Source organism: Magnolia sinica, chromosome 18, assembly GCF_029962835.1.
Source record: "Magnolia sinica isolate HGM2019 chromosome 18, MsV1, whole genome shotgun sequence".
Taxonomy (NCBI): domain Eukaryota; kingdom Viridiplantae; phylum Streptophyta; class Magnoliopsida; order Magnoliales; family Magnoliaceae; genus Magnolia; species Magnolia sinica.
Genome location: NC_080590.1, coordinates 29,359,539 through 29,431,627, shown reverse-complemented (window position 1 = coordinate 29,431,627; position 72,089 = coordinate 29,359,539). Strand labels below are relative to the sequence as shown.

The 72,089-nt window shown below is 41.1% G+C and overlaps 2 protein-coding genes across 2 annotated transcripts; both read right to left on the bottom strand.

Annotated features, from left to right (window-relative positions):
• Window positions 1-26,856: 26,856 nt before the first annotated feature.
• Window positions 26,857-30,026, bottom strand: LOC131232831 (probable receptor-like protein kinase At5g24010). The gene has a single exon (XM_058229320.1). It carries the CDS (start codon window positions 29,819-29,821, stop codon window positions 27,305-27,307), a length of 2,517 nt encoding a protein of 838 aa, XP_058085303.1. The 5' UTR covers window positions 29,822-30,026; the 3' UTR covers window positions 26,857-27,304.
• A 13,923-nt stretch (window positions 30,027-43,949) lies between these two features.
• Window positions 43,950-66,124, bottom strand: LOC131232630 (deSI-like protein sdu1). Its single transcript, XM_058229001.1, has 4 exons — window positions 65,743-66,124; window positions 58,653-58,914; window positions 50,229-50,296; window positions 43,950-44,716 (listed from the first exon to the last, which is right to left on the bottom strand). Exons 1-4 carry the CDS (start codon window positions 65,875-65,877, stop codon window positions 44,438-44,440), a joined length of 744 nt encoding a protein of 247 aa, XP_058084984.1. The 5' UTR covers window positions 65,878-66,124; the 3' UTR covers window positions 43,950-44,437.
• Between the last annotated feature and the right edge of the window lie 5,965 nt (window positions 66,125-72,089).

Sequence of the window (72,089 nt, the reverse complement as noted above, 5' to 3'; positions counted from 1 at the left end):
TATCAATGATTAACGTACTAATACACACTTGTCTCTCTCTTGGAAAGCTTGGACGGTCCTCTCTTTAGTTGTTTGGAATGGAGTGAGAAATGAGAGAGAGAGAGAGAGAGAGAGAGGAGTGGTGTTGTAAGGAGAGATGATAGGGAGGGCATGGTGCTTGTTGACTTTTGGGTGAGAGAGAAATGGGTGTCATGCCTTGTTGGTGAGAAAGGGATGGGCTAAGTATGGGTTGGTACTTGACTTAATTGATGGGATTAATTTGATAGATTGTAGAGATTCTCTTCTCGGGATTTGCAACATGCGGTGTTTTTTCGAAATAAACGCGGGCTCACAACTCTGGCACGGGTATCGCATTGGAGTGCAAGTCGCGGCGTTGGAACCACAGCGACGACACGGTCGCAAGAGTACAAGTTTAGTCGAGTCGACATAGATATACGAGGATGCGACTTAGGGTCGCGCGCAAACACCGATTATAAGTCGCGGGTTGCCAGAAGACCGGGAGGACCACAAGATCCTATGGAGCGGTACGGACTATGATACGGGCCTTACAACTCTTCCCTCCCTAATAAAAATTTTATCCTCAAAATTTATACTTTTACACAACTAGACATAACTCATAAGGGAAGAGAGGAGAAATCACAGCATTATATATATATAATATATATATATATATATATATATATATATCGAAACAAAATACAATCAAATAGCGCTTACGAATCTCGGGCTCTTGCTCTAAGACACCTCATCTACACTTGTGATGACCTCACCGATCCTCGGATCACGGTCAAAAACAATAGAGACTGGAATACTATACAGCCTTATAATCTCAACGGTAGGAGCTATATTAGAAAGTCTCTAAGTTATTCAAACTCGGGAATCTAATCATTCTAAGGTCGCAACAATCAAAGAGTGTAGGGTAATTATCAGTAGATATGTGATGTTATCCTCAGGTATTCTGAATATTATATTAAATAGTTCAAGTTTACCATAAAATATATGGGGAGAAACAAATTTGTCAGCTTGTTATATCCTAAATAGGATTCTTTTTAAGTCTTTTGAACAAATATCATACGAACTTTGGAAGAACCATTTTCCTAGTTAGAAATATCTTAAAGTATGGAGGTGTCTTACAAAGTAGGATTGTCAGAAACTAAGAAAATGAAACTTTGTTCTAAAATGACTGATTATATATTTATAAGGTACGCACAAAATAATGCAGCTTACAGCTTTCTAGTTTTAAAGAGTAAGTATAATATTCAAGATCCTAATACAATTATAGATGCTAGGAGATGCAGAAATCTTTCAGAACATATTCCCTATGAAATTCAAGTCTACAATAATAGAAGAAGTTAGTGGATTAGATATTGTGTCTACTAGTAAAGGGGCTTACGAGCAGATAGTAAAAGAGATAGAAAAAAAAAACACTAGAGTTAGAAGAGAAACTAACGCAGGAGATGGTTTTTCATCTTCTTAGTTGAAGATGATCCTGCAACCTATACATAAGTGATAAACTCTCCAGATGCAATTTTTTACGGAGAAGTAATAAATGATGAGTTAGAATCTATTATATCCAATAACACCTAGGAACTTGTTCACAACCCTAAGTGTAGGGTCGCAATGTAATAATAATCTTGGTGAGACTATGCCCATACGCATCATATGTATGCTTGATATAAGGAATGTTTGATCATAACATAAGTCGTTGGGCTGCGACATTTATGGGACTTCTTATGAGATAGAGTGCCCCCACATGAGCACGTGGTATCCGCAGGATTGCTGCATGACTGGATAGTGTAACTCATGCATCTCACATATGTGTGACTTAATCATTACACGCCTTAACAACATTAGGGTCGTGGCCTCCACAGGCACATCATAGATGGTTAAATGAGACACCGAAAATACTTGGTTTTAGCATTGTGGGCACTTAGGATGTCCTTGGGTGAAAGTCTCAGAATCTTTCGAGGCTAGGAGATGCTCCAACGTCTAGACCGAGTGGAATATGAGCGCCAGTGCCTATACCATGAGGTCATGTCTCCCACTGTGTCGTGGTTAGTTGGAAGGGGATGTTGCCTTATCTGTACGAGTGAGGGGGCTATAAGCTAGGCTAAGTATGACAAGCTCGTAAATGGGTCCGCTATTAAAGAACCGAGTAGGTATTGACAAACTGCGGGCTAGGCGGATAGTGAGGTCTCTTCCACTCATTGGGCTATGCAGCAAGGGAGGAGGCAGTTGGTGTGAAGTGTAATAGACCCCAGTGATTTCTCCAGAGAGCAACTATACTGATATGTGGACTTATTGAGTAGGAATTATATATCCATTCATTCATTCATTCACTATCCACTCGGGCAGGTGGTGCGTAATTATTTGTTACGTGTACCTTTGCATGGTCAGGATTTCGGTTAGGCGCGTGACTAACCTGAGATCAGGAGTTTACCACATTGAATCGGACTATCCAAATTTAGGTATAGGACTAGTTTAGATAGAAGTCCCTTGTAGTGGACCCCATAGCCTGTGATACTACGTACTATCATCCCGACTTCACATTCCAACATGGTCATTTCATTCGCACCGCATATTACATTGCATCCACAGTACTTAGTATTTTTGGGTTACTATGTTTCTGCACTTATATGGCCTAGATGAGGTTGATGGTATTCATGGCTCGTCAGGATTTGCATATTGTATTGCATCCTCAGCATCTGTTATTGTCTTATTATGTTTTGCATCGTATAGCATTAGTATAGCTGATAGCATTTATGGACTTATCGCATATTTCTGCGTTACTCTGATATTATACACTTGGCACTTGTCGTGCGCACACACTTACACCACCCTCTAAGCTTTCTATAAGCTTATGCACGATAGATACTGCAGGTGATGTTAGGTTGCAGCAGCGTGGAGCTTGGAGCATGTAGCTATCTTCCGGAGCTTTGATCTTATTTTAACTTATATATTTTCCTTTTAGCATTATATTCAAATGATTATATTAGTGGATATGTGATGATGATGTTACCTTTATGATTTGGGTATACTGTGGTTATGCTTCTTATGAGACAAATGTACGTTGAAAAATCCTCCTTGTAGGATCCTAGGATCGGAACCTGACGTATGTACGCTAGGGGCCGATAATGGGGTACTACGGAGGCTATCGACACCGGGTTCAGCGATCGGAATTCCTGTGAATCCGATTTTCAGGTTTGGGGCGTGACAACATTGGCTACCGCCTCCCTAGCCGCATAGCCATGCAAGTGAAAAAGATCCCACTACCCGCCTGCCAGCAGTATACCAATACCTATCCGGCTTGTCGATAGTGGACCCATTTGCAAGCTGGTCAAACTCAGCCTAGCTTACAGCCCCCTCACTGGGGCGGATAAGGCCACACCCCTCTCAACCGACCACAATACAGTGGGAGACGCCGCTTACTGATATTCGGTACTCGGGCGCTCATGTATCTACTCGATTTAGACGTTGGAGTATCCTCCGATACTAAGAAGATTCTAGGACTCTCACCCAAGGATATCCTGTGTGCCCACAGTGCTAGAACTAAATATTTCTGGTATCTCATTTGGCCATCCACGATGAACCTGTGAAGGCCATAGCCCTAATATCGCTAAGGCGCTAAGTGCTCATGTCACACAAATGCGAGATGCATGAGTCATACAGTCCAATCATGCATCAATCCTACGCATACCGTGCGCTCATATCGGACAACTTCGCCTATCAGGGAGTCCTATAAACAACCTACCATATGGCATATGCAATGGTCAATCACATCTCATAACAAATATGCGGATGATGTGTATGGGCATGTCTCATGATGCTATATTGTTACATACTCATAATTGGTATCGATAACCAGTATCAATAATCGGCATCAATAATCGGCCTATATGCAAGGCGAGGTCTATAGATGAACAGTCGATCTAAAACAAAATATAAAGATCAGCCCTCGGTCATGGATATGCCAAATCAGGTAGCACGAAGCCATCCGTTTATGGCGATAATGGACCATACAACATTAATGGGTCCCAATGATTTGGATTGACCTAAAATAATGAGAATGAGCCTAACAAAGACCTAAGGGAAGGTCACAATGTTGACATTTAACCATCATCGCCTATCAATGTAGACATTTAACAACATTGCTCCCAAGGACTGACCCACATAGAGTCAAATGTATAGTGGGCTCATGGCTTCACACAAGGGCCTAATATACATCACCATGGGCCTCACTCAAGGGCCTAATACACATCATGATGGGCCTCACTCATGAGCCACATATGCATCACATTGAGCCTCACTCATGGGCCTCATATACATCACATCGGGCCTCATCAAATGGGCCACAAATACATCATATTAGGCCTCAACATATGGGCCAATATATATATCACATCAGGCCTCATCAAATGGGCCCCAAATGCATCATATTGGGCCTTGCCGAATAGGTCACAAATACATCACCTGGGCCTCATCAAATGGGCCTCTCACATGCATCACATTGGGCCTCATATACGTTGCATTGGGCCTCATTCATATCGGATTGAGCCTCATCACATGGGCCTCATACACATCGGATTGGGCCTCACATATGGGCCTCATACACATCATGATGGGCCTCATGGGGCGGCCCATAATCTAGTGAAATAGATGGGCCACATGTACAACATAAACCTCTAGGTGGGCCTGTAAGATGGACCTTAAATACATCACATGTGGGGTCCACGGGCTGGACGGCACTAATAAAACACGTACATCATGTGGGGGCCATGCGGAAGGACAGTGTGAATATACAACACATCACAAGGTAGGGGCCCACACCGCACATGTGCAGCTTGTCCCACGTGCTGCAAAATGGATGGACGGCGTGGCTGAATAACAAATACATCAGGGTGCACCCCATACTGCACCGTCCAGATGGACTATGTGGATATAAAATACATACATCAAGGTGGGTCCCACCTGCCCACACGTGTCACATGTGTGGGGTGGGCCCACACCTCAACAGATGGGCGGTGTCAATAAGACACATACATTACAGAGGGTCCCACTGTCCTAGACAGATGGACGGTGTGGATATTAGATAAATACATCAAGGTGGGTCCCACCTACCCACATGTGTCACACGTGTGGGGTGGGCCCACGTCCAGGATAGATGGACAATGTGTATAAAACACATACTTCATGTGGGCTCCACAGAACTTACTGATGTTGATACATCAGCTATATAGCTGGCTGCTGGCCAACGTCCAGATGATGGACCGATGAATGAAACATGTATATCATAGGTTGGGTCCACCGTTAATGGATGGTGTTGATAAAACACTGCATCACGATGCAACCCACCTTCCACCAATCTAGACGGTGGAGATAAGACACCTGCCTCAAGATCAAACCCTCATAACTTACTGATGTAGCAGCTGAAAGTGCTTGGGCTGCTGACCCACCATCTATAAGATGGATGGTTTGGATATAACACCAACCTCATGATCAGGGCCATAGATGGACAATTGGGATGAACTACATACACCATGCGGGACCCACAAATCTTGCTGATGTCAGTCCAGCAGCTATAAGCTTTTGGATGGTTCCCACCGTCCACATAAATCACAGTGGTCCATGGGTAGCGTCCATTTGATGGACAGATGGGATCTAACACATGCGTCCAGGTGGGGTCCACGTCAATGTGCCCCACCCGATTTGGATCGTACTGATATTTATTTTCCCTTCGTCCTGGCTGTCCGCTCAAGTACAGGCAGCAAGTGTTGCTGCTGGACCACCAGCAAGGTGGCCCTGCTTTGGTGGACGGCGTGGATGCGATACATATATCAATGTGGTGTCCAACTGAATGGGCCACACGGCCTCATCATCACCATAAAAAAATATGAAAGAGAGGGGGAGAGAGAGAGAGAGAGAAAGAAACGACGAAGATGGGAGGAGATCCGCCACTATAAGCTCCTCCATGTACATGCATACATCAAGATGAGCCCCAAAATCGTGTGGACCCTAAAAATCAAAATCCAGCGCTATGAACACTCACCGATTTCACTCCTAGGTTCCTTGGACTCCTTAGCTCCTACGATTTCCCTTTGATGAAAGATGATGATGATTAAAAGGCTAGGATGGGAGATATGGGGGTAGGAAGTGGGCTACTCTTGGCTCTCTCTTGGGAAGCTTGGACAGTCCTCTACTTGGTTGTTTGGAATGGAGTGAGAAATGAGAGAGAGGAGTGGTGTTGTAAGAAGATATGACATGGAGAACATGGTGCTTGTTGACTTTTGGGTGAGAGAGGAATGGGTGTCATGCCTTGTTGATGAGAAAGGGATGGGCTAGGTATGGGTTGGTACTTGACTTGATTGATGGGATTGATTTGATAGATTGTAGAGATTCTCTTCTCAAGATTTGCAAAGCGTGGCATTTTTCTCGAAATAAATGTGGGTCCACAACTCCTGACCTGTGTAACGCATTGGTGTGCAATGACGGCATTGGAACTGCGGTGATGGCGCAGTCGCAAGGGTATAAGTTTTGAGTCGAGTCGACATAGATATACAGGATGCGGCTTAGGGTCACGCGCAAACACCGATTACAGGTCGTGAGTTGTCGGAATTCGACTGGGAGGACTACAGAATCCTAAAGAACAGTAAGGACTAGGATACAGGCCTTACACCTTCTGCCCTGGTGTGAACAATTTTCGAAGAATATGTTGGTCATGAAACGTCTTCATCCTATCCTTATAAATTCTCAAATTCTCGTACGCATCTTTCCTGATTTCTGCAAGTTCATTCAATTGAAGTTTGCGTAGTGAGCCAGCATTGTCCAAATTAAAATCAAAATTTTGATCGCCTAGTAGGGTCTGTGCTCCAATTTCACAGGCAAGTGGCAAGCTTTCACGTAGACAAGTATAAAGGGAGACATTCCAATAGGGGTTTTAAATGCGGTATGGTAAGCTCATAAAGCATTGGTCAATCAGAGTGACCAATCCTTACTGTCAGGGTTAACCGTCTTTTCCAAGATATATTTAATTTCCCTATTGGAAAGCTTAGCTTGCCCACTTATTTGTGGGTGGTATGGAGTGCTCACTTTATGGGAGATGCCATATTTCTTCATTAAATTCGCGAATGGCCTATTACAAAAATGTGAGCCTCCATCACTAACAATAGCTGGAGGCATTCTGAACCAGGAAAGGATGTTCTTTTCAGAATTTAATGACCATTTGATGGTCATTATTCTGGCACAGAATCGCTTCGACCCATTTAGTGACATAGTCTACTGCTAGCAAAATGTATAGATTTTCAAAGGATTGGGGGAATGGTCCTATGAAATCGATGCCCCAGCAATCAAATGCTTCTATGATAAGAATGGGGTTCAAGGGCATCATATTTTGACGGGACAATGCTCCCAATTTCTGACAACGCTCACAAGCTTTGCAAAATTCATGAGTGTCCCTAAACATAGTGGGCCAGTAAAAGCCACACTGCAAAATTTTGGCTGTGGTCTTTTTAACAGAAAAGTGACAACCACGGGCCTAAGAATGACAGAAGGAGATGACACTTTGGTATTCATTGTCTGGCACACATCTCCTTAAACAAATATGGATCATCCCAAAAGAACTTACGAACCTCGATGAAGAATTTTTTCTTATCTTCCGCAGTCCAATATGTCGGTGTGAAACCTATGACAAGAAATTAGCAATATCAGCAAACCAAGGTAAATGGGATACTTTGAACAGTTGTTCGTCAGGGAACATGTCATTGATATGTATCATCTCAAGGGAGAGGGAATTAGGGAGATCAAGGCTATAAAGATGGTCAGCCATTACGTTCTCTACTCCATTTTTATCTTTTATTTCCAAATCAAATTCTTGGAGTAGGAGGATCCATCTAATTAGGCGGGGCTTAGCATCATTCTTAGAAAGAAGATACTTGAGCGCTGCATGATCTGTGTATATGACGATCTTGGATCTGATCAGGTAGGACCCAAATTTGTCCAAAGTAAACACTACGGGTAAGAGTTCCTTTTCCGTAGTCGAGTAGTTTACTTGGGCAGGATTTAGAGTTCTACTTGCGTAATGAATAACGTAGGGCTTCTTTTCTTTTCTCTGGCCTAAAATCGCCCTAAGAGCATAGTCAGATACGTTACACATAAGTTCAAAAAGAAAGCTCCAATTGGGTGGCTACATGATATGTGCAGTGGTTAAAATGCCCTTAAGCTTAGTGAAAGCTTCCTGTCATTACTCAGTCCACTCATATGGTGCATCCTTTTGAAGTAGATTACATAAAGGATGAGAGAGATGACTAAAATCCTTTATGAATCTCCTATAAAAGCCGGCGTGTCCTAAGAAGGATCGCACGTCTCGTATGTTCTTGGGTGGAGGTAGGTTAGAGATAATATTAATTTTAGCCTTATCTACCTCAATTCCCTTGGACGAGATGATATGTCTGAGGACAATTCCCTTACGAACCATCAAATGAGACTTCTCCCAATTAAGTACCAAATTCTTTACTTCACATCTTTTCAGCACACATTTAAGATTCTCTAAGTAATCGCTAAAAGATGGACCAAAGACAAAGAAGTCGTCCATGAAGACCTCTAGATATTGTTCCACCATGTTAGAAAAAATACTCATCATACATCGCTAAAAACTGGCAGGGACATTACACAATTCGAATAGCATCTTTCAGTAAACAAAGGTGCTAAAAAGACGTGACCGTGGTCTTTTCCTGATCTTCAGGAGCTATCTCTATTAGATTGTAGCCCGAATACCCGTTAAGGAAACAATAGTATGAGTGACCAGCTGGCCTTTCCAAGATTTGATTAATGAAGGGCAAATGGAAGTGATCCTTCCTTCTAGCGGTATTCAACTTCCTGTAATCAATGCACATTCTCCAACCAATAGTAACACTAGTTGGCACGAGTTCATTGTTGGCATTGGCCACGATGGTGAGTTCGGACTTCTTAGGAACCACTTGAGTTGGACTCACCCATTGGCTATCGGATATCGGGTATATGATACCCACATCCAATAGCTTAAAAACCTCGGCCTTAACCACTTCCTTTATGTTTGGATTTAGTCTACGTTGTGGTTATTGAGAGGTCTTTCCATTATCATCAAGATAAATATGGTGAGTACAAACCAAAGGGTTAATTCCCTTGAAGTCCATAATCGCCCATCCAAGGGCTCCCTTATGCTCAATGAGAGTAGATATGAACATACTCTCTTGTTCTTGCTCAAGGTGAGATGAAATCACCACCAAGTATGTCTCATCTTGACCTAAATAGGCATATTTCAAATCAGAGGGCAAAGGTTTTAGGTCAAGCTTTGGTGCCCTGAGGTTAGATGATAGAAGCACTTCATCAGTTTGGGGTAATTCTTCAAATTGTGGCCTCTACCAGTTAACTTCAAGTACCAACGCAGTATCAAGCATGACACTTGTCTCCCTAATCATATCATCATCTAAATCATGGGAGTGGGCCAAACATGTCTCTAGAGGGTTAGAGGATAAGGTCCAAAGTATTCTATCTTCTACAAAAGATTCAATCATGTTAATGTCATGAAAATCGTCATCATCCTCTAACTGTTTGCCTGTGTTGAAAAAGATATTCAACTCTAATGTCATATTTCCGAAAGACATACTCATGACTTCGTTCCTGCAATTAATGATTGTGTTTGAAGTGGTTAAGTAATGGTCGACCAAGAATGACGGGAATTTGACTGCTCATGTTACTGATGAGTTCCATATCCAGGACGATAAAATCTACTAGGTAGTAGAATCTGTCAACTTGAACCAACACATCCTCAATTATCCCTCTTGGTACACGAACTAAGCGATCAGTAAGTTGTAATGTGGTTAGGGTGAGTTTCAATTCACCCAAGCCTAACTATTTGTAGACTGAGCAGGGAATCAGATTTATGCTTGCTCCTAAACTAAGAAATGCGTGCTCAATTCAGTAGTTCCCAATTACATAAGGTATGTTTGGGCTACCGGGATGTTTGAATTTCTATGGCACATCTTGCTTTAAAAAGGCACTCACTTTTTCAGTTAAGAAGATTTTCTTTTGAATATTTTACCGACTTTTGATCGTACACAAGTCTTTCAAAAATTTGGCATATGAAGGTATTTATTTAACCGCATCCAGTAGAGGAATATTGACCTTCACTTATTTCAACACCTCTACAATGTCCTGAGAGTTAGAGAAAGGTTTTGGTGTAACCAACTGTTGGGGGAATGGGGCAACCAGCTTGCCTTGAAGTTTCGGTTCTAATTCTTGTGGACTAATGCTAGGTCTATCATTGTTTTCCTCTTTCGGGTCCTTAGGCTTTTCAACCCTTACCGGAATAAATTTGTCAATGGTCTTCCCGCTCCTAAGAGTGGTGATAAATTTAGCTTGCTCCATCTGATTTGAAGAGCTTGGGTCGCTAACTTCATATTGTGGTTTTGGATTGGGAAGAGGTTGAGTTGAAAGGCTCCCCTTATTCCCACTCATATTCCTTATGTCAAGCCCTTGTATAGCTTTTGTAAGATCTTGAAAGGCTTGTAACATCCCCTAATTGAAAAGCTCTTGCTTTTGAAGATGTTTAAGAACCGAATCCTCTTAAGGTTTCTCTTGATTTGGAATTTGGTTGAAAAAACCTTGAGGAGTAGCAATTTATCCATTCCTCCAACTGAAGTTTAGATGATTTTTCCAACTAGGATTGTATGTATTAGAGGTAGGTCCATTGAAAGGTCTTTGGTAATTATTCACGACATTGGCTTGCTCATTCAGCACCTTTTGAAAGGCAGGTATTGTTGGATAATTTTCAGTTGTGTAAATGTTGCAAGCACAAATACCGCAAACAATTTCCTTAACCTTATCTTTTTTTAATTCCATCGCCTCAAGTTTTCTAGTGAGATTAGCCACTTTAGCATTGATATCATCATCCTCTTTCAGGAGATACATTCCACCTCTCTCTTTGGATTAAGTGGCCTAGAAATGGTGTTTGATTTTAGGGAGACGTCCAATGATTGTGTGTTTTCAGCAAGCTTATCAAAGTAGTCCCACACATCATCGACACTTTTATTCATAAATTCCCCATTACATATTGTCTCGACTAATTGGCGCATGGGAGATGTCAGTCCATCATAGAAAAAGTTCGTGATGTGCCACATTTTCAAATCGTGTTATGGACATGAACTAACAAGATCTTTGAACCGCTCCCTGTTCACACCCCAAGTGCAGGGTTGTGATGTAGTAATAAACTCGGTAAGACCGAGGTCGAATCCACAGGGACTGAAACCTGTACGTTATCTGAAAATAACCAGATCTAGAACTAGGCTAAGATGAAATCTAAACCAATTGTGATTTGAGGAATAATGGTGAAATATTAATCGAAACTTAAAGAATTCAGAGAAAGGGAACAAGGGATTCAGAGGATCCACTTGTAGAGATCAGGGAGATCTTATGCCTGCTTCATGGATATTATACTGAACTTACTTGATATAGTTTTCAAGAGATGAAAGGTATAAGAATTAGGTATGATTCCATCACAAATCCATGCCTAAGAGACAAGGTAAACAACAGAACTTAGACCAATCCATAACCAACTAAAAGATGTATGAGTGTTAGGAAGGATTCCATCATCCAACCATGTCTATGAGACGATGGCGAACAACAGGGTTTCCGAACATCAAAATAAAAGGAAAGGAATTATTCAAGCCATCACAGATCTACTGTAATTTAAACCACAACAAACCATTAATGACTAAAAGAATTTCTTAAATCAAAACAAAGTCAATCAGTTCAGTTCAAATCAAACCTGTAGAAGCTCCCATCACGCCACAAGCTTCACCTCTTAGCCCTAGCTAAGGGATTTAGCCTAACATAATCATAGGAAAAAGAAGAAAAATAAAGAAAATATATATAAAAATTCCAAACACTTCTCTCTCCGCCTCTCTCTCTCTATCTGATGTCCCCTATTCAAGCATGACCTCTTCTCCACATTTGGAACTCTTTTTATAGCTTTTGGAGTTGTGAAAATTGGATTTGGGAAGCTATCGCACGCGCAGCGAAAGCCTTTTCGCAGCCAAGTTCGGGGCTTCATAACTCTCGCATTCCTTACATTATTTCTGTAAAATCAGCATCTCTTGGAAGTGTTTTGGCTGGCCTACACGATGGACGGTTCAGATCTGCCATATGATCAAAGATGGTGGGCCACAACTGCCTGCAAAGTCCGATTTCGCGGACGTACGTAGCCTTTCGCACGTCCAGCGCTGACGTGATCGGTGGGCCCCACAGAGGTATTTTTTTGGGAAATTCACCCCGTCCATTAGATTCAGGATGAAATTTCGGTCAAGAATGGGTGGTTTTGAACGTCCATTGACGCGGCCCAGAGAAGAAATCACCCCAAAAATCATTTTGAACGTCGCAGGACTGCCTATTTGTGGCCATTGTATCGCGCACATGTGCATGCATGGGTGTAAAATCTCAGCAAGGTTTTGTAGTAGTCGAGGCCCTCTACACGATGGACAGTTTGGATTTCCTACTGGGACAATGTGTGGGGCCCACTAGCGTCCGCAAAAACAGACAGCATCCGTTCGTCTCGCCGCGTGAAATGGCAACTGCCGTATTTGGGAAGGAGACGCTGACCCGCGTTTGTTGGCTCGGTGCGGCTCGGGTCTGCGTTTGCTGTGCACACACACACGCTTAAAGTGGGACCCACCTTGCTTCTTTCAATAAATCCACATCGTTCATCTGGTTTCACATCTAATTTAATGGGTTGAGACCAAAATTGGAGTATATCTAGATATCAAGCGGGCCAGACTTAATGGTTTATGGGCTGATCTGTCAGTTGGGGCGCTTCTATAATGATCCGAGGGCTGAAATTTGATATGTACGGTTAATTTATGGCCCTCAGGTCATGTGTGAAGTTTTGAGCCAATCAGATGGCGAGAACTATGTGATCTTGCATTTTTCACCATTATCGGGCCTCTTTAACGTGAATGGCTTGATTTCCTCGGATCCCTGGTGTGTAATTCCATCGATCTTGGTCCCCTGGAATCCGTCCCTTGCCTTGAGTGTCATCAGAGCGTTAAATCCATGGTTTAAGCACCTTTTTTCAGTTCATGCTTGTAAATACACTCTGTAGCACAAACACAATTAAATCAGGCTATTAAACGGTATCAATGATTGTAAATACATGCAATAACTGGGTCTAATATGCAATATTTGACCCTCAACACAACCCCCAACCAGCATTTTGCTAGTCCCGAGCAAAACATGCGAAAAGTAAGTTGAGAATTACAGAACAATTTCTATAAACTCGGGTGATTTTTGTAGAATAATCCAGATATGAGAATTCTCAGATTCATGAATGTTGGATATTACTTTCTCCTAGACTCAAGCGCACGGTAAACTTCCTAATCAAGTTCAAAGTATTATTCCATTAATTAGAAAAAATTCTAATCATTAAGATCTATGAGCATACAGTATAATATCAGCTTATCATCATTAAAATTCACTTCTCTATTTCAGGATATCACTGGTAACCAATAAAAAGATTCATGATAACTAAAACTTACCTCACAGATCATCTTTTCATTCCTTCAGCTTTTGATTTTTCTATTAAAAGTGACACCAAGAAGGGGAATCAAATCCTCACCTACAGGGAGCAAACCTATGATGAAGACTGTACACCCAAAATTTTCACATATCATTTATAGGGAATTAAATCTACACCTATAGGGAGCAAACCTATGATGAAGACTGTACACCCAAATTTTTTCAATTTCTCAGGTTGGTTCCTTTCAAGCTTAGTGAGTACCAAGTAAATCCTTCAATATCAAACTGAAACCTTAATGTGAAAGCGAGATGTGACATGTGAGATCATAACTCAATCAATGTTTACAAATTCTAATCTTGGATTAACAATTCAAACTTAACTATGAAATCCAACAGATACTGAATCCAAGCGTCTTAAATTACCAACATCACGTATCTTGAAATTCCAAGTGCCCTAGATGGCCGTCAAAATCCCTTCGAATTCACAAGAAAGTCCAGAAAAATTAAAAAAATTTCACAATTTTTGCTCAAGACCAAGAAAATGCTGATTAGGAAACCTAATCTCTCACCCTCAACCTAAAATCTACATTGTCCTCAATGTAAAAAAAATAATAATAAATAAAAAAAATAAGCATGCAATGCACATGGGACAACACAAATATAAGAGGAATGATGGAAAGATAGTACCTGGATGGAGAATCAAGAGGCTTTCTCAAAAATATCAACGTAAAAGCGAGTCAGCACAAGAGAGAAATCAACAAAAGTGAAAATAAAATCACAAAACAGATCCTACCTATACCACTTTCGCAGGTGTTCTCGATTGCATTTAGCATATGCAACAAGCCTTTAAACCCCTAGGTTGCCCTTAGTGGACGAGTTGTAGTCTTGTGAGGGTTTGCAGCAATATTACCTACAAACATTGAATTCACTAACTAGGAAAATGAAACAGAAAGAAAAACTGAGTTGGCTCCCAGGAGCGCGAAATTCACCGTCTATCCTAAAACAAAATAAAGGAAACTATCCTATTCCTATGAAAACAGAAAACCTACCTATACCTCCATCAGACTAGGAGATCAATCCTGGTAAACAGGATCAGTCAGAGGTATGGACATGTCCTCTGAATCAAATTTCTCGACAAATGGCTTTAAGCGATGTCCATTTACTTTAAACTTCTTGCCATTGTCGGGGTCTCTTATCTCGACGGCCCCATGAGAGTAAGCAGTGATAACAGTAAAAGGGCCGGTCCAACGAGATCGAAGCTTACCCAGAAAGAGATGTAATCGAGAGTTATACAAGAGGACTTTTTAGCCTGGCGTGAATGATTTTCGTAAAATATGTTGGTCATGAAACGCCTTCATCTTGTCCTTGTAAATTCTCGAGTTCTCATAAGCGTCGTTCCGGATTTCTTCGAGTTCATTTAACTGAAGTTTGCGTAGCGAGCCAGCGTTGTCCAAATTGAAATTCAAACTTTTGATCGCCCAGTAGGCTCTATGTTCTAACTCCACAGGCAAGTGGCAAGCTTTCCCATAGACAAGTCTAAAGGGAGACATTCCAATAGGGGTTTTAAAAGCAGTACGGTACGCCCATAAGGCGTCGGTCAATCGAATTGACCAATCCTTACGGTCAGGGTTAACCGTTTTTTTCAAAATGTGTTTGATTTCCCTATTGAAAATCTCAACTTGCCCGCTTGTCTGTGGGTGGTATGGGGTACTCACCTTACGAGAGATACCGTATTTCTTTATTAAACTCTCAAATGGTCTATTACAAAAGTGTGAGCCCCCATCACTAATGATAGCTCGAGGCGTTCCAAATCGGGAAAGGATGTTTTCTTTAAGAATTAATGGCCGTGCGATGGTCATTAGTTAGACACCTTGACCCATTTAGTGACATAGTCTACGGCAAGCAAAATATATAAATTCCCAAAAGATTGGGGGAATGGCCCCATGAAATCGATGTCCCAACGATCAAATGCCTCGATGATAAGAATGGGGTTCAAAGGCATCATATTTCGACGGGACAACGCTCCCAATTTTTGACAACGCTCACAAGCTTTGCAAAACTCGTGAGTGTTCCTGAACATAGTGGGCCAGTAAAAGCCACACTGCAAAATCTTGGCTATGGTCTTTTTAGCAGAAAGTCACCACAGGCCCGTGAGTGACAAAAGGAGATGATACTTTGATGCTCACCGTCTGGCACACATCTCCTTAGGATTTGGTGTGGGCAATATTTAAACAAATACGGATCATTCCAAAAGAATTGCGTGCCTTGGTGAAAAATTTCTTCTTATCTTGCATCGTCTAATATGTTGGCGTGAAACCAATCAGCAAACCAAGGTGAATGGAGACTCTGAACAATTCATCAGGGAACATATCATTGATATATGTTGTTTCAAGAGAATAGGAGGGATTAAGGCAAGAAAGATGGTCAGCACACGTTCTCTACTCCCTTTTATCTTTTATCTCTAGGTCAAATTCGGAGTAGGAGGATCCATCGTATGCGGGGCTTAGCATCATTCTTAGAGAAAAGGTACTTCAGCTGCGTGATCAGTGTAAATAATAATCTTGGATCCAATCAAGTAGGACCTAAATTTGTCAGGCGAACACTACGGCTAAGAGTTCCTTTTGTAGTCGAGTAGTTCACTTGGGCGGGATTTAGAATCTTACTTGCGTAATGAATAACGTAGGGTTTCTTATCTTTTCTCGGGCCCAGAACGCCCCAAGAGCATAATCGGACGCGCGCACATAAGTTCAAAGGGAATGCTCCAGGGGTGTATGATGGGTGCACTAGTAATATGCCCTTAAGCTTAGTGAAAGCTTCCTTACATGGTTCACCACTCGTATGGTGCATCCTTTTGAAGTAGATTACAAGAGGATGAGAGATGAGACTAAAGTCCTTTATGAATCTTCGTAAAACCCGGCGTGTCCTAGGAAGGATAGCACGTCCCTTATGTTCTTGGGTGAAGGTAGGTTAGAGATAAGATCGATCTTTGCCTTATCCACCTCGATTCCTTAGACGAGATGATATGCCCAAGGACAATTCCTTTCCGAACCATGAAATGACACTTCTCCCAATTAAGTACCAAGTTCTTTTCTTCACATCTCTTACACATTTAAGACTTTCCAAGCACTCAAAAGATGGACCGAAACAGAGAAATCGCCATGAAGACCTCTAAATATTGCCCCACCATGTCGGAAAATATGCTCAACATGCATCGCTGGAAGGTGGCGGGGGCATTACATAGTCCAAATGGCATCCTTCTAAGCAAAGGTGCCGTAGGGGCATGTAAACGTAGTCTTTTCGATCTTCGGGGCGATCTCTATCTGGTTTAGCCCAATACCCGTCAAGAAAACGTAATAGGAATGGCCACTAACATTTCCAAGATCTGATCAATGAAGGGCAAAGGAAAGTGGTCTTTCCTCGTGACGGTATTTAATTTTCTGTAGTCAATGCACATCCTCCAACCAGTAGTGACTCTAGTCGGCACGAGTTCATTATTGGCATTGGCTACGATGGTGATCCCGGACTTCTTAGGAACCACCTGAGTTGGACTCACCCATTGACTATCGGATATAGGGTATATGATACCCACATCCAATAGTTTAAGAACCTCGGCCTTAACCACTTACTTCATATTTGGATTTAGTCTAGGTTGGGAGGTTTCGCATTATCCTCAAGATATATGCGGTGAGTACAAATCGAGGGGTCGATTTCCTTGAGGTCCGCGATTGTCGATGCAAGGGCAGAGTAAATATGAGCATACTCTCTTGTTCTTTCTCAAGGTGGGCAGAAATCACCACCGGGTATGTCTCATCTTGACCTAAGTATGCATATTTTAAATCAGAGGGCAAAGGTTTTAGGTCAAGCTTCGGGCTTGAGGTTAAACGGTAGAGGCACTTCATCAGTTTGGGGTAACTCTTCAAATTGTGGCCTCCACCGGTTAACTTCAAGTACCGGTACCCCATCAAGCATGGCACACGTCTCCCTAATTATGTCATCATCAAACTTATGGGAGTGGGCCAGGCACGTCTCTAGAGGATCAGAGGATAAGGTAAGGGGTGTCATGTCATCCACGAAAGTATCGATCATGTTAATATCGTAGATATCGTCATCTTCCTCTATCCGTCTGGCCGTGTTGAAAAAGATATTCATTTCTAATGTCATATTCCCGAAAGACATACTCATGACACCATTCCTGCAATTGATAATTGCGTTTGAAGTGGCAAGGAACGGGCGACCAAGAATGACGGGAATCTGAGTGCTTGTGTTACCGATGGGTTCGGTATCCAGGATGATGAAATCAACTGGGTAGTAAAATCGATCACCCTGGACCAACACATCCTTAATTATCCCTCTTGGTACACAATAAATGATCAAAAGTTGTAGTGTGGTTAAGGTGGGTTTTAATTCACCTAAGCCCAACTGTTTATATACCGAGTAGGGGATAAGATTAACGCTTGCTCCTAAGTCAAGAAGTGCGTGATCAATTCGATGGTCCCCAATTACACATGATATGGTTGGGCTACCGGGGTCTTTGAATTTTTGCGGCACATCTTACTTTAGGATGGCACTCACTTTCTCAGTCAGGAAGATTTTCTTTTGAATATTTTGTCGTCTTTTGGTCGTACATAAGTCTTTCAGGAATTTGGCATATGAAGGTATTTGTTTCACGGCATCAAGTAGTGGAATGTTGACCTTCACTTGTTTCAACACCTCTAGAATATCCTGAGAGTTAGAGAGCGATTTTGGTGCAACCAACCCTTGAGGTTCCGGTTCTAACTCTGGTAGGGCATGGCTAGATTCATCTTCTTTATCCACTTCCGGGTCCTTAGGCTTTTCAGCCCTAACCGGAATGGTTTTGTCAATGATCTTTCCACTCCTAAGAGTGGTGATGGATTTAGCTTGCTCCATCTGATTTGAAGAGCTTGGGTCGCTAACTTCATATTGCGGTTTAGGATTAGGAAGAGGTTGAGCTGGGAAGCTCCCCTTGTTCCCAATCGTATTTTCAGCCTTAAGTCCTTGTATTACTTTTCTAAGGTCTTGGAAGGCCTGTAGCATACCCTGATTGAAAAGTTCTTGCTTTTGAAAATGTTTCAGAACCGAATCCTCTTGAAGTTTCTCTTGAGTTGGATTTTGATTTAGGTAACCTTGAGGTGTAGCGATTTGTCCATTCCTCCAACTAAAGTTGGGATGATTTCTCCAGCCAGGATTGTATGTGTTAGAGGTGGGCCCACTGAAAGGTCTTTGGTAATTGCTTACAGCATTGGATTGCTCATTTAATACCTCTTGAAAGGCAGAGATAGTTGGACAGTTTTCAGTAGTATGAATGTTGCAACCACAGATGCTACAAACAATTTCCTTAGCCTTATCCTTCTTAAATTCCATGGCCTCGAGTTTCCTAGTGAGATTAGCTACCTTAGCATTAATATTATCGTCTTCTCTCAGGAGATACATTCCACCCCTTTCCTTGGAATGAGTCGGCCTAGACGTAGTACTGGGTCTAGGGGAGATGTCCCATGTTTGTGTGTTCTCAGCAAGTTTATCAAAGTAATCCCACACTTCATCGACTCCTTTATTCATAAACTCCCCATTACACATCGTCTTGACTAATTGGCGCATGAGAGATATCAGTCCATCATAGAAAAAGTTCGTGATGCGCCACGTTTCAAAATCATGTTGTGGGCATGAACTAACAAGATCCTTGAACCGCTCCCAACATTGGAAGAATGTTTCATCTTCCCTTTGGGCGAAGTTCATGATCGACTTTCTTAGGATGTTCGTCTTATGGTATGGAAAAAACTTCTTAATGAACTCCCTTGTCATGTCATTCCATCTGCCAATTGATCGAGGACGTAGTGAATGTAACCACGTCTTGGCTTTCTCTTTCAAAGAAAAGGGAAAGAGTTTCAACCTGACCGTGTCATCAGACACGTTAAGAAAGTATAAGGTAGTTATGATCTCGTCAAATTCTTTTAAATGTAAGTAAGGATTCTCTGACTCAAGCCCATAAAATTTAGGGAGGAGTTGGATCACCCCTGGCTTGATATCCATGTGTCCTTCATTCTCAGGAAAAACCATGCATGAGGGCGTACTCACCCCCGCCGATTGTAAGTAATCTCGTAAGGTACGAGGCGGGGGTGCTTGATGCACCTCATTCTCATCCTGAAGATCTTCTACCCTAGGTTGGGGTAGAAGAGGTTGATTTTCAGCCATATCCTCAATTAACTCAGGGGATTTCGAGCGGTGTCTAGTCCTACGATGGACAGTTAACCCCTCAACTAATCCTCCTTCAGTCAAGAGACGTCGAGTGTTGTCACGAGCCCACTTGGGCATGAAACACTCGCAGCCCTCAATCAAATTCTAAACCTAATCCTAAGAAGGGAAATAAAAATCTAAACAGAGAAAGAGGGTTGGAAGGAAGTTACCAAATTGGAGTCCCTAAATTGAAACCTGCAAAATAGAACAAAACAAGTTAGTTTCTAAGAATAGCAAGCCTATAAAATTCCTAAGAAGAGAAATATAGAAATAAAAAGAAACAAGGAAGAATTCCTAAATTAGAAAGTAGAAATTTAGAAAGAGCGTACCGAATTTAGAATTTTCTAATAAGCCTACAAAACAGAAAAGTTAGTTTCTAAACAGAAAGTCTTAAAATAGAAAATTTCTAAAAATAAAATAGGAAACAAAATTAGATTCTAAAAGAGTTAAAATTAGAAACTTACTAAAAAGGAATCCTAATCTAGAAATAGTAAAGAAGAGAGAAATTACCAATTTAGAAACCTATCTCAGAATCCTACAAAATAAGAAAGTTGGGTTAGTTTCTAAAAAAAAAGGAAAACTATCGAAAAATAGAAAGTTATTTAAAATAGAAGATTTCTAAAAATTAAAGGAAAACCTGGAATTAGAAAATTTTAAAATAAATCCTAAAAATCAGAAAAGTCCTAATCTTAAACTAATCCTAAAACCAGTTATCTTCAGGAAACGTAGCCGTCAATCCCCGGCAACGGCGCCAAAAACTTGTTCACACCCCAAGTGCAGGGTTGTGATGTAGTAATAAACTCGGTAAGACTGAGGTCGAATCCACAGGGACTGAAACCTGTACGTTATCTGAAAATAACCAGATCTAGAACTAGGCTAAGATGAAATCTAAACCAATTGTGATTTGAGGAATAATGGTGAAATATTAATCGAAACTTAAAGAATTCAGAGAAAGGGAACTAGGGATTCAGAGAATCTACTTGTAGAGATCAGAGAGATCTTATGCCTGCTTCATGGATATTATACTAAACTTACTTGATATAGTTTTCAAGAGATGAAAGGTATAAGAATTAGGTATGATTCCATCACAAATCCATGCCTAAGAGACAAGGTAAACAACAGAACTTAGACCAATCCATAACCAACTAAAAGATGTATGAGTGTTAAGAAGGATTCCATCATCCAACCATGTCTATGAGACGATGGCGAACAACAGGGTTTCCGAACATCAAAATAAAAGGAAAGGAATTATTCAAGCCATCACAAATCTACTGTAATTTAAATCACAACAAACCATTAATGACTAAAAGAATTTCTTAAATCAAAACAAAGTCAATCAGTTCAGTTCAAATCAAACCTGTAGAAGCTCCCATCACGCCACAAGCTTCACCTCTTAGCCCTAGCTAAGGGATTTAGCCTAACATAATCATAGGAAAAAGAAGAAAAATAAAGAAAAAATATATAAAAATTCCAAACACTTCTCTCTCCACCTCTCTCTCTCTATCTGACATCCCCTATTCAAGCATGACCTCTTCTCCACGTTTGGAACTCTTTTTATAGCTTTTGGAGTGGTGAAAATCGGATTTGGGAAGCTATCGCACGCACAGCGAAAGCCTTTTCGCAGCCAAGTTCGGGGCTTCATAACTCTCGCGTTCCTTGCATTATTTCTGTAAAATCAGCGTCTCTTGGAAGTGTTTTGGCTGGCCTACACGATGGACGGTTCAGATCTGCCATATGATCAAAGATGGTGGGCCACAACTGCCTGCAAAGTCCGATTTCGCGGACGTGCGTAGCCTTTCGCACGTCCGGCACTGACGTGATCGGTGGGCCCCACAGAGGTATTTTCTGGAAAATCCACCCCGTCCATTGGATTCAGGACGAAATTTCAGTCAAGAATGGGTGGTTTTGAACGTCCATTGACGCGGCCCAGAGAAGAAATCACCCTAAAAATCATTTTGAACGTCACAGGACCGCCTGTTTGTAACCTTTGTATCGCGCACATGTGCATGCATGGGTGTAAAATCTCAGCAAGGTTTTGTAGTAGTCGAGGCCCTCTACACGATGGACAGTTTGGATTTCCTACTGGGACAATGTGTGGGGCCCACTAGCGTCCGCAAAAACGGACAGCATCCGTTCGTCTCGCCGCGTGAAACGGCAACTGCCGTATTTGGGAAGGAGACGCTGACCCGCGTTTGTTGGCTCGGTGCGGCTTGGGTCTGCGTTTGCTGTGCACACACACACGCTTAAAGTGGGACCCACCTTGCTTCTTTCAATAAATCCACATCGTTCATCTGGTTTCACATCTAATTTAATGGGTTGAGACCAAAATTGGAGTATATCTAGATATCAAGCGGGCCAGACTTAATGGTTTATGGGCTGATCTGTCAGTTGGGGCGCTTCTATAATGATCCGAGGGCTGAAATTTGATATGTACGGTTAATTTATGGCCCTCAGGTCATGTATGAAGTTTTGAGCCAATCAGATGGCGAGAACTATGTGATCTTGCATTTTTCACCATTATCGGGCCTCTTTAACGTGAATGGCTTGATTTCCTCAGATCCCTGGTGTGTAATTCCATCGATCTTGGTCCCCTGGAGTCCGTCCCTTGCCTTGAGTGTCATCAGAGCGTTAAATCCATGGTTTAAGAACCCTTTTTCAGTTCATGCTTATAAATACATTCTGCAGCACAAACACAATTAAATCAGGCTATTAAACGATATCAATGATTGTAAATCCATGCAATAACTGGGTCTGATATGCAATATTTGACCCTCAACACTCCCAACATTGGAAGAATGTTTCATCTTCCTTTTGGGCGAAGTTCATGATCGACTTTTTAAGGGTGTTCGTCTTATGGTATCCAAAAATTTTCTTTATGAACTCCCTTATCATGTCATTCCATCTACGAATAGATCGAGGACCTAGTGAATGTAACCACGTCTTAGCTTTCTCTTTCAAAGAAAAATGAAAGAGTTTCAACCTGACCGTGTCATTGGACACGTTTGGAAAGTATAGAGTGGCTATAATCTCATCAAATTCTTTCAGATATAGATATGAATTTTCAGATTCAAGCCCATGGAATTTTGGAAGGAGTTGGATTACCCCTGACTTGATATCCATATGTCTTGTATTTTCTAGAAAAACCATACATGAAGGCGTGCTCACCTCTGCCGGTTGTAATTAACTCGTAAAGTACGAGGTGGGGTGCTTAATTCACCTCATTCTCATCCTGGACTTCCTTAGCCCTAGATTAAAGTTGTTGATTTACCAATTGATTTGCAGCCATCACTTCAATTAACTCTGATGATCTCGAGTGATGTCTAATCCTACGATGGATATATAACCCCTCAATCAATCCTCCTTCAATCAAGAGACGTCAAGTGTTGTCACGGATCCACTTGAGCATGAAACACTCTCAGCCCTCAATTTCAAAATCTAACCTAGACCTAAAAGGAGAAAGGAGATAGAAATCTAAAAATAGAAAGAGAAGGCAATTAGAAAGAAGTTATCAAATTAGAAGTTCCTAAATTAAGATCCTACAAAACAAAACAAAACAAGTCAGTTTCTAAAATAGAAATTCTTAAAATTATAAAGTTTCTAAAAAATAAAAAATGAAAAAGATGGGTTAGTTTTTAAAACTAGAAAAAGTTTCTAAAAAGAAAAATAACTAACCTAGTTTCTTAAAACTGATTAGGAAAGTTATAAACCTAGAATTAGAAAGTAAGTTAGTTTCTAAAATAATTAAGAAAAAACTCTAACCTAAAAATATAAAGTAGAAAAACCCTAATCTTAAACTAATTCTAAAACTAGTTAATCTCAGAAAAATGCAACCGTTAGTCCCCGACAATAGCGCCAAAAACTTGTTCACAACCTCAAGTGTAGGATCGCAATGTAGTAATAATCTCGGTGAAACCGAGGTCGAATCCACAGGGACTAGTCTCGTGTGCTTTTTGAAAACAACTAGAACTAGAACTAGAAGAAGATGTATTTCTAGATCTGGAATAAATGAGATAATAATTGTGAAAAACTTAAAAACTTGTGAAATTCAAAAGTGAGAAACTAGGGTTTCCAAGGATCCACTTGTAGAGATTAGAGTGATCTATGCTTGATTCACGAACACAACTGGAATCAGAGTCCTATCTTCATCCAATTAAAAGATATCTCATTAAAAACCAAATCTAAACTTCCTTTGGTCTAATTCTCAATGGATGAAAGGTATTAGAACTAGAATTGATTCTATCACAAAACCATGCCCATGAGATAGAGTAAACAACAGAATTTCCTAATCCACAACCAATTTAAGAGAATTGTGAAAATTATGGAGGATTTTATCATCCAACCATGCCCAGGAGATGATGGCGAACAACAGGATTTCCTAATTTCACAAATCCCATTAAAAAGAACATACTCAAAGCTATCGCAAATTCATTATAATTTAAGTCACAACAAATCATAAAATAAACTGAAAGTATTTCTTATAATCAAACTAAGATCAAAGAGAGTTCAACCAAAATGAATCAAAGCAATCGAAAACAAGTCATCAAGTTACAAGCTTCACCTCTTAACCCTAGCTAAGAGGTTTAGCGAATCATAAACATGATTAAACTAAAATCTCTTTTTTTTAAAAAAAAAAAAAAGACAAATAAAATAAACAAAGAAAGGGAAGAAAAACTCTTTTGAAAACAGCCGCGCTCCATGCTCTCTCTCTCTGCCTTTGCTCCCGTCCTTCTCTCTTTCTCCTCTTTTTTTCTCCCTTTCTTCTCTCTTTTATAGTAGCAGGAAGGGTAGTTTCGTAATTTTGAACGAAGGTTTGTTAGGTTTGTCAGCGCATGCAAGAGAAAGGAATGGGGTGAGTGGGATTCCAGGTCCACGTCATCAATGCGTTTCTTCCTGATCCAACTTCTTGGACAGGGTCGAGACTCTTGTCCCATGATTTTGGATGGTCCAGATCGGAGTGATGATCCGACATTTATGGCCCATCAAGACCGTCCGCAAGTCACGTTCACAGACCTTGCGAACGTTCTTTTTGGATCTGTGATGTTTGGTGGGCCCATGATGGGCTCTGGCGAGGAAATCCACTCTATTCATTGAATTCTCCTCGAAAAACCGGTCGGAGATGGACAGTTTTGGATCGGATTCGGTGTGGCCCACGGAATTTCTATTCTGTCGTCCATCCTGTGTTTAAACCTTCATGTACATGCAATGTTTAAGAAAATTGAGCCGCAAATCAGGGTATAGTCGGTTTAACCTCCAAGATGCAATGAACAGTTTGGATCATTGATTTGGATGATGATGGTGGCCCACCGAACTTCGTCCGCAAGTCGCTGTTTACTTTCACAGGCGGGGATTGGATTTTTGAATCCGAGTAGGAGTCGGGTCAGCGGACTTTAACCATTCTGGCTGATTCGGTGCACAGCCGGTGCACAGCTTCTGTGTACACCAACCACGTAAAGTGGGTCCCACCTTGATGTTTTGGAGCAATCCACTCCATCCATTCTTTTTTACAGCCCCTGTTAGCGGTCTGTACACCGGCCTCAGTGATTCTTGAGCGTTAAATCCATACTTTTAGCATCCTTTTCAATTCAAGCTCTTGAATTCACCTTGCAACACAAACATGGTTAAAATAGAACATTAAGCATTATCATGTTCATAAAACCAAGTAATAAATGGGGTTCAATATGCAATATTTGACCCTCAACAGAACTTGTAGACCTACCACCTGGAAACAAGCCAATATGTTATAAATTAGTGTTTAGAAAAAAAATTAAAATCAGATGTGACCATTAATAAGTTTAATATTGGATTGGTATAAAAGGCTTTAAACAAAATAAATGAATAGATTATTTTGATACCTATACTTCTGTAACTAGGATTACAATTATCACGGTCGTAATAGCAATAACTTATATATATAAACTAGTGGTACACCAGATGGAACTTAAGACGATTTTTCTAAATGGAGACTTAGAAGAGAAAATATATATAAAGCAACCCGAGGGTTATATAATATTGGGTAAAGAAAATAAAGTGTATAAACTAAATAAGTCACTATATGATATAAAACAGGCTCGTAAACAATGGCATTAAAAATTTGATGGTGTTTTGAAATCAAACGGTTATCATATAAATGATTCAGATAGATGTGTATATAGTAATTTTTTTTTAATGATAGTGTTATTACCTGACTTTATGTTAATAACATGCTTATTTTTTAACTAATATTAAATTAGCTAATGCAACTAAGAAATTCTTGTCATCTAAGTTTGATATAAAAAACTTAGCAGAGGCTAGTGTAATATTAGGTATTGAAATAACCATGAAATATGGTGGTCTTTGAGTACTCGAGGATTTTATTTTGTGCAAGTATACTTGCTCTTGCCTTGTTGTTTTGAAACAGAGAGATGCGACTAGTTGGTTGGTCGCACATATTGGGTTTAAATCCAATGGACCAAAATCTTTCAAAATGGTGCTTAATGCACTACTTCGGAGTCTATATAAAGACTTTCATTTTGTTTTTTTTTTTTTAATGAAAATCTTTTTGCTCTCCTGTGAAAAATTCTCTTTTCCTTTTCTATTTAATTTATGAGATTTTGGTTGTTGAGTTCGTCGCCGAGCTAACTCAGCACTTTCAGGTTAAACTGTAAGTGGTTCGAGTCTACGTACAGTAAGTGCACCGTTGGGTCCATGTCATAGTAATTGTATCCTGAAGGTTGATTGTTGTGAAAATTTGTTACACTAGAGACATTATCCAAGAAGGGCAAATTCGATTTTAAGCCGAGTGACTCACATCACGCGTCAACTCAACTCTATAAATTTTTTATTTCATTTTTTTTTACCAGTTTATTTAATTCAACCAAATATTCCAACAGTGTGATGGTTTGGTTGCATTTCCTTCTTCTGTTCAAAGGTCGTTCGGCTGTTTTCCTTTGTTCAGCTCAATACAAAAACCTCTGTGCAGGAACCTGCAGGTCGACATGAAATGTAATGGACGACCATTCATGAGAAACAGCAGGAACACGGCATGCATGGATGACCATTCAGGGTTGTAACGGCGGGAACACAGCATCTAACTAAGCATTCATTTCTGCCAGATTATCTAAAACAATTACGATCTCCAGTACATCCAAACAGGCCTTTCAAGGGTATTGTTTCTCCCTTATCAGCCAGAACCATCAACATTACAATCAAAACAAAACCATAATTACACTAAGCCCACCTGTGTTGAGCACCCCATTTACATATTCATGGTGACTAACATGATTAAAGGCAGAACAAATCAACGGACAGGATAACAGTTATACAAATAACATAATCTGCATAGAAAGAAATCCTACAATTCAGATTAATACCACCCAAGATCTACATATGATACAAGTAATTGATTATCGGTTACTTGCTAATCCGACCGCACTTCTACATCTGATTTGAGCAACTGACCAATCCTCCTATGCATGAGGCCCACCTAACGAATGGCCTAGATCAAGAACATGCAATGGAATAAAAAACCAAACTATCTTCCTTCACTACTAAGCAGTTGAGAGAAAACTCCGCTCGTCCTTGTATCTGAACTCTCATTGCTCGTCAATGCCGAACTCTCATTCTCTATTTTGATGCTGCTGGAAGGAGTACGACGAACCATCGGCAATGAAGACCCAGATGCCGACGTAGTACTGTCTTCATACGGTTCTCGAAGCATGGTTGTTTCTTGGAGTTGCAATGCATATTCCAAATTCCACAGAACATCTCCCATTGAAGGCCTATCAACGCCATATTCAGCCAAACACTTCTCTGCTGTTTCCGTGAATTTCCTCAGCGAATTAGCATTGATAGTACCCACAAGCTGAGGATCGATGATCTGCTCGATCAAACCCTTCTTTTGAAATTGCATGGCCCACTCAGCTAAGTTCACCTGATCCCTTGGGAGTGAGATATCAATGGCTGGCCTTGCACATAAGACTTCAATAAGCACTACTCCAAATGAATACACGTCTGACTTCTCTGTCAGATGCTGCCTCCTAAAATACTCTGGATCAAGATATCCAAAGCTTCCTTTGACATTGGTGCTTACATGGGATTGATCGATGCAGGGCACGGCTCTTGAAAGGCCGAAATCAGCCACCTTCGCCAGGTAATTCTCATCGAGCAAGATGTTTGCTGATTTAACATCGCGGTGGATGATTCCATGTGATGAACCTGTATGAAGGTAGTGAAGGCCTCTTGCAGAACCGATACATATTTCAAGCCTCTGTTTCCAAGACAAACAGGGAGAATCCGAACCATACAAATGATCCTTCAGTGTCCCATTTTCCATGAACTCATAGACCAAAATCATCTCTGACTGTTCTTCGCAATACCCAATTAAGGAAACGAGGTGTCGATGCCGGATTTTAGACAAGACCGTGATCTCAGTCATGAACTCTGGTAGGCCTTGCCTAGAACCAGGCATGCCTCTTTTCACAGCGACTTTCCTGCCATCACCAACCACTCCTTTGTAGACATTACCAAATCCACCAGAACCAATTAGAGATTTCTCATTGAAATTGTCCGTTGCAGAGAGTATATCGAGGAACGGTATCTTCAACCCAAGATTGATATTTGGGCCAGGTGATGGATTGGTTCTATTAGTCAATGAACTAAATGAACTTCCACCAAAGCCAGGCACCGGCGACCATGCCGCACTCTCTCTAGGTTTGTTCTCTGATTTGGGTTTTTCAGGCCTTTTCCGTCGACATAGGAAGAAGAACAAAACAATTGAAATGCAGATGAAAGCAAATCCTCCAACGGTCGATCCGACCAGGAGAGGGATACGATTCTTCGACTTGGGCTTTGGAATGAAACCCAATTCACCATTCATCTTCATGATTTCCAATCCATTTAGAATTGCGTTTTTCTTCGAATTAGTTCTCAGCTCTGAAGGCCCGACACTTACACTGATAAGACCGGAATTGTCAGGATCGACGATGAAGTCGATGTAGTAAGGGGCGGCAAGTGCTTGGGTGGTTAGGGTTGAGAGATCGAGATCTTTAAATGCCGAATCATCGTTGATATAGACATTGAAATACAGCTCGTGAAGAGCCAAACTGACAATGTCGCAGAAATGCAAACGAATGAAGTGTCGTGAACCAAGATCTACAGGAAAAACCCAAGTTATATTGAAATCAGCCATCGATGAATTCGTTATATTCATCTGTTGGGCGGTGGCGTAAACGGTTTCCGGCGCGATTTCAGGAGTCGGGCCTCCCTGTTGGTAGTTGATTCGCCCGCCAGCTTTGGCTGGCATTGCGGCGGACTTCAATTTCAGGAAATCCTCATCAGGAATCCAAGTCCTCCACAGAGAGTCGTTGAATGGTGTGAGAGACGGGCCACCAACGTTGATTCGATGAACGGTCTCTAGCACTTGATGTAACAGACCGTTGTAATTCTCGATTCCGGTGGGTTTAACCAACCGAGCGACGTCGACGATCAGATCATCAGGTGCGGAAAAGACTTCAATGGCGTTAGCGAATGCGAATGAAGAATGCAAAGGTGTGAACAAGATCACCAATTTCTGACTGTTGATCTTGATTATGTACTCTTTTAAGACATGGGTTTTGTTCAGGACATTGAAATCTTTCAACAGAGGGAATCCAAAAGCGGAAACATTGAAAATGGCAGAGCTGAGATTGTAATCCGGATTGGAGAAAGGGTAGAAATGAAATCGTACCAGATGGGTGCCGTTGGTTTCAATGTCGAATTCGTAGGAAGAAGTCTTCCTGAAGATTCTTGCAGTTTGGTAAAGAGACGAATCTGGAGTTGGGTTTTGGTCTTGGATTGAGATCTTTGAATCTGTGGAGAGGTGGACTGGACTGGGATCATGGAAATCACCAACGAAATCTCGACCGTCGATTGTTGCCTTGGTGGTTGATCCGCAGAGAATGAGGTGGTTGATTGAAGGTGTGAAGGACGATGAGAGGCGTTGAAGAGAGGAGAGGAAGAGGATTAGGAAGAGAAGAGAGACGTTTGGATGGTTTTGGAGATTGGTTCCCATTTGGACTGGAATTTGGGACGCGTTTGGGGAGTTCTGATATTGGGATTTGAGAGAACTGGATTTTGAGAAGATGACTGAGTTTTTCTCAGGTTGACTCGATCATGGACTTATCATAGACATGGAAAATCAAGATCTTATTTAATTATTGCTTCTTCTTTTTTTCTGATTTTAATGCAAGTATCAGAGCAGGGAAGTGTAGAAAGTCTGAAAACTCAGTCACATGGGTATGATGTCAGCTTGGTATGGATGGGACCTGAAGGTGGGCCCCATCGGAGCTAGATTTATTGGGGGGCTTCCCTATCAAACGGAAGCAGTTTGCATGTGACCTCGGGCACATGAATATTTCTGTGCCAGGGGCTGTGTGGGTCCCACAGATATGTCGGTGATAAATCTACTACCATCCATTAGTTTTGAAAGACCGCAGTCCGGAGGATTTTAAAAATCAGGTAGATCCAAAACTCATGTGGGCTGTACCACACTAAACAGTGAGGATTGAATGCCTTGGGTGTCAGAAGTTTTGTGTTATGATAATGTTTGTTCCTGCGGTTTATCTGAGTGGTAATAACTTATGAACGGTTTGGATGGCATATATACATCATGATCAGCTCCAAAAGGGTTTAGGTGGATGTTTTTGTTCCCACTGTTTCCTTGGTGTGGCTGACCTGAGTTTTGGGTCTGCTTGATTTTTAGAATCCTGTTCTATTTTGGCCTTTCAAAACAGATGGACGGAGTGGATTTGTCACGGACATCTCTTTGAACTCCATACAGCCCGCAGGCACAGGTATATCTCTGTCCCGGGGTCACAGGCAATCTGCTTCCCTGATAAACACCGCATACACCACGTGTGAGATGTCTAGGCCGTTGGTGCCGCAGCTGTCGTGTACAGCCGGAAGGGAGCAGATTAGATTAGGTGAGATCGGGCCCGTCGGGGTAACTGCTTGCTCCTGAAAGTGAGGCCTACTTTGATGAATGTGATGTGCATCTATCCGACCCATCCGTTATTCCTGCTCATTAATGGCATGAGCCCAAAAATGAGAAAAATCCAAATATTAGATGGACCACAACAAAAGAAACGGTTGTGATTGAACGCCCACCACAAAACCCTTCCTCGGGCCAACCGTACTGTTTATTTTCGATCCAATTTATTGACATGGACACACGGATCTCGATGAAGGGAAAACACAAATATCAGTTTGATCCAAAACTTTTATGGCCCATAAAAAGTTTTTAATGGTCGGTCACCACTGTTTCCTGTGGTGTGGTCCACATGAGATTTGGATCTGCTTCGTTATTTGGGATCATGCACTAAAGTCGGCTGTCAAAACAGATGGATGGCATAGATGTAAGGAACATGCATCACACAGTGGACCCCACAGTATCCACAGAAGCTCACGCAAAAGCGTGGCAAAAATGATTTCACGTGCATGGGATCCACGCCGTCCATCACGTGAAAAACATCTCGTTTGCTACTGATCCAGAAATCAGGTTGATTCGACACTTAGGTAGCCGTCTCACGTGTTATGGCCCACCCGAGTTTCGGAATAGTGTAGCTTTAGGGAAGTCATTCCATCCAGACGAGGTTTGTTGAATGGACAGGATGAAATATAGATACGACGACTGTGGACTTACACAAAGTCGATGGTGGGCTTTCTACACCGACTGTTTCCTATACACGGCGGTAGGTGTGTTCCCACATTACAGCCCAGCACACGTTGTCGGGAGCGGACTAGGCACGTCGCAGACCGTGCGGCCCACTTTGATGTATGTATTGTATATCCATACCGTCCATCCGTTTTTCCAGCTTATTTTAGAGCATTTGATGAAATATAAAAATAAAATTATAACAAATTTATTAAATCTCAGATGGATCATACCATAGAGAACAGTGGTGGTTGATTGACCATTAAAAACTTTATGTGGGCTACAAAAGTTTTGTATCAAGCTGATATTATGCTCTTTTCCCTAAATCAGGTCTGTGTGACCTTATCGTATGGAAAATAAACATTCTGCTGGGCCCTAGGAAGTTTTTAAGAGTAGGCGTCCAGTCACCGTTTTTTCTTGTGGTGTGGTCCAACTGAGATTTGGATCCGCTTTATTTTGGATCTTACAGACAAAATGATCTGGAAAAATGGATGAATGGCATGGATATACAAAAAATACATCAAGGTGGGCCCCACGTTCAGCGCCGTACCGTGTTGGGTGAGGCCAGAGCCGCAATATGATCTCCACGCGATCACTGAGCTGAACCGGTTCTCCATGTCACTTTCTGCACACGTGGCATGCACGGATTAGATCTGAACCGTCAACATAGTGAGTCCAATAGCCAAAGTACCGTGGTCTGAAAACGAACCTATTCCATGTTATAAATGGTTCGCATCAATTGAGAAGAAAGCTTATTTATTAAACGGTTAGAATAGTCCGATAAAGGCAAGTTATACTTGGTGGACCATCAATGGAGAAGACTTCCTTGTGAGTGGTTAGATCTTGATAGATATGAATGGTTTGCTGCCCATGATGCAGTACATATGGGGCCCATGTTGGGATTACCCGCACTCTTGATCTAAATGCGAAACCGCTTGATTTGGTCCGTTTTTAACAAAAATGAGCAAAGATGGAACATTTCTGACCTTTGGATGTTGGGGTTTCTTCGTGATCCTTTACCCGTGGTGTGGTCCATCAAATCAACGGTACGGATGAAACATTATTGCCCAATTAAACGAAACCAGTGCCACAGATGAGTATACATTTGCATAGGCACACAGGGAGAAAATTCCTAGTTTCCTACTTCACATCACATGACAGCGAAGAGAGTAGGCCACCTAATACACGTTGCACAAGGACGCGGATTGCGTCCTACCCCCGCCCGGACGGATTATACACGTTGCACACGGACGCGGATTGCGTCCTACCCCCGCCCGGACGGTAATCCGTCCGGGCGGGGCTCTGTAGGGCCCATCGTGATTTAAGTGTTTTATCCACGCCGTTAATCGTTTTTTCTCAGATCATTTTAAGGTACGAGACAAAAAATTAAGTAGTTTCACAAATTTAGTGGACCACACCAAAGGAAGCTGCAGTGATAATGGCATTCACCGTTGAAACCTTTCTAAGGACCACCGTAATATTTTTTTACCGTCCAACTTATTCATAAGGTCATGTAGACGTGTATGAAGCGAAAAAATAAATATCAACTTCATCCGAAACTTCTCCAACCCTCAACAAGTTCTTAGTAGTGAACATGCAATCCCAAATTTGTGGTTGACTTAAGCCTTTTTCTTGCCTCTTTTTCCTTTGGCACCTTAAAATGATACGAGAAAAACGATGAACGGTGTAGATAAAACACTTACATCACAGTAGGCCCCATAAAGCCTTGCCCAGACAAATTATTGTCCGGGGGTAGGACGCAATCCACATCCCGTCCCATTGCACACGTGCATGACATCGAGACTGTTCCTCCACTGGGCCCTATCATAAATAGTCCACATTCTTTGTAGAAGACGCCTTGTAATGCAGGGATGAATGTGATGTGGTTGATCACGGTCTTCTTCAAGAATCCACGGAGCTTCTCCGGATTCGACTCCTAAAACCCACAATAAAAAATAAAAATTAGAAATAATTCTAAAAAATTAAAATAAATTTATCAATAATTAATGGATGAAATAAACAAGTTTACCCCCTTTTAATAGGGATATCAAGACTAGAAGAAGTTTAGAAATTAAACTATAACTAATACTCTTTGCAATTAGTAACTTATTATAAATCCTAAATTTATTATTTATGATAAATGTCTTATATGACTTAATCATATTATTCTCCTAATTTTTTTGAATAATTTTTACGTTCCACACAACTTATAGAGTCTAACAAATGAAAAATTATCATCAAATTGCAAATTCGGCATAGGCAACCCGCATAGCAAGCTTGGTTGGCTAAATTATCTGGCGGTACTCAAAATCACACGTGGGACGTTGGGTAACTCATTCCACTCCGTGAGATAAGCTTATTTTACGGTTCTCGCGATCTTGATGACTTCCGCGTAAAATGCCTTTTCTGTCAATCTCTCGATGGCAACATATGCTGCGAAAAAGCTTGCGTGAGGGAGAGGGACAAACGTATGCGGTGCTTTCGAAGGCTAACACGTTTATCTACGGAACGAAGCCGTCTACATCACTGTGTTCTACACACCCTATCTGTTCTGCGTCCACCATTTTTTAAATACAAAATCCACTCCGTCCATCATGTTATACCAGGATTATAGAATTTTATCTAAAACAATATTTGAATCCAAAATTCAGGTGGGCCATACCACAGGGAACAATGAGGATGGTACACCAACCATAGGTTTAATATCTGGAGCATCTCGGTTTTCATATTTCATGAAACCCGTTCATCAGGTGTGACTCACATGGTCCTGATCCAAAACTACTTGGTCAATAACGAGTGAACTTAGAGGTTATAAACGCATTTTTACTTTGTTCACTTTTGTGTGGTCCATATGAGATGTTATCAATTATATTTTTTCAATATTGAAGGTTAAGATGATTCTTAGTACCTGATTAATGGATTTGATTTCATATATACAACATGGTGAACCCATACAGTTTGAATCTTTTTCGAGCTGCGTAAAACAGGTGTTGTACAAGTTCCAGTCCGTCGTTCAGATTTCCCCGTCTTTTCTCAGGAGATTTATATGGTAGACACGGAAGAACCGAAATACGTTAGATCCATTATAATAGAGTACACCTGTGAGGGTGATCATTCTATCTGGACGGTTAAACTAATTGGCCACACGATTCACGGCTATGATTCTAAAGTTACAGCTGACATAGATCTTACCCTTTCTTTACATGGATGAAAATTCACTAGCCATTTGTGTTTTCTACCGTTGCATTGAAGACAACTGATCAGATATCTAGGATCTTCCAATCTCTATGTACAGTAGGGTCCACTAAATGGAAGGTCCGGATTGATACATCATTCTGCCACGTATGATTTAAAGCGATCTTTGTGATGTATTCAACATTCTTCCGGCTGCATTGTATTGTCTTGCTTTTTATTCAATCATGACTATCAAGGATATTTCTCATCATGTAAAACAGCTAACACAAACGAGAGGAAACAGATGAGTGTCCTGACACAGAATGCAATAGTGTCCTGGTGTGTCCAAATTGATCAAAGTGGGACTTAGCTAGTTGATCCAAACCGTTGATCTGATGGAAATTTTGATGGAAGTATTTTTTCTCCAAAAATATCCCAATATAAACAAACCTAACAACTGTAGATGTGGCATCAAAATAGACGGTCAGGATGACCCTATGAGCCGATACACCAAAACAACAGTCAGGATGACCCTATCAGGATGCTATTCGAGCGTGACGCATCAGTACCCGTTATTTTCTAAAAAGATGAAAGTTTTCAAGTATGATGAATGGGGCCCATGGTTCGATAATCCAGACCATTGATCCTTTATATCCAACCGTTGATAAGCTATGTATCTATGCCTCGAAAGCCTTGTGAGTAGGAGAATCTTAACCTTATCTTATTGTAATTTTTAATGTAATGTAAAGGTTCACGGGAATGAATCAACAGTCGATAGATTCTCTTGAATTGGCTACTCCCCCTGACACCAGCCAACTGCTGATGGTCGGTGCTCTGTGGGCCCCACCATGATGTATGTGTTTCATCCATGCTGTCCATCTATTTTTACAGATCATTTTACAGTATGAGACCAAAAATGAGGTATATCCCAATCTCAAGTGGACCACATTACAGGAAACAGTGTTGAATGAGCATCGACCATTAAAAACATTTTGGGGGCCATAAAAGCTTTGGATCAAGCTGATTTTTGTTTTTTCCCTTCATCTGGGCCTGTATGACCTAATCAACAGATTGGATATCAAATAAACAGTACAGTGGGCCTTAGGAGGATTTTAATGGTGGATATCCAATCACTATTGTTTTCATGTGGTGTGGACCACCTGAGATTTATATACCTCTAATTTTTGGTATCAAGCTCTAAAATGATCTTTAAAAATGGATGAACGGAATGGATGAAACACATACATCATGGTAGGGCCCACAGAACACCGACCATCAGCCACGGGGCCGGTGGCAGGGGGAGTAGCCAATCCGTTTCCAACGGAAGAGACATTGAGGGTGGGCCATGGACCCTAGAGGAATCTAAAGACCAATCGCACCAAAGAAGATTGAAGATGAAATGTATCACACACGTACAGGCCAGTCATCAGGTGGGACTCACTGTAAGCATGCCTAGGGGAAAAATCGGATCGGTCCATCATCAGGTGCCCTATTTGCGAAGTAGAAAAGAATGATCAATGGTTTATGTTCAACACATATATGTACCTCAGATAATTAGTGGAACGAACTAAATTTTGGGCCAGAAAATGTTCTCAGAGGGCCCCACCCGATGATTGGACTGGATCTGTAAAATATTTAGAAGGTTATCATATATACTGCGAGGAAATTCTCGATCTCACGTAAGCGAGTCTGGATGGAATTTCTATGAAGACTGACCCGCGAGTAAGCAAAATACGGCAGCGGATTAGGTATTACCCGGGTAACACCTACCGTGTGGGGCCCACTTTGATATATTTTTTTATATCTACGCTGTCCATCTGTTTTACTAGATCATTCTAGTACATGATCTATACAAATAAGAAGATCCAAATCTCAGGTGGACCATACCAATGGAAACAGTGATGAATCATCATTAAAATCATTTTGTGGACCACTAGTTTTGGATCAAGATGATATTTTTATTTTCTCTTCATCTATGTCTTCTTGACCTTATCAACAGGTTGGATGGAAAATAAACATCACGGTGGGACATATAAATATTTTAATGGTGGGCATTCAATCACAACTCTTTCCTTTGGTGTGGTCCATATGAAACTTTATTTGATTATCTTTTGGGGAAAACATCCTAAATTGGGATGGGAAAACGGATGGACGGCATAGATGTACATCAAAACATCAATATGGGCCCCACGGTAAGGATAACACCTGACCTAATCCGCTCCCGCATACACGAGGGGGTTGTTTGGATTCAGGCCAGGTCCTGTCGTGACAAGCTAGCCATAGACATGTGGGGCCCATCATTTGATGATCCAAATCGTTAATCTGATTACATCCACTGTAGATGGTGGATGCTACAAAAATCCCCAAATTTTGTACATGCTAACCATTAAATCGGTAGGCTAGAAATAGACATTAGGAAAAAGATATAGCAGAACCGACATTAATTCATCTTTAGAGAAAGTCCATATATCAAAAGGTTAGGATCTTACGATCTGGTTGATTTAGTAACATCCCCACAAATGTCAGGGCTCATCAGATCAACGGTCTTGATTACTCTACCATTGGGCCCCACATGCACGCTAATGAAAACCAGATCTGACTGTCCTTAGAATTCCTAACTAAAATATTCATTTACGTATTCACGGATCTTCAACTGCTCGTAACCGACACGACAATACAACCGACACGAAATCCACGCGTGTGAAGACCTGGCTCTCCTCAAGCGCGCGCACTTGCAATATAACGCACGTGCGAAACACAGTGTTTTTAAGACGTCCATTTGTTTAGTAGATTCTGGCCCACTCATAGAACTAAAACTGTCTACTGAACGATCTGAAAAGTATAGGCCCATCTGATGGAAAGCTCAGATCTTGCTGTCATATGTGCAGGGCTCCACACGCGCGTGGGGCAAGGAAGGAAAAGAGAATATTGCAAATCAGATTTCGGTGCGAGAAAAGCACGGCCTAAAAAAGTATTATTTTTTGTCGGAAGTCTATATTTAGCGTGTTTTATTCAATAAATTGAAAGCTATGGATTAACGATTTAAATCTTTTGGACTTTAATATCCATTGATCTTTGTCTTGAGCAGTAGGATCGCTTTCTCAAGGCCTATCCTCTTACAAACCCACCGTAGGAGTGATCCAGGTCGTTCATCTATAAGGTCTCAAGGTAAGCAAAAGCTTTAGTTTGTCAAAGATCCTCACCGTTCATTCGAATTTGGGTGAGAAATCTTGGCCCATTGTGACATACCAGATATTTCTCACTGTATGGGCCATATGTTGTGTGACTGACTAGATGAGCGGTCTGGATCACCAAATGGTATGGCAGAAGGGGCGAATCTTGTCGGAAAAATCTCTTGTTGGGATTTGAGAATAGCCCAGTGAACAGGACAGGAGAGATTGAATAATCAACCTAAGGCAACTCAAATTAGATCTAGTTAGGTTGGGTTTACCAAGACCTTAACTCCAGCTTAACTTGACCTGGAGTCAGGAGGTTGACGGTTTCAAGCCTAAACCCAGCCCAGGTTGACGTGACCTAAAGTTCGGGTCGGGTCAATGGGCTCAGTTGGGCCTAGTTGCACTCCTTGGTCCCTTATGTGCCTTACAATGTTAATATCCACCCTTCATCAAAAGAAGTACATTCTACTAATAAACATGTGATGGACAATTTCCCTCACTCGTTAATCCACATGGAAGAATACTCATCATCCGTGAAATGGTCGTTGATCCACTTAGGCTCCATTTCTTGCTTTCGTAATACGCGACTCTTTATTGAGGTTGGTTTACCAGTTACAATGAGTGCAATGGTGGCCAGGTGTTTATGGGCAATGACAATGTCTGTAAAGTGGTTTGCATTGAATCGATGCGCATCAAGATGTTTGATGGCACGGAGTGTATCTTAACCGAAGTGAGACGTGTTTCTGATCCGATGAAGAGTTTGATATCTTTGGGAGCACTCAAGGCACTAGGGTACAAATTAAATGGGTTTAATTGTGTCCTTAAAGTTTCAAAGAGAGCACTCATTGTTTTGAAGACGCGGAGGAATAGAAACATTTACAGGTTTATCAAGAGTACTTCATCGAGTGAAGCTATATCGTATATAACGGATTCCACTTTTGTACTATGTGGCATGCACGCTTGAGGCACATGAGCGAACGGGGCATAAAAGTACTTTCTGACCATTGTTTAATTCTAGTATTGATTTTAATATATGTGAGCATTGTATATATGTGGTAAATAGTTAGGGTTATCTTTTAAGTTTGGAAAACATGTTTGTAAGGGTATTTTTAATTATGTGCATTATAATGTATGAGGGCCGACATCTGTAGTTTATGGTAGAGAGTCATTATGTTTTGCCACATTCATTGACAACTATTCTAAAAAAGTGTAAGTTTATTTTATGAAAAATAAATCCGACATTTTCACCAACTTCAAACAGTGGAAGACGATGATTGAAAAACAAATAGGGCAAAAGGTGGAAGTGTTGAGGATAGATAATAATGGGGAATTCACTTCTGAAGAGTTCAATCGATATCATAAAGATGAGTAGATCGTGAGACACAACACAGTGCATCATACATTAGAGCATAATGGTATTGTTGAGTGGATGAATCAAACTCTCTTAAAGAGGACCCAATGTATGATTAGTAATACTGGGTTGGGCAAAGACTTGTGGACTAAGGCCGTTAAAATGACTTGTTACTTGGTGAATCAGTCCCTTTCTATGGCCATTGAATGTAAGATTCCAGAGGAACTGTGGAGTGGTCAGCAAATGGACTATACGGGACTGCGTGTATTTGGTTGCGATGCTTACTCTCATGTACCGTCAGTTCAAAGAGATAAGTTGGACCAATTGGCTAAAAAATACATCTTTGTCGGTTATGATGGTGGCATGAAAGGGTACAGGCTATATGATTGAGTCACATGAAAAATCTTTCTTAATCGTAATGTTAAATTCGACCAAAGATCTTTGTTCCATAAAGATGAGTATAAGGAAGTGGAAAAGTTAGTCGTGTACATTCAGTTAGATAAATATGAGACACATGCTAATATTGGGATGCAGACAGGTACAAGAGCAAGTGGAGCAGCCACATATGAGAAGGAATCCGCCAAGGAATTACCGGTTATCGACGAAATATAAAGATGACATAAATGTTGTATTTGTCCTCATTATGGATGAGGGGAATCCGTCTACTTTTTAAGAGACTTTTGATGAGCCAAATACCGAAAGTGAAAAGCAGTGATGACATGGATTTCTTGTACAAGAACAAGATGTGGGAGCTGGTGGAGTTTTCCATCGGCCAAAAAGCAATCGGGTGGAAGTGGATCCTGAAGAAGAAACATGGTAGATACAAGACAAGGTTGGTAGCGAAGGGATATGCTTAGAGAGTGTGTGTGAACTTCACTGAGATATTCGCACCAATCATAAAGTAAATATCTATCAGATTCGTGTTGGCATTAGTCATCTAATATAATCTCGAACTAGAATAAATATATGTGAAGATTACCTTTCTACATGGGGAACTGGGAAGAGCAGATTTTGCATGAAGCAATCATACGGTTTTGAAATATACGGAGCAGAGAATAAAGTTTGCATGTTAAAAAAGTTATTGTAGTGCCTGAAACAGTCGCCTAGTCAATAGTACATGAAATTTGATTATTTCATAGTGGATCAGAAGTTTTCCAGGAGTGAGTATGATCATTTTGTCTATTACAAGACATTGAGTGATAAAAAATTTATTATCATAGTTTTGTACATCAATTATCGGGAACATTTAAAATGAAAGATATGGGGGTTGTAAAGGAAATTCTCGGCATTGACAAACATAAAGACAGGAAAATGAGAAAGCTATGGTTATCTTAGACAGAATACCTTAAAAAGGTATTAAAGAAGTATGGGATGGATAAGGCAAAGCCGATCAACGTTTCCCATGCGATTCATTTTAATCTTTCTTCTAAATAGTGTCATAAAGTCGATAAAGAAAAGCAGTATATGTCTCGTGTGCCTTATTCGAGTGTGGTTGACAGCTTAATGTATGACATGGTATGTACAATATCAGATATTTCACATGCGATGGGTATTATTAGCAGATACATGTCTAACCTCGACAAGTAACACTATGAGGTAGTGAAATGACTACTTCGATACATTTGAGGTACGCGAGATTACGTCTTATCATTTTAGAAATCAGGGGACAATCTAGTAGGCTATGTGGATTCTGATTACGCGAGCAGCGTGAATAATAGAAGGTCAACTTCTAGTTACTCATTTGTACTAGCAGGTGGAGCAATTAATTAGATGTCGAAACTTCAGTCTATGGTAGCTTTTTCCACAACTAAAGATAAGTATATGGCAGTGACAGAAAAATTTATGGTGTTTGGTTGAGGAGGATGATAAATCAAATACGGCTTTAGTTGGAGGCCGTGAAAAGTGCGATCAATTTGGCTAAAAAAATTATTTATCACTCATGTACTAAACATATTAATGTGCAACATCATTTTATCCGACAAGTACTTAAGGAATGAGGCGTGACTCTAAGGAAGATTCACACGAGCATGAATTTGACAAACATACTTATGAAAGTGGTTCCTCCGGTTCTGTGCAACTTCTCTGAGCTTGATAAAGGCATAAATGAAAGATGGAGTGTGATCTATCGATGCCATCGATAAACCACTCGATCCCATCAACAGATGCTCGATGCCATTGAAAAAATCCATGTTGGTTGCTAGAAGATTTTGGTGTTGCTACTCGATGTCATCGAAGGTGTTAATGCCATCGATAAATCGTTGATGCTCAATGCCATTGACAAATCAACAAATCATCAATGTCATCGAAGTCCCATTGAATGCGTGCGTAGAATTGCATAAGTGTAGTATTTATTTCATATTCCAATTGAGATACTATATATATCAAGTGTAATTATAATTTGAGAGTTGTGAAGAGTTCTAGGGCTTTGTAATTCATTCCTTAGGATTTTAAGGGCATAACTAGGACTTGTAAAGTGAATTCGAGGCTTGTTTGAATCAGTAACACTCTTATTTCTTGCATTTTTGCTTTCACAGTACATTACTTGTCACTTTGTGATGTGGTGGGCCATTTCACTGGCCGGGGGACATGACAGGGTGGCCTTGTGTCTGCAGCACAAGAAAACAATGCAATGCTGACGGTTGTGTTTTGTTTATGGGACATGACTGCCGTACCTCAACATCTATACAGTTCCTAAAATAGAATTTGGTTTGACTAATGAGGCCGGTTGCTCTACTGGTTTCCACTGAAACCAAAATAAAAATAAAAATAAAATAATAATAATAATAATAATAATATTATTATTATTATAATAAAATTTCCATTGAAACCTTATTCTACAAGTTTTTTTTTTCGTTATTTTTATTTTTATTTTTAATTTTTACCGGTTATTGAACTGTTTGTAGGAAGAAATTCACTTGTGTTCAAAAGCTATTCAGTTGCTGATACACTGTGACTTGTGGGGCCCACCATGTTGTGTGTAAGACGTCTCACCTGCGGATTGAGCAAGCCCCCACTATGACGAGATTCCCCAAAAATCAGGCCTCTACAGTTTGTTAGGCGGACAGGTTGTAGGAAACAACAGAAAACTTGCCCAAAAGCATGATTTTTGTATCATCCGACTTTCACAGTGCGGCGGCCACTCTGCTGGATAGGTTTAATACATACACACGTCAAGGTGGGCCCTATGTGCGCACCCTGATCCATAGCTCAAGTGGTAGACTGAGTGAAAGTTACCTCGTTTCAACACTTGATGTCTTGGTATGGATCCCTAGTGAGGGTGGCTAACAGTGACGTGTCAACTGACAGTGTTGTGTACTAACAAGCTAACAAAAAAAAAAAAGGTGGGCCCTATGTGCAACCCTTGCAGAGGAACCGGCCAATAGGTAAAAACGGCTAGAATTCCAAATTGGGAATTTCCAAACTTGGAAATTCTTCTATCCTTTAGCAATACAAACTTTTAATATGATATGGCCCACCATAGATGGACCATGCCCCAAACACCTCCTCAATGGGACATTCCCAAATCCTTCATCAGTAGTCTGCAAATAGACGGTTCAGAAGTTTAATACAGCAACTAGCCACGTCCAAATGGAAATGGAAAAAAAAAAAAAAAAAACAAGTTGGATAGCTGATCTTCCAATCCGGGACATTTTTGAGGCATCGTCCATCAATGGCTGGGCCAACCATATCAACGGTACGGATTGCTGAACCATGAGGGGTACTTTGTCCAAAAATGAAAACCTAAATCATCAAGCTGTGGAGAAGGATTTATGGATAAGGCCCAAATTCCAATGCTAGTTCTGCACCATTATAAAAATCACGGTGACTCATCCTCTCACACGTGGCACTGGCATACAAATATCTGAACCATCCAAAGTGTGGGTCCCTATTGTGGATGGAGCATGAATGGGTGATCCGAGCCATTGTTCTATGGACCCCAACCATGGATGGGAGACACCCCAGAAATCTCCGAGGTCAGAAGATCCACACCCACTTCCATCAGTGACCTATAAATAAATATCAGATGAACCATCTCCTATAAATAAATAAAGAGCTCATCACATGATGAAGACTGATTAGAGGTTACCTGCATTTCAGCCCCAATGAGCGACGACAAGGTGAGGGTCCCTTCCCAGGCGTAATGTCTCCGGCAAAACAAGGGCAGATAAAATCCTGAATGGCAGCTAACGCATTGCACTGTATCTCTGCTCTCTCTGCAGCCTCATTACTTTGGTATGTTTTGGAATGCCACCCTTTTTACTCTAATTCCAGTGTAGTAAGAGATGCTTTTTTGCTGATTATATCCCAAAATAATCTAATCATCGGCTGCATCACTAAAATCACATCAATAGAATGATCCAAATTGTCCAATCATTGGCCATATATATCGACGGTTAAAAAAATTAGCAAGTCACTTATCAGTGAGCCTTATGCTTGGGGTGCACCCGAGGCTTGGAATTTCCTCAAATTTGGCCAGGGTATATATTTCAATGGGCATTTCCTCAATTTTAGCTAGGGTATATATTTCAATGGACTTATCATACTCATTCTATCGAATTGGATTCCTGTGCATTCCGATTGCAAGCTGCCAAATGCAATTGAGAATTCAGAATCGCCTTGATTTGTGATTTGAATTCCAATGCATTCCAAATACAAGCTCCCAAGCGAGCCCTAAGAAAACAAGAAACACAAGACAGCACTAGATTGGGTGTGTGTGTAAGGTTGCATGGTGACCCGTCTGACGTAGCATCCACATTTCAGTTTTGTATTGAAAGATGATCATTCATAGATGAATGAAAATGCCTAAAATGAATGAATCATGTCAACAATGGCTTATGCCGAATTTCTCTCAGACTAGTACACAGCATTGCAATGATGTCTCACAACCGCTCCATTCCATTCTCAAGAGCTATGGCTACTCATGAGAGTAGGCTCCTAAGTCCCACTCCCCCCACACATGCAATGCCAAACATGCTGCAAGATCCAGGCCACCATGTATGCTCTGTGGCCTAAAAATCAGGCCAGTCAGCCATCATGTGGGCTGAGCACATGTACGTCGGATATGGACCATTGGATAACTTCTTTGACCATCCAAATTCTTCAAAACATGTTTGGCCCACCAGATGACTGGCCAATCGTTACTTTTGGGTGGCAGCACACACGTGGGGCCCAACACACGTACGACTCAGGTCTCGCACATGCCAGCCACATTGGCACGTGTGAGGTGAGAAGGATCCATAATCCTACTACAAATAGCCATTGTGTCTTCTAATCTCAAATACCATCTGAACTGCAACGCCATTGTTCTGTAGGTCGTGGGCGTTGATGATATTGACGTGTTTCTTCCTCCAGGTTTGGAACCTCTGAACTACTAGACGGTCTGGCATTGAAAGAGGCAATGCTCTTGAACCACGCACCTTGGAATCTGGGGGTGGTGACTCTGTTGGAATTACTTGTAGATTCTGGAGCAACTGGTGAGTTGGAGGTTATACCCGCCAGGAACCGGTATGCCACCTTGCTGGCAGTCACAATTTCTGTCTTTGCTTGTCTCCACTGCAAAAAGATAAAAGCGGAAAGAGCAGCAGTTAAAACTGGAGCACCATGCAAAAGAAGTGATGGTTGAATTAGAAGAGAACACGAAAGCAGTGAAACTGCCATATAACATTTAATCTCTGAACATAATCCAAACTTCTGTGACTGGCCTCTTTTAAGTTTTAGGCCAGGTACAGAACATCCATCCAACTTCAAGTTCTGAATTTCAATCAGTGGGAGGATTGCACAATTTTGAATCATGTTCTACATGGCCTTCCAATTATTCGCTAATAACACTAATTATTTGCTACAGTTCCCTTATGGCGCCATTCAACGGTGCTAAGTTTGTTGAATAAACCCCTTTGTTTATTCTTTTAATGTGACATTAAAGTTCTTTTGCATCTTTGAATATTATGTAATCCCTTGAATAAAGATTCAAGTTTCTTCCTCAATGATGTATGGTAGAAGAGACATTATAAAATGTGGCCTGGAGGGCCTTGATTTTTCAGCTGCTCGGTGTCTCATGAGGTTCACTAGTTCGATTGAAGATCTTTTTTGGCAGTGGCATGGAGGCGGAGGAAAGACCGGGAGTAAGGAGTGGAGGATGTTTCTTTTAGTGGGGCTATGGCCCATCTGGAATGAAAGAAATTCGAGATGCATCCAGAATATTTGTGGCAACCAAGGTGTCCCGTATCGGTATCGGTTGGCGTAACGGTGCCCTCCGAAACCGATACGGATACGGGGGCGTAATGGCGATACGGGGGCGTAACGGCCCATAACGGCGTAAATTTTTTTGTTTTGCCAAAAAAATATGAAAAAATATGGATTAAATCCAGAATATTCTAAGCATTCCAAATATGCATTCATTTATAAATTGGAACATGTTTATGGTGGTGTAACGGTCCACTCTTTGGTGAGAAGTTGTATCGGACTGTCTGATTAATTTTTTAACCAGGTAACTTGAATTTGACTACAAAATTCATATATTTAATTTTTTAAATATGTAATTTATATACTTAACATCTTGATATCATTTCTCCCAATAGTTCTTTAAAAAAATGAAATTAAATTCAGGTAGATGGCGTTGCTAATTTGGGGCTGACTTGGAGGACCAATTTATTCTCCAAATCAGCCTTAAATTCATGCCATGTATTGTCATTATCCCACTTATAAATAGGTGGACATTTATTGGATAGTGAATCATAAAAATAAAATAAAAAATCAAAAGTCCCTATTTTAAAAAATAAAAGTTCACAAATTAACAATTAAAACTATTCAAATAATTTGATTTTGGCATTGTGAGTTAGCAATTGCAGTCCATAATTTAATTGTCAAATTTCAAGTTAATATATGTCTCGTGTACAATTTTTTAAGGCTTGAATTAGGAGGGACTCGGATGTAAAGTGCAGCACACGTGTCAAAGTTTTTTGGGCCTCACCCGTGATGAATGTGTTATATCTACACCATCCATCCATTTTGCCAAATAATTTTAGGGCAAGAGCCCAAAAATGAGGCACATCCAAAGCTCGGGTGGATTGCACCGTAAGAAACAATAATAATTAAACGTGCACCGTTAAAAATTTATTGGGGGCTAGAAAAGTTTTAGATCAAGCTGAAATGTGTGTTTTCCCTTCATCCACGTCAATGTGACCCAATTAACAGGTTAGATTGAAAATAAACATTACAGTGGACTTTAGGAAATTTTTAATGGTGAGCATTCTATAACCATTATTTCCTATGGTGTGGTCCACCTGAGATTTGGATATTACTAATTTTTTGAATCTTGACTTAAAATGACGTGGCGAAATGGATGGACGATATGGATAAAATATATACATTATGGTGGGACCCACTCGGGTATGATCTGATTGGATGGAAAATAAACGTTACCGTGCGCCCTACAAATTATTTAACCGTGAAAATCATTATCCTGCTGCTATTTTTGGTGTGGTCCAGATGATCTCTGGATATAATTCATTTTTTGGCTGGTGCTCTAAAATGATCTCTGAAAATAGGTGAACGGTGTAGATGTAATAAATACATCACTGTGGAGCCCATATAACTTTGATCTCCTTTGAACCGTTCGTACAACTCGGAGCTCGAGGAGTGTCAGCGCTCGTCTTTGTGTGACACGTACTACAGCAGTTAGCTGCTGCAAATAAAAAAAAAAATGGAGAGAGGGAATCGAAAAGAAAAAAAGAGGGAAAGAAAGAAAAAAAAAAAGAGGGAAAGAGGGAAAGAAGAGATTGAGAGAGAGAGGAAGAAGAAGAACAAGAACAAGAAGCAGCCGCAGCCGCACCCGCAGCCGGGCGCAGCCGCAGCCGCAGCTGCTCGAGAAGAAGAAGAAGAAGAAGAAGAAAGAGAAGAAGAAGAAGAAGAAAAGAAAGGAAAAAAAGGTAAGGTTTTTTTTTTTTGTTTTTTGTTTTTTTGTTTTTTTTCAGGGCCTGTAACAGCCGTTAAGGGTCTGTAACGGCCGTTATGGCCCGTAACGGCCCCGTAACGGCCGTTACAGTCACAGAATTCCATAACAGCCATTTCGACCCCGTATCGTCTAACGGGTCCCACCGTTACCGTTACGTATCGGCCGTTACGGCCGATACGTAACCGATTTATGGATAGGGTAACCCAAAACTCACAACTTTGCCATTAAATTTGGACCACTCACTATTTTACTTTTCATCATCCATTAGATAGCCACTAATTGGATGGTTTGGATCGCTCAATCAATCTAATCGTCAAGCCATGGTCCATCAACAATGTGCCCCACAATTTGAATGGTGTGAATACATGTGGATTGGCTTGTAGTTGCATGAAACGTGAAGTGGCACCATGTTCAGGTGCAGAAGCAGGAAGTGTCCCTTTCAATATGTTATCCAGTACAAATGGCTAGGAAGTGGGGAGGGAGTGTGAATTTGAAGCACAATTGAAAGTGGGAACAACACCTAATTGGAAGAATCCTGCAACCAGTTTGGCCACATTAAGGAGCATGAGCCCCCAAAATTTCAAAGATGGTGAACTACTTTTGGAGTGTAATGCTATCACAATTTCAGCCAATTAAGAATACAGAAAAGTCCAGACTAGATGCTAAAAGCACAAAATCCAAAGGCAATGGATAAGAGTCCCCAATAAAAAGGGCAGACCTATGATCCCTTTTGCAAGCACATTTGCGATACAATTAGCCCGTCTAGGGACTTGAATATTTTTAATTTCCATAGAGCAAGACACATCTTTAAGTCATTTGAGACAAAAGCAACTTCTGAGGAGGGGGCCTTCCCCAACAATGAGAGAGCCGCCTACCTGACTAGAAAAGACTTCCCACCCCAATTTTGAATGCCAATGATTCCACTCTATTAGCATTCCCAAAACCAGCCGACATAGATGAAGGAAATGAAACGTGGGACTTTTCATCTATTAGAACTCCCCCATGTACCAAAGTCCCCAGGATTGCCCAAAAACAATCGTCAACATTGAGTTTCCAGAAACCCGGAGGCTTCATGGCACTGGGGGGCATGTGTCGGAAGTCATAAATAGCTGCCTTCCACACACACAGGAGATCTGAAACAACCTTAAGAAACATAATTTAAAACATCCCCAGGAAGAGATTCCTTTAAAATTTTGAAAAAGAAATGGTTTTTTATTTTTTTGGTTTCATACTTTCTGGAATTTCACAGGTATTAATGATGGTATCATCAATGTATGCAAAAACGGTTATGTAATAGCCATTATGTAACAGTGGCCAACGTTACGTGTTATGGGGTAGTCACGGCTGTTACAAAAAAAAAAAAAAAACGTAATGACTGTTTCACCCCCTATAACAGCCATAACGGCCCATTAAAGGGCCGATATAGGTTTTTTCAGGGTTTTTTTAAGGGACCATAACAGCCATTATGGGGACCGTAACGGCCGTTACAACCCGTATTGTCACGGTAATAGTGGTGGCTGTTACAGCCACCATTACCTTTACAGAATACCTCGGGAATCATTGATCTTATCACATGTATTGACAATACAGTGTTTACTTCAAAAGGTTGTGTTAAAGGTATCTCGCAATATCGTAAGACATCAGTGATATTATTGAAAATATCAACTAATGTAGTATATCTTTATATTCAGCCTGTACCTGTATTGCATGATACAGGTAACATCAGCCAATATTATTGATAATACCGGTGATACCAGGAACACTGCCTGTAGGGGCAAATGAAATGTTTAGCCTAGAGATGAGAGACCTGATTTCGCTGAAAACAAACCATTATTCCCACCATTGGTTTCCACATACACGACAGAAGAGGGTAGAACCAATGTGTAGATTTCAGCTGTGTGGGGCCTATCGTGACGTGTGTACGACATCCATCCCGCCCATCAGGTTTCGAAGCCTAAAAATCACTGTCCATCAGCTGCTAACCTTTTTGTTTTCTACTGATTGGATGGGTAGGATCATCATCCAATCAGTGTAATTTAAAACCATTTTCAAAGCATGATAGGGTTCAGTGGATGGACCATCTGATTGACACTTCCACCTACCATGTATCATTTTGGAGAAAGAGATCTACCATATTAGTGTTCTAATGGCTCCCGAATTGTGTACCATTGTGAAGTGCTATTTGCAGCCTTTGGATATGCAGGCACGGATGTAGCACGTGTACTAGATCCAAGATTTTCTCCAGGCGCATCTATGGTAAATGCATGCTAGCCTCAAGATGTTCCACTTTTTTCGTGCACCACAAATGTAGGTTTAATATGTAACCCTGGTTAGCTTTTAAAACTGCTCATTAATTAAATGTGGACCACTTGATCTATGGAGCTCTGGTGTTATGAGCTTGGAACACTCACTGCAGGGCTCACCTGATGGATGGATGTGATCTCTTGTACGTTTTCCATCTGTACTTTTGGGGTTCATGTGGCACTTGTACACATGGATTTTTGGTAGAGAGATCACATTGTACACGGCTTGGCCACGTTGTAGCTTTCTATTAGAAAATTACTTTAAAAAGCCACCATATGTTAAGAGGGGATTCTTTTAGATGGGTATTTATTTATTTTCCCATGGGAGAAAAAAGTATGATAAGTGAAAGAAAAATAAAGGGGACAATTTGCTTTCAAGTACTATGGATAGATTTAAGAAGGAACAAGTGATGGCAACTCTCAAATAATATGGAACCAGGATGTTTACTTACAAATAGCTTCAGAAGTACTCAGCAATTTAGAACGTTCAACATGTAATTTGAAATATCAGAGCCTATTAAAATTCTTAGATTGAAACATCAACAAACCAGGTTCAGTTTTTAATTGTCTGGAACTTGCGCATAATAAATTATTGAAAGATATCAGCGTGAATATGTGGTCCCATTTAATTGTTTCAAAATACTATTGTGCCAAGGATTCAGGCATTCCTAGAAAATGCCAGCCCAATCTTTATTACTAAGAAAAGAACAGTACATACAGCCCATAGAGGAACAAGATTAAATTAACGAAAAACAGGATATGCTAAGAGAAGTTTAGTGAACAATAGAAAACAGCAACAGCAACTCACACGTAATGCGGTATTTCCAGCAACTTCCATAGCAGCATCCCCAGCATTAGCAAACCGGTTAACCCAGGCTGTATATGATGTAAAATCATAAGAATAAGATACATATAACTGACAGCTAATAAAAAATCAACTATCATGAGCATCCACTCCAAGAAAAAATCCAAACGAATCATTTCTATCCAAGAATCAAATTTGGGAGTAACAGAAATTGACAATTCATGCAAATCATTTGTCTTGACAGACAGACTTAACTTCCATGAATTCCCTCAACAAACAATCTATAGATTAGAAACATGCGATGTTCTGAGAGTAGTGAAAGAATTAAGTGGAAAAAAGCATGCACCAAAGCATTGCACCACCATCGACCAGCACGATGCATGCTTTGGACTCACTTATCACAGTGTTATTTCTACAATTGCACATGTGGCAATGGTTCAGGTTCAGTTTGAGTCAGGCAAGGGTCAGCCCAAGCCCAAGCCATCCCCAATCTACATTGCACATGACCAACCCATCTCAATGTTTTCTCTATCATTTTCTCTCTTACTGTGGCTACTCCTAGACCACTTCGGATTATCTCATTCTTAGTTTTATCTTTCCTAGTCTGACCACACATCCATGTCAAAATCCTCATTGCTGAAACACACTCTCTGCTCACAATATCTTCTTACTATCCAACACCGCCCCATATAGCATAGCTGGTCAAGTAGTTGTCTGATAGATTATTTTCTTCAGTTTCATAGGCATGCAACAATCACATAACACTCCAAAGGCACAACTCCATCTGCCCAGCTCTTATTCTATTTGAAACATCCTCATTGTCACCAAATGTCCTCAACATTCTATTGAAACGTCCTCTTTCCGTGAGGACTAATTCGTACTAGTAGGACTATGATGTAACTGGGTCAATCTTCTATTCAGAACATCCTCTTGTCATTCATTCTATTCAAAACTAGGACAATCTTTCCGCCTTTAAAATTAAAAAAAAAAATTTAAAAAAAAGGACGATCTTTCCCAACATTCTTGCCATGAGGGCCCCACCAAACTGTCACGGACTTGGATGTGGATCCTTCACAAGTTATGTGAGTCTGAATCGAGTCAAAATCACATGCACCTGCAGTTTGATCCACATTGTAGTATAGCAGACAAAAAATGAGTAAAATAAAAGTTAAAACTCTATACTTGCACGAAGCATGAAGGAAGCAGCAATAGATTTGACTACGGTAGCAGGGAGCAAATATAAACAGCTAGGAAGCAGGAGCGGAGCCAGAATGGGAACATAACTCTAATTTAGGTCGTTTCTTCAATTCACTAGATTCACAGTTTTGATTCACCTAATTCACCAGACTGGTTTGGGGCTCTAGTTCAACACAATGTTATCCAACTTAGTTGATTCACTGTTTTACCAGTAACCATATATTTGATATCCATTTTGATCGTTAGTATTGCTTGATGAATGTGATGTAGAGATCTGTCCATCCACAACATGCCCCACAATTTTGATGCTCAGGATAACTGTTCATGAGTGCAACATAAGAGGAGGATGAGTCGTTACTATTTTCAAAATCAAATGAAGGTGAACTATCATAGGAGTCAAGTATAAACCCCTATGCGTGCACGAGAATCCATCTTCAAGATACTTCATGCGCCAACATGGCACAAATGTGAGATCCAAGAAGTCCATCAGGTGGATCCCACTTTGTAGATGCCATTGCTTGAAAGTCAAGCAAAGTCCACTTGTTAAGAAACAAAAGGATGTCTTAGAAAGACTTGACTAACAATTTTAGATGTTCATTTCTTTTGTAGCCTGTAGCTCCACTGATCAGTGCGCTGGCCCTATTCTTGGTCAATGGCATTTGCATAGTGGGACCCATATAATGGACAGAGTAAATCCCCACACTAGTGCTACTTCGGATCCATTGTACACAAATGTGTGCTTAGCAAAGGTAACTCAGTTCTCCATCTACTCCGTGAATCCACTGGGGATAAAATAATTGATGCTTGTGCAGAATATGATAGTTGATACACAGGCACTTAGAGGTTCTGAATGTCGCATACAAATAACTCAAATTGAAATGCAAAAATTGTGAGTCCCTAGATGAGTCACTAACCCAATATTATACTAATTCAATGACTTGGACGTAATAGCAGATTTGTGACAATTTTAGTGGGCAGTTGGACTAAAGAATAACCAACAGCACTAATTTGACAAATAGTTGATCATAAATCAGAGGTTAAGATTATTCAGCCTATCTAATTTTTGTATCATGACCTCTCTATAATAGGTCCTGCAATTTGAATGGTTTGTTTGGAATTCGTTTTTTGGCACATCTACAGTTTCTGAGTGCATATGTATCAACCATCACCCTACCAAAGTCTGAAAATAACTCCTCTTCCAAGAAGAGATCAAAATCCCATTGGCTGTTGGGGTTGTAGATCTGTCATTTTGAACTCATAATCACCATTTGCCATCAGCCCTTGGAGTTGTTGCAGATACACCATTTTCAACTACCACAAACTAGCATGGTTTGAATCACAAATCGTCATGAATTAAGCCCAATTAGAGAATAAAACTACGACAATTTGAATCAATGATATCATCAAATTCAAGCAATTTGACATGTGAATTAGGTCACTTGAACTAATTCATAATCTGAGCAAATGCAGGCATGCAATAGATTAGGCAACCACGGCCAGTGGCGTGCTTTGATGCAGGAGTGGCACTTGGGTAGAAGGTTGGTGCAAGTGAGCGAGACCAAAATTTATTGAAGAATTTAATTCTTTAAAACTACTTGCCATCCGAGTCCCTAACAGAAAAGGGTGACAAACAAAATTAGTTTTGCGCATAAAGGGTCATTCCCCAAATAATAGCACCTTCGTATCAAACGGCCTGTGCAGCCAACCTTTAATTAACTCTCCTAAACAAACCATATTGGATCTAGCAGATCCCAAAGAGGTCGTGAAAATAGTTCCACAATTCCTTGGCTGTAATTTGCAAAGAATAAACAGATGATGTGTTTATTCGAGAAAAAAAATTAAAATTGACGGATTTTGTGTGTGTGTGTGTGTGTGTGTGTGTGTGAGAGAGAGAGAGAGAGAGAGAGAGAGAGATGAGGACATCCGAGCGTCAAACTAGAGGAGGGCAAAGCCAGTCTCCTTCTGGCTAAACGACCATTACACATGGGGCCCCACTTGCCTCAATTCACATTCCTAACCACGTTGAAGACCCCATATGCATGTTCGTGCATCTTTGAGAACCCCACACTATGCATGTGGCCTGCATATAAAAGCTTATTGAACACATCAGACTATTGGATCAAGTCGACACAATGATCGGACCGTTGGATCATCATCATCGGACATCTTGATTATGGACCCCCATGGGCCACGAAATATTTTTGTTATTTAGTTTGTTTATATGTTTCGTTATTTTTGTATAACTCATATTTGTTTTGAGATTAGGGAGTCAAGAATAACTTTTAATTCATTAAGCATCTTTAAGTTAAGAATCTTATCTGAGAGTGCCTTTTTGTAAAAAGTCTTTTCTAAGACTAGCCAATACGCATGTTATGAATAAAAGAGATTTCTCTCCTTTTGCTTTCAGATTGAACAAAATTTCATCATGTGATTGGATTGGTGGTGCAAAACCATGGGGAGCAATTCCCTAGTTATCTTTTCGACTTTTCTCTCTCCTCAACAAGGTATCATCTTCTTTCATCTTCTTCTTTTCTTTCTCATTCACCTCTTCCTTTCTTATCTTCATTATAACCATCAAAAACCTAAATTGACCCATCCCAAGACCAAACCCAGCTGGCCATCCTTTGCTATCCGTACGGATGTACAAACGCATGTATGGACGGCTGCCTGTACAAACAGCTTTGTATATGGCCCCCTTGCTTCGTCATGAATGCTCTTCCTTAGCTTCCCTCTTCAAAACATCTAAACTAATTTCTCCAAACCCTAACCCTAAAATTCCAAAATCCCCAATTTCTCCAAACCCAAATCCTCAAGATATGCAAATTCCTTGACCAAATTATAAATCCCTAATTCCCATCACCTAAAACCCATATTCCAAATCCTAGAAACCCTAAATCCTAAATCCCTTAAACCTAAAATCTGAAATCCTAACCCGAAACATCCTAAAACCTCAATCCTAATGTTTCAAACCTTAATTCCTCTAAGCCTAGATACACCAAACCCATTTCCCACGTTCCCTAGCCTTTAAACAGCCCTAACACGTCAAAACTCTTACAAGACACATGATTTCCATTGAATTCATAATTAACCCTATATTTGGATGGGGGTTTTATCTCCCATTGGTCCTGGTTAATCAGTAATTTATAATATTCACACTACAGGACTGTCGCAAGCTTGAATTTGGACATGTCATAAATCTGAAAATTTTGAATTTATGGTAAATTAGCATCATGTTATCGTTCCATTGCTCTAGTTAGGGCATGTTTGTTAACAATGAAAAAATCACGGAATGCGGAACCCAAAAAGCATTGTGTCAAGTGATATTTGTTAACGCGGAACCTTGAAAGCGCTCCGTGATTTTTACAGAATTTTTTCGGGCAAAAGAGGTCTGGCTTAATGGTGAATACGGAATGTGCTCCGCGTATCCTTCTTAAAAAATAAATTTTTCTACCAAATTTACTGCTACGCACATTGCCAAGGAGATTCTCTCCCACAAATAGATTGCATAATACACAACGCAACTTTTAACTTGTAGAACTTCTCTAAGCCCACCATGATTTATGTGTTAGATCCACACGGTCCATCAACTTTTCAAGATAATTCTAGAGCATGAGCCCAAAAAATGAGGCACATCAAAAGTTCAAGTGGACCTCACCACAGAAAGCAGTGGGAATTGAATGACTACTATTGAAACCTTCCTAGGGTCCATTATGCGGCTTATTTTACATCTAACCTCTTCATACAACCACAGACCTAGATGAAGGAAAAACACAAATATCAGCTTGTTCAGGGCCTTTTGTGGCCCCAAGAAGTTTTCAGCGATAGGCGCCCAATTCCCACTGTTTCCTATAGTGTGGCTCACTTGAGTTTTGGATCCGCCTCATTTTTTTATTGTCCTAAAATGAGCATGCAAAACGAATGGACGAGGTAGATTTCCCACAGACATCACGGTAGGCCCCGCCTAGCATCCTAGCACAGGAAGTTTCTACGAAAGGCTTTAACAAGAAATCCGCGTAGATTGTGTATAACGCTGCCAATAGTGGAACCAAATTGCATGGTGTGCCACACACCATCGACCTGACGTCACCTAGTTATGTGGGGCCCACCATGACGTATGTGTTATATCAAAACCATCCATCCATTTTGTGAGATCATTTTAGTGCAAGAGACCAAAAAAGAGGCAAATACAAATCTCAAGTGGAACACACCACAAGAAAACAGTGGTAACTAAATGCTCACCATTAAAAACTTCATACAACCCACTACAATTATTATTTACTATCCAACTGGTTGATTAGGTCACACATACGTAGACGATGGGAAAACACAAATATCAACTTGATCAGAGCCTTCTGTGGGGCCAAGAAGTTTTCAACGGTAGACGTTCGCCTCCCACTGTTTCTTGTAGTGTGGCCCACTTGAGCATTAGATTTGCCTTATTCTGTCTTATGCCATAAAATAGTATGGAAAACTGGATGAATAGTGTGGATAAAACATATACGTCATGGTAGGCCCCATAAAGCCCCTGACAAGACCGTTTGTCACCAGCTAGGTGCAGGCGCAGCTTCGGTGGATCTTGGATCCGAATGAGAGCAGATTAGGTGAGACCCCAACCTCAACCAAGACGATGCGACACTTACCGTGGGGTTATTGTGAGGCCCACATTGATGTATGTATTATGTATCTACGCCGTCCATCCGTTTTTACGGATCATTTGGGGCATTATCCCAAAAATGAAGCAGATCCAATTATCAGGTGGACTATACCATAAAAAACAGTGGTGATTGACCTTCCTACCATTAAAAATTTCTTAGGGAAGCATGGATGAAGGAAAAAATTAAAAAATTAAAAAATCAGCTTGATCCAAAACTTTTTGCCGCCCATTAATGGTCAATCAACACTGTTTCCTATGGTATGGTCCACCTGGTAATTGAATATGTTCAATTTTTGGATAATGTCATAAAATGATCTGGAAAAACAGATCTATGACTTCGATGAAGAGAACACACAAATATCAGCTTGATCCAAAACATTTGTGGCTCATGAAAGTTTTTAATGGTTGATTACCACTATCTCCGATATTATCGTCTGCCTAAGATTTGGATCTACTTCATTTTTTTGGATCATACCCTAAAATGAGTTTTCAAAACGGATGGACGGCATGGATACAAGGCACATACATCATGGTGGGCACCATAGTCACAGATCGCACCCCACATCTCCAAACAGGAGAAAGGGGCAAATGTGTCAAATTAACAGATTTTAGACATTTCAGACGTTTGTTAACAAACTGGCTGTTTCAGATTCCATACTTAATTTTCAGACTTATGTTGTCCTTTTAGACAGTTACCAAACAGGTTTTCCGACTTCAGATTCAGATTTCAAGTTCAGGCTTTCGGACTTCAGATTTAACAAACATGCCCTTGATCTGTCTTTTCATTTCCTGGTATCATATTAGGATATAGATCATTCCGTCCTACATCAATGTGTTTGTGTGTGTGTGTGTGTGTGTGTGTGTGTGTGTGTGTGTGTGTGAGAGAGAGAGAGAGAGAGAGAGAGAGAGAGAGAGAGAGAAAGAGAGATTGGGGTCGCCATCTATTGATAGATTGAGATGTTGGAAAATTTTAGCAAAAACAGATCAATATATATAGGGATTACTTGGAAAGGAAGGATTTGGGAGAGACAGAGAATGATATTAACTTGCTATTGATTAAGTATATACATTATTGCCCATGCGTATATTCTGTTAAAGTTTTCTATTTTGATCTTGCACACATGCATGCATGCATATAGCCATTTTTTCACTCTTTGTTTTTTTTTAGTTGAAACTGTACTAAACTTGAACTTTTCATTCTCTGAATTTTGGCATTTCCATTTCTTTGACCAAATTTTTTACCATCTTTTTAATGATTGAGAACGGGTTAAACATGAACATTTCCAATACTTTTTTTTGGAAGGATGACAACTTTATTAAGCACATGGCAAAGCCAAAGAATCTTGCAAACAAACCGAAAACTGAAAGTCCTTAAGAGGAAGAAACATTAGCCCACTCTAAAACAGAATAATGAGCTCTCAGGAAAATGCCCCTCGGAGTGCCGAACTTGTCTCAGAGACATCTGTTATTTCTTTCAGCCAAAAGTGCCCAAAGACCAGCTAGAAGGAATAATCTCCATCTCCCTCTGCAAGTTGGAATCAGTCCAAACCCATGCCATTGAACAAAAAGAACTGCTATCAATCGGGGAATCATCCAGCATACACCAAAGATACCCCAGAACACTGTTCCGTACCTCCAGAGAGAATGAACAGTGACTAAAGAGGTGATCTGCTGATTCCTCCTCGCCCCAACATGAAGGACATGCATTAACTAAAATGAGATCCCTTTTCCATAAATGGTCGATTGTACGCACCCTATTCCAGTCTGCGAGCCACGCAAAAGCCACCACCTTGGACGGGGCACCGTAAAAACAAATGGTATAGGTGTGGACTTTTACACCAAGGGGCACCTTGCTTTGCCATATGGCATTTTGATAACTATCCCAAATACAATTAAGCAAAATCATTATTGCTTTCCACATAACTCTCATATGCACAAGTAAACAGCACTGAAATGGTGATAATACAAATGATATTAAATTTCAATCAGGAGAAATGCTCCAGTGCTCTCAAGGCACTATAAGTTATAGTGCTCCTGCTTGCATCGGTTCACTTGGACAGTCCAATCTATCAATCTGAACTGTCCATTAAGCACATAACACATTCCATGGGCTATGATGCAAACATCAAACTGATTAGATGATCCAATCTATCCTTTATTTGGCCTGATTTTTATAGCCATCCATTTTCTATCCCATGGGTGGGATGGTTACAATTTTCTAACAAAAGTGATTATTTAGAATCATAAGCATTCCATGATGAGTCCTAACAAATAGATGGATTAAATTGGTTAGTGGATCTATTTTTGTGTGAATGATCCTGACCGTCCATATTAAAGGCTATTGATCAAATGGTGTTCGCATAGTAACCCATGAAATGTGCGCTGGACTTATGAACAGTCTGGCTCAATGGATTAGGTTGTCCATGTATCCCAATGCAACTAGGAGCACTATAACTTACAGTGCTCTGAGAGGACTGGAACATTCTCTTTAATCAGTAACAGAAAAAGAAACCGAGAGAGAGAGAGAGAGAGAGAGAGAGAGAGAGAGAGAGAGAGAGAGAGAGACTGAATATCACCTGGAAGTTTTGGCACACCAAGCTTCTCACAGAGCTCATCACAAAAGTGGTTGCAGTTTTTTGATAACAAGTCATATGAGGTCCCAGGCCACTCTCTGCTAAGTTCCCTTAGAATCTGATTTACACTGAAGTTTGGCAAGTCAGTCTCTCCAAGGACAATGGATTCACGATAGGTGTACATAGGATTTCTAGTTGGCGGACAACTAAAAACCCCACTGCCAGTTTCACAGAATCCAAAAGACCATTCCTCATCTCCATAAACCTGCAAAAATTGGTTGTGGAATAAATCATCTGTTCTAAAGGTAAAACCACAACCTTTAAAAGGTGTCACTCATCTTTCATGTGCACTGCCATCAGGCAAAGTTTTGAAGAAATAAACTGCTGACTTAATTTTTGTTTATTTTCCTTCTAATTTTGTGTGTGTGTGTGTGTGTGTGTGTGTGTGTGTGTGTTGAGAAAAGCCACAAACTACCAGTAAGCTTGGGAGAATAAACTAACGGTGATAACTAAATTAGAGTTGTAGAATGAGAAACAAAAGCAACTATTATGGGAAAGCGAAGCAACAAATACCTGCAAAAGAAGGACAAATATGCAGAAATCATAAAACTAGCTCGGAAAATGAAACCAGAAGAAGTGAAATCATCTATGAACTAATCACTACAAGTCCATAGTCTTGTTCATTTTTCACCTTGTGAACTTTTTCTTTTTTGAGAAGTACCTTATGAACTTTTTCTTTTTTGAGAAGTACCTTGTGAACTTTTTCTTTTTTGAGAAGTACCTTATGAACAATATAGTAATGAAAACCATTCACCTACCACAGGTTGTATGTTAACTCAGCATATAAACCATTTTAAAAGCATTTTTTGCCCTTGAAAATTCATGATACTTTCAAGGCAAAACTCGAAAGAAAATTCTGAAGGCCAAAAGAAAAGGTGTTGTAGCATGACATACAACCATTTGTAGGTGATCAGTCCTCTACAATAATATTCAAAGTTTTTTTTTTTTTTTTTTGAAGGATGAAAATTTTATCAAGCAACAGCAAAAACTGAACAGAAAACAAAAGGAGAAGAAGAAAACAAAGCCCACATATCGAAAGAGCGAAAAGCCAAAAAGCTACAACTCAGCCCAATCGGACAATAACAAGACAGCCCCTATCAACACCGCTTGAGGAGACCTACAATGATTCTGAAAGCACCGCTGATTCCTTTCTCCCCACAAAGCCCACCATATTGCTGGCAGAGAAAGTTGCCATTTAGATCAAGAAAACTTCCCTCCACCTCCCCCATGCCACGCCCAAAGGAGGTCCTGGACCGATCTCGGCATCACCCAAGCCACTCCAAAAGCAGCTAAAAAATGGTTCCAAACTTCTTGAGCGAACGGACAGAAAATGAAGAGGTGATCCACCGATTCGGTGTCTCGGTTGCACAAACATCACATATTAGGGATCATCGTAGATCTCTTCTGTAAATTGTCAATCATCAGAACCTTCTTTCTTCCCACTAACCATGTGAAGGCCGCTACTTTTGAGGGCGTGCCGTAGAACAAAAAATGAAAGGTGTGTCTCTCCTGATGTTCCACAGCTTGAGGCTGAAACATTTTATAGAAAGACTTAACCGAAAGCCGGCCTGAACTATGCACCTTCCACACCAGGGAATCGAATCCACCTTGCAAATAGACAAACTAAAGATGATCCAAAAGAGCAGCGAAATCAGATACCTCATCATCAGTTAAATTCCTCCTGCATGGAGGGGCCCAAACGACCAACAAGCAACTCTGAGAGATGCATTTTGACACCACCAAATCATTAGAAGGCACAAGACTCACCAGGGCAGAAAAATCAGACCGCAACGGACCAACGCCACACCAACGATCCTCCCAAAACCAAATTCTAGTCCCTTCCCCTACCAAGAACAACACACCTTGCCAAAAGATATCTCTAATCTTCATGATGGACTTCCAAATGTAGGCCCTATAAAGAGAGGACCTCTTTCCCACACCCCCATGGATCGTGCCATACTTATTTGAGATGATTTCATGCCACATGCAACCTTCTTCCATACCAAATCTCTATAGCCATTTACCAAGGAGGGCCGAGTTCATATGGTTATGTGGTTGTAACCCTGCTCCACCTTGAGTGACTAGTTTACAAACCTCCTTCCAATTCAAAAGATGAAACTTGAAGCCTTCATTGGAACCCCTCCAAAGGAAGTCTCTTCTCAGGTTTTTCCAACCTGGCGAGCACGGCTTGCGGACATTTGAATAGCAACATGAAGTAGATTGGCATGTTTGAAAAAGTTGCCTTGATCAAAGTAATACGGCCTCCGAGAGGGAACAAAAAAAAAAAAAAAAAAAACTTGCTTCTCTAATTGGAAAGCTTGCTCTCAATTCTTTCTATCACCTTATCCCACAGATGAATCATCGGTCTCCCAATACATAGCGGAAGGCCTAAATAAGAGGTGGGAAAAGAGCCTTCCTTGCACCCAAAGGACAATGCCGACCTAGTAGACTCCTCATTAGACAAGTGGATTCCCAATAATTCGCTCTTCCTAACGTTAATCTTCAAACCGGAGACCGCTTCGAAACATATCAGCACTTTCTTTGTGTCTTCCACCTTAATGATGTCCGCCTCACAAAAGACAAGCGTATCATACGCAAATTGAAGTTGCAACACTGGGTCCATCATACTTCCCACCTTAAAGCCACTGAAGAGGCCAACTTCTTGACCTTTGACTAACATGCGACTAAGAGCCTCTACAATAACCAGAAAAAGGTACGGGTACAAGGGATCCCCTTGCCTAAGGCCTTTAGAAGCTTTGAAAAAGCCTTTCAGGGATTCATTGACAAGAACCAAGAAGGAAGGAGATCCCACGCAAGTACAAATCCAATTTCTCCACTTGGCTCTACAACTTAGCCTGTCCAACATGTAATTCAAGAAATCCCACTCCACATTATTGTAAGCCTTCTCCACATCCAGCTTGTAAACCCACCCCTGCCTCTTTCTTTCTTTTTTTGCTTGAACCGAGAATCTATACATTCATGAGCGATTAAGGCCGTGTCCAAAATCTACTTACTTTTAATGAAGGCCCGTTGGTTAGGAGAGAACGCTACCCACCATATTCATAAATCTTGACGCAAAGATTTTAGTGAGGATTTTATATGAACTTCCTATAAGGGTAATCGGATGAAAGTCCTGGGGAGCTCTTCTGCACCCTCCACCTTAGGAATAAGCACGATAAAAAATGCACCTAACTCCATTGACAAGTGACTGTCCGTGAAAAACTCCTTAAGGAAATCCATCAAATCCCTTTTAACTATGTCCCAAAAGACCTGGAAAAAGGCAACAGGATACCCACCAAGCTCAGGGGACTTGTCCCTCCCCAAACTCTCCACTGCTTCCTTCACCTCAATTTCTGATATCGGGTTTTCAAAGACCCGCATCTTCGTCAAAATTCTATCAAAATGGAGAGTCCAATCTCCAGCCGAGACGAATGATCTAAAGACAGGAGCCATCGATAGAAACCAATAATTGCCTCGCAGATATCGTCCTTCTTCTCTAACATGTTGCCTTTAACCGCTAACGATGTAATTTAATTGCACCTTGTTATCGTTGAGGCTACACCGTGGAAAAATCTCGTATTTTTGTCACCCTCTTTTAGCCACACAGCCATTGACCATTGCCTCCACTTAATTTCCTCATCTTTAAGAAACTTAGAACACTGTGCTTCCAACTTCCCACAACTAACGATAGCCTCTTGAGATGCCTCTCCCCCTTCCTCCTTGACATCTAGAGTGTATTTGATCCAGAATACAAGCAACCATAACTTCTTTAGCCCCAAAAACCTCCCTATTCTACTCCTTAAGTTTCCCTTTGAGAAGCTTCAACTTCTTGTGTAGCTAGAAACCCGTTGAATCGTCCACAGTGAAGGAATTTCACCACCCCGAGACCATATCCTTGAACCCCTCAGCCTCCAACCACATCAGTTCGAAACGAAAGGGTTTTGGACCTCACCTCTCAAAAGAATCCTCCAACACTATAGATTTGTGATCTAATGTTATCCTTGGAAGACCCTGGATCTAAACCAGTGGAAATTTCGATGTCCAATCTGAAGACGTTAGAAACCTATCAAGGCGAGACATCATTAGAAGATTGTGGCCGTTCGACCATGTGAACTTAGCCCCTGACTTAGGGATATCTACCAGCTCATGATGTTGAATCCATGAAGAGAATTCCCACATACTTCAGTGGGTCTTCTCGAAGCTAAAGCGAACAACGTTAAATTCTCACCCCCCAATGCACTAGGGCCTTGAACACCTAGCAATAATAAATTTCAACTCATCCTAGAATGCATATTTTTTTGTTTGCTCTGCAGGGGCCATACGCACAGGAAAGAAGCCATTTGAAGATAACAAAGATTTCAACTAGAACCACCATAACCGAGAAGTCACCACACTAACTTTCCTCCTTCCTCCAAAGACAGGAATTCCAAGCCACCACGATACCCCCTGAAGAACCGACCACATCTAAAGAAACATAATTGTTCAACTTCTATCCCCAAACCAAACCCAAGTTTGTTCTACTGAAAGAGGAGATCTTAGTTTCTTGAAGACTGATTATCTAAGCCCTCGATTTCTTACACATGGCTCTTATCCGATACATTTTTCCTCGATCCCCCAAACCCCTCACATTCCAGCTAAGAACATTCATTGAGACACCAACCTTGCCCTTATCCCCCTGATCATCTCTGCTGGTTTGTGGACCAAGCTTTTAAGTCTCAAGAGCTCCCACTGCCCTCTAGTGTTTCGCCTTGAAGCCCAGTACGATATATCTTTGCCCCTCTACTCTACGTATTAGAATAAAGCTACCACGTCGTCGTCACCTGCTTGGAAAAACATCCCCACCTTTCTCCCTGCTATGTTTATGATGTCCTCGGTCCAGTCCAAATCCTTTGTCGACATGTGGTTTTCTTTCAAGAAGCCTTCTGAAGCCACCACTTCTTGCACTATCGTTGTTTCCTCATGCAAGATGCTTTGTATACGCCCTGTAGAAGCTTGAAGAGGAGTGACAGCCAACATCCTGTCCATATCGACCCTCTCCACCACCTCTCCCCCAACCGCAAGAGAGAGCGCTTACGAACCGGGATCTTGTTCGAAGCTAGGAGCAAGAGCTACCATACCAACTGGGGACGAATCCCAAAGGAGAAGTTCTGAACTCCCTGACTGCCCCACTATCTCCTCCTGCAGAAGAAGAAGACATCCTCCTCCGTTGCTTCAAACTAGTTAACTCAACTTGCAACATCTGCCTGGTTAACTCCTATTAGCTAGCCTTAAGATTATTGTTTGGGTGAGATTCTCGTGTAGATCAGTTGCGAGCGAGCTTCTAGATCAATAGAAAGGATAGAACTAAAAATGAATGCATAAGAGGGAACTTAGGAGTAGCACCAATCGGTAATCAAATGAGAGTAATTAGACTTAGATGGTTTGGTCAAGTGCAATGGAGACCAATAACTATGCTATTTAGAAGAAGTGAGTAGTTGCAACTTGAAAGGCTCTAGAATGGCAAAGGGGAAGGCCCAAAAGGACATGAGTGGAGGTAGTAAGATAGGTAATGTAACCATATACTAAACTAAAATATTTAATGATAGAAGTTGAACTAGTGCCATTCCATGTTGTATCCATGTTGTTTTGGGGTAACATGAGAAGATACAGCATCAAATAGACTCGATTTGTAGAGAAGTGGGAAAAGGAGGAGTGCAGGAGCAAGAGCATGAGCTCAAAGAGAAAAATATAGATAAAATATTAAAGACCAAGACCATCTAGGATTCAAACTTTGAAGCTTGAAGTGAAATAGAAGAGCGTAAAGCAGTCTAAAAATGAAGCAATGATTACACTGCTAATATTTTTTCTGGAAGTTAATTACACTGCTGATATGATTAAATAGCTGCATATGGTCGCACAAATCTTCTGCTTAGGGTGCAGGATCAAATGGATTTCTAGATTAGAATTGAGGGTTTGAAAATAGATTTCTAGAATATGTCACAGGTATCAAAACTTCACACCACGGTATATGTATAAAGGCAGAAAAACATGGTTTTCTGATTCTCCCTTTGGGACTTGATTTATCAGTTCCCATCATATAGATAGTATAACTCAAAGACATGTGAGGAGTTCTAAGGTTGGTATGCAAACTGTAATATGTCATTCACACCACAGTATTGTATGGGCCCAGTTGAAAGCACAGCATATCTTTGTCCAATGCAGCAATGTTGCAGTGAGAAATGCTAATCAGGTTTGCTCAAGTGATCTAAATGGGCAAGCACGATCATCAGGTGGGCGGTGGCTCACATGGGCCACACATGTACACAGAATTCGAATCATTGGTTGATTTTTCTTTGCCATTCATTTCTTTTTCTTTTTCTTTTTTCTTTTTTTTTTTCTTTTTTTTTCTTCTTTTTTTTTTTTTTTTTTTAGGGGGGGGGGGGGGGTAAATTTTTGGCCCACCCAAAGATCATATAAACCTGGTTTTGTACACATTGCATCAACATCATTAGGATTGCCAGATAAACGGCTCTGATCTTACACCGACCCAGTCCCCACATGTGAGGTGAACACACTTCCAAGGCGAACTCGAGCTAGTGCAATTAGTATCCCTAAGGTGGAACCCGCCTTGTGGTAAATTGAGGCACCTGGCAGCCCCATCATTTGATGGGCCAAAGCCCCAATATCTCCCTTGTTGGATGACCCTAGGCAGCATCCAATTGATGACTTGAAAAGACAACATCATCCAACAGTCTACATTCAACACCAGTTCAGCCGTCCAGTCATGATCATCCAATGGAGGAGATTTCCAGGATACCTCCTCCCCACAGCAGCAATGGCCGCATGAACGGCTCAGATCACCAGAGGGACGTCCAATCAACCCTCCCGCATTCTTTCCATGATTTCTATAATTCCAGACTATTACCAACCCAGAGAAAGAAAGAAAAAGCAAAAAACCCTAGATCTCATCTCAGACAACCAATACGACAAAAATGAAACCCTAGATTAATATCAAATTCACCAATTTATTTAGAAAGAGAGAGGAGAGACGGACCTGGACAGCGCTGTGAAAGATACCGCCCAAACCGATAGCGTCTTTGAAGATCTTGTTAATATGGAGGATGGTGTTGTTCGTCTTTGGGGAGGCGCTGTTCGTGACGTCATACACGTGCAGCACCACCTTCTTCATTCTCTTCTCTTCTCTTCCACTCCCTCCGATAGAAATCCAAAACGAATCCTCAGATATTTACAGGAATTCCATCGGCAATCAGATCTTTCTTATTATTCTCATCATCACCATCTCCACTGTCTCTCTTCTTCTACCCTTTTCCTCTCTTTTACTTTTTCCATCTGGGATTCTGTTTTTTGTTTTCGCTCTCTCTCTCTCTCTCTCTCTCTCTCTCTTAGCAAGGGCGGAGATCACTCGCACGTGCACATGAAGGTTTCTTTTCCCTGATGAAGAGAAGATGTAGTATGATTACCGACGTTTTGGGGGGAAAATAACGGATGCCAATTTCCTGTAACCGTTGCTGCAGGTAATGTGTAGCGTCATTAGTGTCCGTTTGGACGCACCTTTCATACGGCCTTTTGGAGACGAAACAGCGTTTGGAAGCAAACACCGTTTGGGTTTGTTTTTCAAAAACCGGGAGCGGCTTCCGTCATGGAGAGCGGATTAGGTGAGACCCCGGCCTCACCCAAGAGAGTATGGCCCTTACCGTAGGGTTACTGTGGGGCCACCTTGATGTATGTATTATGTATCCACACCGTCCATCCGTTTTTACAGATCATTTTTTAGGGTATTACCCTGAAAATGAAGCAGATCTAATTATCAAGTGGACCATACCATAAGAAACAGTGGTGATTGACCGTCCTACTATTAAAAACTACTTGGGGCGCACCTTAATGGGTTCCGTGGTGTTTATTTAGCATCCAATCTGTTGGTAAGGTCACATAAGCCTCGGTGAAGGGAAAAAATATATGCTTGATTCAAAACTTTTATGGCTCATTAATGGTCAATCACCACTGTTTCTTGTGGTATGGTCCACCTGATAATTTGATCTGCTTCATTTTTTGAGTTAATGCCCTGAGATGATTGGGAAAACGAATGGGCAATGTGGATACGTAATACATACATCACAGTGGGCTCTTTGGTAAAAGCCACACCCTCTTGGGTGAGGCTAGGTCTCACCTAATCCGCTCTCTCCCTCGTGTCAGGTAACACCAAGTTTCATCATGCTGTGATTGTGGAGCAATCTTGATATATGTATTTTATATTCAAGTTGTGCGTAAGTTTTGGCATTTTTTTAACACCCACACACACCACATCAGGTACTTGAACCGATGACCTTAGTGCTGAAACTCTTGTGAGTCTACCACAAGCACTAAGTCAGGACCTAGTTTTGACTGCTCATTTTAGACTATGGCCCCAAAAATGAAGCAATTCCAACTCAGTAATGTTTATTTTGTCATCCAAACTTTGATAAAGTCATGTAAACCTAAATAAAGGTGATGTAGAGTGGGTCGCGGACAGTTACATGGCCAAGATGGATCAGAAAAGGCCCGGTCGACGACAGAAGTGATCCAGACCATCGAACCTTAAATCGAGCGTATCTTGCAATCCGGAATGAGTTATTTGACGTAAAATATATGATTTTGGGGTAGAACGAGCTACTGAAGCCAACTAACCCAGCTATGCTGTGTTGCGCAGCCCGAAATTGCGAAAAACCCTTAGATCGACGGTCGTTTCCCTGTTTTAATTTCGTTTTTACTATAAATAGTAAGTTTTAGTTTGATAATAACTCTTCATCCGTCGGGCTTTAGGAGTTGCGCCCAACGTGAAAAGAGCTTAGAATAATTAGGAGAACCGTTTGGTGAAGCCAAATAGGACACTTACTATTTTTGGCCGAAAACCTTGCGCACTAGTAGACATCACGACCGTCTATAAATAGTAAGTTTACTATTTATAGTAAGTCGCGTATTCTACGAGTTTGAGTTGTAGTTTGATTCTAATTTCTTTCCCATTGCTTGGTACCCCTATTTAAATAGTTGTGAACTCGGTTTTAGTCATCAATTAATCAATTTCGAATTTATTAGAATTTATTTCTATTTTCTGCTTTCTTTCCTCGTGGATTCGAGAAGTCTCTGTGAGGAGTCCAGAGAAGCTCCGTGGATTCGGAGTAGTTATCCTCATCACGTTCATCCCTGCGTCAATTGTTATCAGAGCAAGGATTCCCCTTGGGCCGATGGTTAACAACGAAGGTATGAATCAAAATCCTGTGGACGGTGATCCACGGATTCGTTATCTTTCGGAAAGAATGGAAGCTTTCCACCGGGTGAGTCAGTTGACCATGCAAGGGCTGCAGGCAACTCTCGACCCTCTTACGGATGCGCTACTTCCGCCCCGAGCCCTAGGCGGTACTCCACCACCCATGGTAGCTCCACCACCCATGGTTGCTGTAAGACACAACCCCGATTTTCGTAGAGCACTACCAGTGGCAAACCGTAGGGCTACACCAGATGATTCAAGTTCTAGCGATGAGGACCTTAATGAGGGTTTTGCTCGACGACCAATTCATGGAGGTAACCATCTAGATCGTGTTGAAAGATACTATTAAGATAAGGCTGAACTTCCTAGGTTTAACGGTTTATTACGTATAGAAGATTTTCTCGATTGGCTAGCCGAAATAGAAAGATATTTTGATTACATGGACGTGCCAGATCATAAAAGGGTAAAATTGGTAGCGTTTAAATTAAAATCTGGTGCTTCTGCATGGTAGGAACAATTACAACTTTCACGAGCCCGCCAGAACAAGGCGCCCATCTCATCATGGCCACGGATGAGACGTCTTTTTCGATTACGATTTCTCCCTAGTGATTATGAGCAGATATTATTCCATCAATATCAAAATTCCAGACAAGAAAATCGAACTGTCACAGATTACACTGAAGAATTCCAACGGTTGGCTACACGAAACGATCTGTCAGAATCTGAGTCACAAAAGGTGGCATGATTTATAGGTGGGTTGCGACCGATAATTCAGGACCGAGTTCAGATGTACCCAGTTGGGACCGTGGATGAAGCAGTTCAATTGGCGGGTAGGGTAGAAACACAACTTGCAAGAGCTCCTGCTCGTCCATATCCTTCAAATCGACCCCCCATGACGGGTCCCATGCAGGATCCAGTGCTGCCACGAGGAAAAGATCCAGTACCTCAACTTTCTACAACGCAAACCGTGATACAGGGAGTGGCTCATCCAGACCTCAACGTGCACCACCCACAACAGCAGGTCCGAGTAGGATTCTAAATCCTTATACTCGGCCAAAGTCGAACAATTGTTACCGCTGTGGCCAACCAGGCCACTTATCAAACACCTATCCTCAACGTCCCACAGTGCACTTGACTATAAATGAAGGGAGCACTGAAGATGAAGCCGCAGAAGAAGACCATCGCTTTGATGAATATGAACAAACCACTGAAGAAATAGTAGGTAGCGATGAAGTGACGGGCGAGGATCGTGGTGAATTTCTAGTTGTGAGGCGATTACTGTATGCCCCACGAAAGGAATTACATCCACAGCGACACAATATATTTCGTACTCGGTACACCGTCAACGGAAAGCTCTGTGATGTGATCAAAGACAATGGTAGTAGTGAAAACATCGTCTCGAGAGTAATGGTGGACAAGTTGCGGTTACCAACGATGAAACATCCTTCCCCATACTCAATTAGCTGGATAAAAAAGGTGAACAAGACCAAGGTAACTGAACAATGCACTATCTCGTTTTCAATTGGCAAAAATTATAAGGATCAAATACTTTGTGACGTGGTCGATATGGAAGCTTGTCATATGTTACTCGGTCGACCCTGGCAGTTTGACCGTGATGCGACCCATCGGGGACGAGATAATGTCTACGTATTGGTCAAGGATAGTCGAAAAATAATCCTTGCCCCTATGGCCCCAGAGAACCACCCTGAAGCCTCTAAAGTAAAGGGGAGTTCCCTCTTGACCATTCGAGATTTCATGGAGGAATCCAAGGAAACTGGCGAGGTATACGCCGTAGTAGTGAAGGGCGAGGAAGAGGAACCCTCAAACATCCCTCCAAGTTTAAGACTGTTGCTAAACGAATTCAAAGAAGTCTGGCCTGAGAATTTACTTGATGGATTGCCCCTCATGAGGGACATCCAACATCACATAGACCTCGTCCCTGAGGCTAGCTTGCCCAATCGCCCTCATTATTGGATGAGTCCGAAAGAGTGTGAGATACTTAAGGGGCAAGTGGAGGAATTGATCCATAAGGGTCTCTTGAGAGAGAGCATAAGCCCATGTGTCGTACCAGCATTATTAACGCTAAAAAAAGATGGAAGCTGGAGCATGTGTGTCGACAGCCAAGCAATCAACAAAATTACCATCAAATATCGGCTCTCAATACCACGGTTGGACGACATGCTCGATATGTTAGAAGGGGTCAAGGTGTTCTCTAAACTAGACCTAAGGAGCGGGTACCATCAGATTCATATTTGACCCGCTGATGAGTGAAAAACGGCATTCAAGACCAAGGAAGGGTTGTATGAGTTGCTGGTCATGCCCTTCGGCCTATCAAACGCACCAAGTACTTTTATGCGTTTAATGAATCAAGTTCTAAAACCGTTCACTAGCCGATTTGTGGTAGTATATTTTGATGACATATTGATATTAGCCAGGATGAGGCGGAGCACAGGAAACATCTCAGGCAGGTGCTACAGGTCCTACAAATTAATAAGTTGTACCTCAACTTGAAGAAGTGTAGTTTTTTAACTGACAGCTTATTGTTTCTAGGATTTGTTGTAATGTCTACAGGCATTTGTGTGGATGATGAAAAGGTGCGAGCTATTAGGGAATGGCCGATCTCGACAAACATTCATGAGGTGAGGAGTTTTCACGGGTTGTCGACTTTCTATCGTCGATTTGTGCGAGATTTCAGCACCATAGTCGCGCCTATAACAGATTGCATGAAAAAAGGACCGTTCCAGTGGACCAATAAAGCTGATAAGAGCTTTCATGAGATCAAGCATCGTTTATCTATAACACCGGTCTTGGTGCTTCTTAATTTTGACAAATTGTTTGAGGTTAAATATGACGCTTCATACGTTGGAATTGGAGGAGTATTATCACAGGAAGGCAGGCCGGTAGCCTTCTACAGTGAGAAGCTCAGCGAAGCCTGAAAGAAGTGGTCGACTTATGAGCTTGAGTTGTACGCAGTTGTTCAGGCGCTGCGACATTGGTGGCATTATCTGATTCAAAGAGAGTTTGTTTTGTACACTGACCATCAAGCATTAAAGTTTATTAATAATCAGACTAACGTGAATCGTATGCATGCTAGATGGGTTACGTTTTTTCAGGAATTCACGTTCATTCTGAAGCACAAGTCAGGGCAGCAGAACAAGGTGGCTGATGCACTTAGCCGTCGTGCATCACTACTAGTTAATGAGCAACAAGGTAGTCGGCTTTGACTGTCTCAAGGAGCTGTATGCCGATGATGAAGACTTCAAAGATTCTTGGATGAAGTGTCAAGAAGGTCACCCCAGTGACTTTCATATACAGGACGATTTTCTCTTCAAAGGGAATCGATTGTGCATCCCCCAAAGTTCTCTGAGGGAGCAGATTATTCAGGAGCTACATGGAGGTGGCCTTGGTGGACACCTGGGGCGAGATAAGATGCGAGCTCTTGTGGAAGAACGGTATTAGTGGCCGCAGTTAGTACGCGATGTGGGAAAAGCCGTACAACGTTGTCATGTTTGTCAGACCTCCAAGGGGCAATCTCAGAATACGGGCCTCTACACCCCGTTATCTGTGCCTGACGGTCCTTGGGAGGATTTATCAATGGACTTCGTGCTTGGTCTCCCACAAACACAACGCGGCATGGATTCGGTGTTCTTGGTGATAGATCGTTTCTCAAAGATGGGACACTTTATCCCATGCAAGAAGACCCTCGATGCAACACACGTGTCGAATTTATTTTTCAGAGAGGTCGTTCGGCTACACGGGGTCCCCAAGACCATTACTTCCTATCGTGACATGAAGTTCATTAGCCACTTTGGCAGACTTTATGGAATCGATTCAATACACGACTTCAATTCAGCAGTACTGACCACCCATAGACTGATGGGCAGACCGAAGTTGTGAATCACACATTGGGAAACCTCCTTTGCTGTATTTCAAGAGAAAAATCAAAGCAGTGGGATTTGTCCTTGTCCCAAGTAGAGTTTGCATTCAACAACATGGTGAACCGCTCGACAGGGAGATCACTGTTCCAGATTATCTACGGACGAGTGTCTCGCCACACACTGGACTCGGTCCCTCTACCGAAGCACCCAGGCACGAGCATTGTAACAGAACATATGGCAGACAAGATCATGGGTATC

Coding starts and splice junctions, on each gene's coding strand:
- LOC131232831 (XM_058229320.1), bottom strand. CDS start 29,821: ATGGGAACCAATCTCCAAAACCATCCAAACGTCTCTCTTCTCTTCCTA.
- LOC131232630 (XM_058229001.1), bottom strand. CDS start 65,877: ATGAAGAAGGTGGTGCTGCACGTGTATGACGTCACGAACAGCGCCTCC. Junction 58,915..65,742: donor TCTTTCACAGCGCTGTCCAG/GTCCGTCTCTCC, acceptor CAATTTTTGCAG/GTTTATGGAGATGAGGAATG. Junction 50,297..58,652: donor TGGTGTGCCAAAACTTCCAG/GTGATATTCAGT, acceptor CATCATATACAG/CCTGGGTTAACCGGTTTGCT.